Genomic DNA, 72089 nt, shown 5'->3' with positions numbered 1-72089 from the left:
GTTCGTAAATTTAATCAACTAGAATAGATCCAGCCGATTTTAGTTCGGATTCCTTAAAATATATTGAAGGAGTCTGTATTTTTTCTTATGTATTTTTCTGTAACTTCCCCTCGTGTGTGTGTGTGTGTGTGTGTGTGTGCGCGCGCGTGTGGCCATACATTAGGCAATGTGGGGGACTAACATATTGAGAGATATTTATTTGCAAGTTATGATGGTGATGTAGTAATTGAAGCAAAATGTTAAAATGGGTCTTTTTCTTGAGGGAAAGTGAAGTCTGCCTTGAAAAGGAAAAGTACAGTTGAAGGTTGAAAAGATTTATAGGTTCCAAACTTCACAAAAATGAGACACAATGAGACACATGGACGGCTTCTTCGGCCTTAAAATTTTTAAGTTGCATTATATTATACTAGAATGTGACCCGTGCACTGCCTCTCTCTCTCTCTCTCTCTCTCTCTCTCTCTCTCTCTCACACACACACACACACACACACACACACACACCAATGTCCCTTTTTGAATTGTTCCTATGTTGTTTAAAATTTTGTTCTCTCTCTCTCTCTCTCTCTCTCTCTCTCTCTCTTGCCCCCACACGCGCACTCACACACACACACACACACACACACACACACTCACTCACTCACCCACATGCCTTGGGATAGATGTAAAACATCTACAACTTCTCCAAATATGTGAAGCTAAAGTAGTCAGTGACAATGGCTTCTAGATGCTAAAACAACATTGGTAGCCATAGAAGGAGACCAATTGTATCCAATGCTAAGATGCTCTACATCCTTGCATCCCCAATTAAGAATTTAAGGGTGCCTCAACTTTGCTTTTTGAAGCATGCACATACTATCTTCAACTTCAACACTACTTCATATGGAACTTAAGAAATTCTTGAGCAACAAGCACTAACATATGCCGCCAACAATGTTCGAGAAAAATCAATTTTGCAAACATAGAAAATTTCCTTTAGGGTAGATTCAAAGAGAAAATTTTCAAAACTAACCACATGTGAGTCTATTTTTTGAAAACTTTCAAGCAGAACTTCCCCTGCCTCCCCTCCCTTTGACTGGTTGTTTTGAGTTTTCAATCGGCTCAAGGCTAAGTTGAGGCACACTTTTCCCGAACACTGGTCACCAAATTGGGAGCTAGCTCTCCAACGTAAGTGAAACTTGGTGACCCTTTCTCGTGCATGCATTTGCTCAACATTTTTCCCAAGAGTCCCAAGCATCCATAGTTGCACCCACGTATGTGTGTGAGAGAGTATCTAGGCTATGGCGATTGTGATAGAGAGAGAGAGAGAGAGAGAGAGAGAAGGCTCTTGCCACCACCGTTTTGTGTGTGTGTGTGTGTGTGTGTATGTGTGTGTGTGTGTGTGTGTGTGTGTGAGAGAGAGAGAGAGAGAGAGAGAGAGAGACCTTTCGCCTTGTGCTTCAAAAAAATAGGTTTAGTGTAATCTACAAATTTGCAAATTTACCTCCAAAGTTTCAATTTGAGGTGAGAAAGCCTACCAAATTCAGAGAAAGTTATTGTGGAAGCCTTCAAATTTAGTCAATTTACCTCTAAAATTTATCATCTGTAGATTTGCCAAGTTTTTTGGGGGAAAAATCAAGCATTGCTCTCGCCACTAGCGAGAGAGAGAGAGAGAGAGAGAGAGAGAGAGAGAGAGAGAGAGAGAGAGAGAGAGAGAGAGAGAGAGAGAGAGAGAGAGAGAGAGGCTCTTGAGATCTCAAAAAGGTAAGTTTATTAAAGAGACTAAAAGTTTCAAGGCCAACAGATCCCTCCATGCAACACCTGTTAGAGGAGGCTGCAAAAAATGGATGCTGCCTGTGATCACAAACCCTACCTGAGAAAATTTTGGTGCATTTTCTCAGTGTTGAGCTATATTACATGACCTACATTGTGGCACAATGCGCCCCCGCTTGTCGTGTTCCACGTGCCAGCTTCCCGTGCATCTCAACTTCATCTTAGAGATAGAGAAGGGGGGAGGGAGGGAGGGAGGGGGAGGTAGGGAGTTGCGAACATTAGCTTTTGCGCCTTCTATTGGACAAAGAGATTTTTTGCCAGTGTGCACAAAAACTAGCTAGATTTTGAGTCTATCTTGAAGAAGATTGACTAAATTTTACAAGATTTAGAGTAAATCATGACATTGTAATGGAAATGGCCTATGAACTTTGAGAATTGAGGAATTAGGAGAATTCAATAGAGCATTTTTGTGAGACTACTTTGAGAACTTAGAGGGTGAACTTATTTAGCGGTAGCAACATAACCATAATACTTAATTAACTAGGCATAACCAATATTTTTGCAAGAAAGAGAGTTTAGAGAACTTGACAATAGTTAAGGACCATATTTATGTGGAGCAGGTCCCCCCTCCAATAGGCTTTTGTATTATAGATTCTCCCATCAAGAGAGACTTGGAACAATACAATCTTTGTGTTCCTTATGACCTAGGTGATGCAATGAAGATAGAAAGCTTCATGAATCAAGAGCATAACATAGACTTTGTGAAAAGCATTAACCATCCCCAACCTCAGTCCCAAGGCCTCAAACATATTGAAAGGTGGAGAGAGCTAGCGGGGAATGAGGGTAGGGAAGAGGAAGCAGAAACATTCATAGGAGAAAGAAATAGTTCCTCACTTATCATCACTCTTCTTGCTAGCATACATAATAGCATAGTAATGAATATGGAGAAGATGGCAAGCTTAAGCATTGAAGCATGGCTCTTGGTTGAATTTGCATTGTTGGTGTAGGCTCTCAACTTCTCTACTAGCTTGGAGAAGGAGATGGAGCTCTTGCACTTTGCACTTCACACAATAAGTGTGTGTGTGTGTGTGTGTGTGTGTGTGTGTGTGTGTGTGGGAGAGTATACCCCCCAAGCTAGACCCGTCCTTCCTTGGTCGACCCCCTCTTCTAGCACTAGCTTGCATTTGATTGGAACTCCTCAAGCTTTGCCAATCACATTCTTAGTGCATATCAAGCAACAAGGGTAGCCTTGGGACAAGTGTCCCACTTTCCCCTTTGAGAGAGAGGACCTGATAAATGCAAAATTAATTAATTAAATTAACTAAATTACGATTGGACCCCTTGGGAGGCCAACCAATACGCTTTAGGCACACCATGAGGGCAACATGAAGAGGAGCTTGACAAGTTTCCTATTTTCTTTCTTTGTACCAAGCTTGCCTTGTTTTTGAGGGTGTGTGTGTTCTCTCTCTATCCCCTACAATGAGGGATCCCCCCTCCTTGAGTAGGGATATGTATTGACTTTGTGGAACACCTTACCCCCCTCAATCACGTTAGTCATGGAGCACCTTAACACCTTAGTCATTAAGCACCTTAGTCAGCAAGCACGACAAGCACCTCAAGCACCTAAGTCAGCAAGCATGACAAGCAAAACAAGCACCTAAGTCAGCAAGCACAACAATCACCTCAAGCACCTTAGTCAGCAAGCACAACAAGCACCTCAATCTTGGGCTAAGTTCCCACCTCAAGTACAGTCCTAGCTTACCTAAGGTCAAAGGACTTTTAACACTAACCTTTGGAGGTCTTTAATGAAGCTAACTCTAAGGTCTTTAAGATCCATTAGCTAGCCTTTCTCTTTGATAGACCATCTCTCATTTGGACCCCTTTACCATTGGCCCCGTGTTGAGATATACCCGAAATCACATGTCTATTCTAACCCTTGTTCCTATCTATTCTCCCACATTAAATGATCAGTTTAATATGAGAAAATCATTTGGGTTGGTTATATATTATATTTTATGACATTACCTCGTCTTGATATCATAGTCGTCCTCGATATGAGATAGAAGAGATAAAGCCTGAGTCATAAGTTAATGTTTCTTAGCGGGTAGAGGATCACTTTTTACCATACAACATCATTCCAAGATGCATGATTAATCCATTTGGTGCTTGGGAGACATACATGCCACAAGCATGTCTGCTCTTTAGTCCATTTCATTCTCCCAAAGTAGAGTGACAAATTCTACTTCGTGTTTGAGAGACGTCATCATCACAAACATGATTCTAAGCATGCATACTATTTATATTTGAACCTAATAAGATTACGTCAGATAATCTTACCATGTCGTAGTACCTTGTCTTCATGCCGAAGGATAGATTCGGGTTGTAGCACCTCTTCTTGGTCTTTGATTTTGGGAGGGTCTTCAATAATTAGTTCACTTGGTGGCTCTGCTTTGTAGGGCTCAAGTAGGCTCACATGAAAAGCATTGTGTATGATCCAAAGGCTCGACAGCTTGAGTTCATAAGCCATCTCATTGATTAGCTTTAAGATTTGAAAAGGACCATAGTATCTTTTGGCTAGATTAGCATAATACTTTTGATGGCCCGTAGGATTTTGGACCGTCGTTTGCCTCAATCGAGCCTTGGGAAATTTAAGTAAGACCCAATCATTTCCTTTGAACGCTAACGCCCTTCTATGCTCTTCAATAGCAAGTAGGTCATGGCTATATTCATCGACAGCGAAGATCTTCCCGTGTACTTTAAGTAGCAAGGGACTTTTAGGTCCCTTCCCTCTATGATTTCAAAAGGGGCTTTTCCCGTAGAAATATGGAGAGTATTATTGTACGCATACTCTACAAGAGGTAAGTACTTTTCCCATTATGAGCGTTGATCAACTTCTGTAACATAAGTCTTTAGTAGATCGAGTATCGTAAGATTGTCTATCTCACTTTGGCCATCCGTTTGTGGGTGATAGGCCGAAGAAAAATTCAATCTTGTACCTAGAATTTTTCAAAGAGACCTTTCCAAAAATTACTAATCATTCTAGGATCTCAATCTAACATGATGGACGTTGGTAATCCATGGTGTTTGAAAATTTGAGATATGAAGAGAGTTGCCATTTGGTGTGCCTTAATAGTCTTTTTGACAGGAATAAAGTGTGCTTGCTTGCTAAACTTGTTGACTATTGTCCATATTCCCGTATTCCCATGGATAGACTTGGGTAATCCAAAGATAAAATCCATGGATATACTCTCCCACAGTGAATTAGGCATTGGCTATGGCTGGAGTAATCCAGGTTGCTTTCATTTATCATACTTAGTCTTTTGGCATACCACACATTTTGAAACATACTCTTGGATGTCCACTTTCACGGTAGGCCAATAGAAGTATGTATCTACTCCTCAAAGAGTAGGTTGAATGCCTCTATGCCCCGCATAGGGAGGCGCATGAGATTCATACATAACTTCCTCACAAAGGGAGTGGGTAACACATAGCCTATTGCCATGGAGAAGATAACCATCCTACAAGGTGAATGGTTCCTCTTTCTTTCCCAAAAAAGAAAGGGCTGACATTATGTCTTTAAAGTCAGGGTCAGTAGCATACTCATCTATCATAGAAGATAGATCATTGTGGGTTGCTATAGACACCACATTAACTTTTGGTCGTCGTGAAAGTGAATCGGCGACTTAATTGTGCTTACTAGCAATGTGAGCAATATAAAAATAAAATTGCAAAAGAAAATTTGCCCACCTCATTTGTAATTTGTTAGAAATCTTGGTTTGCGTCATGAAGTACTTGAGACTTTTGGTGGTCTGCTCGTAAAATAAATGGAGTCTCCAATAGATAGTGTTTCCATGTGTCTAGGACATGTAGATTTACTAAAAGCTCTTTGTCATAAATGCCTAAGACTCGTTCATCCGTATTGAGCCTTCATCTCTCATATGCTATGCCATGCCCTTCTCGAAGCAAGACTGCTCCAAGGAAATCACCACAAGCATCACATTGTACCTCAAATGGCTTTGAGAGATCCGAAAGCATAAGGACTGGTTGGGAAGTAAGCTTCTCTTTGAACTTGTCAAAAGCATTTTTCTCCTTAGCAGTCCATGAATACTTAACGTTCTTCTTTGTCAAGTCATGTAATGGTCCTACTATTTGAGAGAATTTTGCTATGAAGCATCTATAGTATGCACATACCAATAAAGCTTCTTAGCTCATGTAGATTCCTTGGGTTAGGCCATGCTTTTATTACCTCCAACTTTAATGGATCCATATGGATACCATCTTGAGAGATAATATGACCTAAGTATTGAATCTCTTGAAGGAAAAATTCGCTTTTCTTTTGATTGATAAAAAGATTGTTCTCCCTCAATGCTTGAAAGATCACCTCGAGAAGTTGCTTGTGTTCCTCTAAGGACTTGGAGTAGATGATGATATCATCAAAGAACACTCCAGAGAATTTCTGGTAGGGTCTAAAGAGTTTCTCCATTAAACGATTGAATGTAGCTGGTGCATTAGTCAAGCCAAAAGGCATGACTAGATATTCATAAAGACCAAACGTTGTACGAAACGTGGTTTTTAGGATATAATCATTTACTATCCTTATTTGATGGTAGCAACTTTTAAGGTCAATCCTACTGAAGTAGGTAGAGCCTTGTAGATTATCAAATAGATCTTCTACCCGAGGCACAGGAAATTTGTTTTTGACATTGATATGGTTTAGTGCAGAATAGTCCATATACATGGAGTATGTACCATCTTTCTTCTGCACTAAAAGGACTAGAGAACAAAAGGGAGAGGAGCTAGGCCTCACCATACCTTTGTCTATCAATTCTTGTACTTGTCTCATGATCTTCTCTTATTGAGCTTGGAAACTTGATAAGGAGACTTGTTAGGCAGTGAGCTTCTTGGTAGAAGCTCAATTCGATGGTCATCATCCCCTTGTTTTGGAGGTAAGTCCATAGGGATATCATCGATGAACACATCTTGGAATCCTTTAAAACAATTAGACAAGTCTAACTCTTCATGATTCCTACCATTTACATTGGATGAAACATTAGGACTTTTTAGGGACTCTTTGACAAAAATCATGTACGCAAAAACTAATCTTCTCATTGATTTATCAAAAGCAGGAGGATTTACAAGTGGTATAGTACCACTAGACTCACTAGCTTCTATATACATGATCTTTTCCTTGTAGGTGAAGTAGATTCTCCTTCCAGGGAACTTCATGTTGTCAGCCATGCGGTTGAACCATGGTGCCCCTAGGATAGCATCCTCATGTTGGAGAGGAGAGATGAAAAGTATTCTTTGTTGACATAGCTTTGGACATGAAGCCTCAATTTCCCAATTAACGGAGTACCAAAGGCTTGATGTTCCTTGAAAGTTATGTCAGGTGTTAGAATATCTCCCATCTCGAAAGCTTCAATGCCCAACTTGGTGGCTAACTGCATTGGTATGAAGTTTTAACTAGAGCCAGGATCAAACAAGATGAAGGCATCATGCTCCCTTAAATTTCCCCAAGCATAGGAGAGAGGTGATCCTCTGCAATAAGCATCCTCTTTTGGAGCTTCGATAGTGGGAGCTCTAGGAGTCTCATTGTAGGCATATCTCTTGCGGAAAGAATGGTAGCTATGTCCTTGCTCCCCACACTTAAAACATTATGGTCCTTGCGAAAAGCTTCAAGCTCTTCAGGAGAGAGTTTATTTTTACCTTTCTAAACTCCCTTCTCCTTGGACCCATTGTTGTTGTTGTTGTTGTTGGAATTGCCTTGGGAAGAATTTCGGGAATTGATTTTTTCCTTTGCATCATTTTTGTCTTTGTTTTCCATGGGCTTGACATTACTTCTAGCCCCTTGTTGGAAATTGATGTGTGAAACAACCATAGTGTGGTGGAATACTTCAGTGATAGAACCAGGACATTTAGAGTTGACGTACTCGGCCATCTCTTCAGGTAATCCCGCGCAAAATTTTTGCTTTTGCTCGGTGAAGTCTATATTTTGGAAGAAAGTAGCCTTGAGATGTAAATCCCAAAACTTGTCTACATATTTGTGGATAGACTCATAGGAGAGAAGCATCAAACTCGGCCATTCGGTAAGCACTTTGTCCTTTGCATCACTTGCAAGGAATTGCTTCATAATGGAGAGTTTTCCATGTGTTTGGGGCTTTGCCATTGCCATGAAGGCTAGCCCACCATTGATGAGCAGATTCCTGGAAGTGCATAGCTATATGGCGTAGCTTGGAGGACTCCGTGAAGCCCTCGTCTCCAAAGGCCGCATCGAATCGCTGGATGAAGGCCAATACTTTGTCAGTAGCACCAAAGATGCCATCATAGGTGAGAAAAGAGATACTCTTTCCTCCCTCTTTAAACTTCTTGAGCTTTTGGGACCTTCGCCATACAAGGTAAGATTTGCGATGTCCTCCCCTCTTGTATTCTCTAGGAGAATAGCCATAGATTTTTTCAGAAGAGGAGGAAGGTGAAGAAAAAGGAGAAGAGGGTGGCCTCTTTCTTGCTCTTTTCTTCCTTTTTTTCCTCTCTTCCCTTTCGGAGTGACAAGGAGAAGGACTATGGGTTGATCGTTTCCTCTTGGGAGGAGTTGGAGATCGTCTAGACTGCCGTCTTCATGGAGCCACATCTTCAGAGAAACTTAGGGATTCATTACTTTTTTGTTCTTTGGATTCCTCCTTCGTATGGGAGAGAGTCTTGTTTAGAGGGTCTCATCAAGAGACCTCCTAAGCTCTTTCTCCTCTTGGAGAGGAAGGGAAATCCCATAAGCACGAAGTTGTTAAGTAACTTCGGCTTGCAAAAAGTAGGGTTGCCCATAGCAGCCTTGCTACAACCTAGTAGCAAGATATTTGACAAACATGGGGGCATCATCATTAGGTCCTTCATGTGCAAAATCAAAATTATCAATGTTCATTCTACTCTCTTGGTTATTGTCAATCATGTTAATCAAACTTATATATAGATTTGTTTTGTGCTTCAGTACTCTCAAAAACCTTAGTCGCTACTCTTCCTTACCTTTGAAAATTAGTTCTCAAGCAGCCACACTTGTTGTTTAGACACTGTTGATTGCAAAGACTAGTGTAGAGGGTCTAACATTGCTCGGTAGATTATGGTTCCTGTTGAGCTGGCTCGTACCTCAATAATGGTAAAGCCAAAGGCAAGCCCCGAGAGGCTCTTCTCAACCAAGATAATAGATCCATGTCCCACTTACCCTATTGCAATAAACATGCCCAACCTTTCATGTAAGAAAAAAGAAGCCAATAGCTCTGATACTAATGTAATGGAAATGGCCTATGAACTTTGAGAGTAGAGGAATTAGGAAAATGCGAGAAAGCTTTTTTGTGAGATTACTTCGTGAGCATAGAGGGTGAACTTATTTAGCGGTAGCAACTTAACCATAGTACTTAATTAACTTGGCATGACCAATACTTTTGCAAGAGAGAGAGTTTAGACAACTTGACAACAATTGAGGACCATATTTATGTGGAGCCGATCCCCCCTCCAATACGTTTTTGTATTATAGATTCTCCCATCATCAAGAGAGACTTGGTACAATACAATCTTTGTGTTCCTTGTGACCTAGGTGATGCAATGAAGATGGAAAGCTTCATGCATCACGAGCAAAACATAGACTTTGTGAAAATTATTAACCATCCCCAACCTCAATCCCAAGGCCTCAAACATCTTCAAAGGTGGAGAGACCTAGTGTGGAATGATGGTAGGGAAGAGGAAGAAGAAACATTCATAGGAGAAAGAAATAGTTCCTCACTTATCATCACTCTTCTTGCTAGCATACATAATAGCATAGTAATGAAGATGGAGAAGATGTCAAGCTTAAGCATAGAAGCATGGCTCTTGGTTGGATTTGCATTTTTGGTGTAGGCTCTCAACTTCTCTACTAGCTTGGAGAAGGAGATGGAGCTCTTGCACATTGCACTTCACACAATGAGTGTGTGTGTGTGTGTAAGAGAGTATACCCCCCAAGCTAGCCCCCTCCTTCCTTGGTCGACCCCCTCTTCTAGAATTAGATTGTATTTGATTGGAACTCTTCAAGCTTGGCCAATCATATGCTTAGTGAATATCAAGCAACAAGGGTAGCCTTGGGACAAGTGTCCCCCTTTTCCCTTTGAGAGAGAGGTCCTGATAAATGCAAAAACAATTAATTAAATTAACTAAATTACCATTGGACCCCTTGCGAGGCCAACTAATAGGCTTTAGGCACACCATGAGGGAAACATGAAGAGGAGCTTGACAAGTTTCCTATTTTCTTTCTTTGTACCAAACTTGCCTTGTTTTTGAGGGTGTGTGCGTTCTCTCTCTAGACCCTACAATGAGGGCTCCCCCCTCCTTGTGTAAGGATATGTATTGACTTAGTGTGGAACACCTTACCCCCCTCAAGCACCTTAGTCATGGAGCTTAGAACCTTAGTCATGGAGCTTAGCACCTTAGATATTAAGCACCTCAAGAACTTTAGTCAACAAGCATGACAAGAACCTGAAGAACCTTAGTCATCAAGCACGACAAGCACGTCAAGCTTGGGCACAAGTTCCCACCTCAAGTACAGCCCTAGCCTACCTAAGGTCAAAGGGATTTTAACACTAACCTTTGGAGGTCTTTAATGAATCTAACTCTAAGGTCTTTAAGCTTCATTAGCTAGCCTTGCTCTTTGATAAACCATCTCTCCTTGGGACCCCTTTACCACTGGCCGCGTGTTGAGATAGACCCAACAACACATGTCTATATTCTAACCCTTGTTCCCATCTATTCTCCCATATTAAATGATTAGTTTAATATGAGAAAATCATTTGGGTTAGATATTAGATTTTATGACATGACACACTTCAAATTATGACCTAAAAACGCGAAGAGTTTTAAGTGTGTCCTAATTTCTTTGTCTAGGAAAAATGTTTTTTTGGCATGCTTTGGTTGCAACTACATCAGCTTTGTAGCACCTCATTATATATATATAGAGAGAGAGAGAAAGAGAGAGAGAGAGAGAGAGAGAGAGAGAGAGAGAGAGAGAGAGAGAGGGAGAGGAAGTCTTCTAGAACTCCTTAGTGAGAAATCCCTATAGGCCTTATAAATGGAATTTTATTTTGAGGGCCCTTCATCACGTAACACAATTGCCTACAAGTTGGAACCATAATAGGCTTCTTTGGCCCACGCAAGGAAGCGCATGACAATCGGGCATCTTACTTGAAGCAACCAATTTAGAAGGAGTATCAAGAATGTGGATGGTGGTTGGAGCACCCTCTAAGGAAACAAAAGGAGTCACCAAACTTGGCATTGTTATGAATGTTCGCTACACATCCATAAAAATAAAAGCATATGGGCTCCACATCAGGCAAGTAAAGGGTCCACTAGCATGAGTAAGAGAGAGAGGGGGCTGATTTTTCAAAGGCAAATATCCACACACACTCACACAAGCTCATGTGTAGAGTAAGAATACTCTCTCTCTCTCTCTCTTATCAAGCTTTAATGGAAAGCTTATCACCTACTCCAAGCTTGTGAGAAGGGAGGCCTACACCAACAACTCTTGGCTTTGTGATGCAAATCCAACCAAGAGCCAAGCTTCAATGCATGCTCATCTCCTCTACCATGCTAACTACTAAGCTAAGCTATGATAATATGAGTGATTAGGTGAGGAGATGTACATCTTTCTTGTAAGACTACTCCTTCTTATTCTCAATCTACTCTCATACCGGCTAGCTCTCACCATCTTTGAAGGTGTGTGAGGTCTTGGGTCTTAGACCGTGAGGAAATTGATGTTGTGTTTGATAAGTGTTTTGCTTAGTGCTTGAAGTTTCCATCTTCATTGCACTAGCTAGTACTAAAGGAACACAAAGAATTGTATTGTAAAATGTCTCTCTTGATGGGAGAAACCATAATACAAAGCCTTTTGGAGGGGAGACCGGCTCCATGCAAATCCGTTCCTAAACTGTTGTCAATTGCTTAATTTCTCTCTTTTGAAGTATTGTTCATGCTATCTAACTAGGTGTTATACTTTTTGTTTCTCTCTCCACCCAAGCACTCTTGTTATTCGCATTAGGAATCTATTCTATTGAAATTCTCACTATGTTCATGCTATTTTCCACTACACACAAGTTACTAGACCATTAGAAGTTACACGTTCTTCTAAAGCGATGGATTCTACACTCCTATCAACAAGCGACACTGTCACTGCAATGACATATGATCTGTCAAAACAACCATCTCCAGAGGTTTTACATCTGATGTATCAAAGAATCATGTTCCTGCCCAGCTATCACATGCAAGCCTTTGAAGAATATTTCTACATGGGATTCTTTACTTATGATAACAAGATATTTGGCTTGACGGTCACTTTGGGGAACATCCGGTATGAATCGTACCTAAAGTTGCTAAAACCACCACACTTCCATTGACACAAGAGAACCTTTTACTAAAGTAAGACCAGTCATGTCAAGGACGACATGGACGCGGAAGGGGGGAGTGTTGGCGGCAGGATACAGAAGAGGTTTCCCAATACATTGTACTACTATTTTCTGAAGTGAAATGGTACCTTTGTAGTATTTGAGCTGCCAATAGACCTTGTGGGAATGAGCCTCTATGAAGGAATGCATATAATTCAACTTTTGTAACCTAAACCCAACTTTTTGGAATTAATCAAATCGGTCTTATCACTATGCGTGAGAGAGAGAGAGAGAGAGAGACTTGATCTCTTGGCTACGCACACTACGGAAGGCCCATTGCTAAAGGGACACCACCATTGTGTTAGCAAAAGCAAGGGCTTCCCTTCGACGCCAAGAGTATATGATTTTTACAACGACGCGAAGAGTGTTTCTACAAGCTTCCGGGTGAGTTTTCTTGCAAATCAGGTGTCCATTTGGTGACTTTTTTGTACCTATGGGTTCACAACAAGTAGGACTACATGTTAGGAGCATACAGAACGAAAAATGGAAACTTTTATTTTGTTGCCTGTCTTTATACGCAATTGTCGCAAGGGGTAGTTGAAAGTGGGTCATCCAGTCTCACAGTCCATAAGATATTGATCTCAAGGCAAGGAGAGTGTACCTTATGAGTTTCATGAAATTTCAAATGCGTTTGACCTAGATTCAATGAGCGTTAGAATTGTAATTTGGATTGTCTTCACTAGTGCGATCTTTGACTTGATTTCCTTATTAGTGATTGACTTACAAGGTCGTAATGTAGGTTCATAACCCTCTTCTTGTTTCCATGCAGCTACGGGTTAAGCTTCATCCTTGGCTGACATAGATTTGTTGGTTTTGTTCTCGCTATGCTAGCCTCCGCTCGCAGCATACCTGCCAATAGTGTCGGTCCAAATGCTTGTCAATTAGAGTATGTATGTATAAAGTCTGCATACATTTTAAGGCAGTACCCCTAAGAGCCAGATGAATTAGAATATTTTATGTATGAAAATGGTTTTACAAAAAAGATCACATCTTAGCCAGATATCCAATGCTGACTAGTAACTAGTCTCTGGTTGTAGGTGAATCAAAGCAAACAATCACACCATCAATGTGTAAATATAAGTTACAAAAAAAATCCTATTTTATGCTTCAAGTCATCAGTGAGCATGCAATTTCACAAGTCCTACTGTAGTAGTTAATAATGCCAGCATATATCAATATCAAAATACATTATCTCTTTGCCTTCAACAACCAAAAGGGACAGAGAGCATCCCCCTTTTTGGAATCAAAGTTCCAAGGTAAGAACCAAAAGTTGTACTACAGTCAAAACAGTCTCCCGCATATTACAATATCAACAAAGCCTAGAAGTGAAAGATCCAGTTGAGTTAGCATGACAGTGATCAAAAGACTAGAATCAACTAGAAATATCTCGAGACCATATATAGGCCAGATGTCAAGAACCAGAAGTTTCTGAGTATTCCAGTACTCTGCAACAGGTATGCACACTCATCAGCATTACATCAAATTCCATAAAAGGGTTTACTTTTGAGTTTTAAAATAATAGTTGAACTATCAGCCCAGAGAAGTACCAGCTAGAGTCAGAGAAGCACTAGCCAGAGCCAAAGCGAGAGCCAGCCATAAAGCAGGCCACCTCAAACTGTACCTAGATACAGCCAGATATGTATCCATATGTCAGCCGGATTCTATGCCAATTATTTAGTAGAGCATCAAAACCAGAATATGTATGTGTGTATAAAATTTACACATAATTTATGGCAGCACACCCAAGAGCTTAGCTATAGTAATATCAGGACTAATCCTGATAACCAAGACCCTAAAAAGCCAACCAATCATCTGCAGCGGACAATAGGTAAATCAAAGCAAAACAGGACTCCCCACCTCAGTAGAGAGATAACAATAGACAGTCATGGTATTATCTGCAAACTGTATGAATCATAACCAGATTAGAACCTGCAATTTCCAAGCTTAGATTTCAGGAGCAAATTACTTCCAATGGTTTTGTATGTAAGCCAAAATAAGAATCCCCATGTAACTCTCTAGAAGAGTATGAACCACCACATAACCCTCCAGAATACAAACCAGTGTCCAGTAATTCACCCACCTCAATAGACAGATTGAGCCAGATAACAATAGATAATCACGGTATTATCAGTGAGACGTATGTATGTATTTCCAGTAAAACCACAACTCCTTTAGAACTAGATTACCAAGTGAACAGGATCAGGAGCAAAAAAATCAGAGTTTTATCTATGAAGAGGCAAATCAACCCCGAGGTAAGAAAGTTTTCCAATCATTCAAACCCACTAACCACTCATAGAAACAAATCACTTTATTATGGTATTGTAACTCAAAACTTGAAATCATTTCTCAAGAATCCATCCAATCTTCCAATACAGAGTAAGAGATATCTAAAACAGAGATTATGAGTTTAAATATAGAACCTGTGAGCAGAAGTAAATCAATCTCCAAAGTGGCCGAGGAAAGCCAAGCACAACTCCAATGTCTTCCTATTCTCACTTTCCCCCTTCTTTTTTTTTAACCCAATACCACCAAGTCGACCATTTTTAATGTAGCATGGGATAGTATGCCAAAAAAATATATAACTGCTTTTCCTGTATGCTAAAAGGAAAAAGACAAAAAAAACCTAAGTCTAAGTGAAGGGAGAAGAGCCCCTCACCTTAATAAAGGGGCAGTGGATGGGTAAGTGTTAGCAGAGAAGTATGTCAGCAATCATCGCCTAAAAGTAATCCAAGTATGGCAGCACCATGCAAGCTCACCATTGCGAGCAATCCCATCGAGATCGTGAGCGGGCCCTAAAGACGAGTTGCAAGCCTGGCCAAGCCGCCAACATCATCAGAAAGGGAGTGAAAGGAGGGAAGGGAAAAATGGTGACAGGAAAAGCCTCGCAGCGGTGTTATGCTAGGAGGAGCCATAAAAGGAAGCAGAGTTTTTTAATAAAACTATTTACCTTTTAAGGTTAGCAAGCACTTCAAGGGATAGTTCCCACTGATTCCTTATTCTAAGGGTTAAATCCACAAGGGAAAGCTCCCACTGAGTTAGGCTTTTAGTGGTACTCATTCAGCCATGCTAATCAAGATAGCATAGTAGGCCAGCAACACTGAAATCAAGTAGCGTTTCAGAGTTTTCCTAACCAAGGTGGAGATCATTATGCTGTGAGTAGGCTGCTTGTCAATACATGAGGCGTATAGTAAAGCCTATGGTAAACTACCATATGGCAATAGCTTAAGTCTAAATTGAGAGCATACAATTAGATGTCATAGTTTTTAGTCAGATAAAGTGATTCAATTATAGCTCCCAAAGTATCTTTCTTTCCAATGAGATGGTCCCGCAGCGAATTACCCACATTCTTGAATATATGCATTGGATCAAGCAAGTGATTGATCATGAGTCTGGTCCAATCTAGTAACTCGTACCTCAGAGAGAATCTCTTCATCCTTGGGGGCAAACCGTCATCATACATCTCCTTTTGCTCTAATCATGCTCACGGAGACATCCTCGATGGTTTCTTCCCAAAAAACCATCACGTAACTCGTGACTCTCAAGAATATGCTCTTGATGACCTTCATAGATTTGCTTCTTTAGTGAGGGTGCCCGACGTGCATTAAGTCTAGGTTCACATGTAACGCATGCTTTGTATCCGCTTGTTTGGATCCTTGCATGTATACACATGCTTTGTATCCGCTTGTTTGGAGCCCTGCATGTATACACATGACAATAGATAATATTTAGAAAAACAAAGGTTTATAGTGTTTGAGTTTGAGTATATATCACCTAAGCATTCTATTAGTCTGGGATAGTCATGCATGGTTTACATCAGAATGCCAATCCACAATTGTTGTAGCTCTTCCAATAGTGGACAAAGATACACATCAATATTCTTCACTTTATACCGCCCCGATACAATCAAGCTTAGAAACAAGTGTCCCTTCTTGGTAGTCAACCACGAGGGAATGTTGTAGTTGACAATGACAACTGGACATACACTGTAAGATGTTGACCTCTGATTAAATGGATTTCTGTCATCCATAGCCAGGCCGAGGTGCAAATTTTGAGCTTCCCTGGCAAAATCTTTCCATGTGTCGTCTATATGCTTCCATGCCATGTATTCTGCAAGAATTCATAGTACACCATCCAAAGATCTATTCTCTTCATGCCATGATGCTAGGGCGGCCATGGACTTACATTCAAAGAAATTCTTGATGCAAGGCAACAGAGGAAAGTGACACAATACTCCAAGAGATATCAAGATCTACTCGATATCTCTCGGAGTCACATCTTGGACACGTCTCCATGTCTATGTATTCCCCTCTGAAAAGAACGTAGTCATTAGGACAAGCCTGAATAGAATTGTAATCCATCCCCAAGTTTTGCAAGATCTTTCTTGCTTCCTCTCTAGAATTTGGCATCACATTATCAGCTGCTGGCAGTAAGTGCTCTTTGAGCAATCTAAAAAAATGAAGTACACTTGTATAAGTGATTTGGTACAATATACATTTATATTTTTTTATTGAAGTAAACACATTGTAATAGATCACTTGAAAAGTGTTGTGATGCTAGTATCACTCCATCCAAACTTTGCCTACATGTTGAGAATAACCAGGAGTGCCTTCAATCTAGACACACGTGCTCCACCATACAATGGCCTATCGGCTTCACTTTTCATGTCATCATAGATAAGCCTTTCTGAATCCATGGTTGTCTCGATCATTTTGTCAATCTCAGCTCAAACATAGACTCATTGGGAATGTGTTGTGCATGATCACCCTCCGAGCTGTCATAGGCTGCATCTGGTGGCCTCACATATGTTGCTTGAGTAGAGCGCCTGCGAACACATCTATTGGGTTGCAAGATTTCTATCTGTTGGCTAGTGTCGGAGTCCGACAAAATGTAATTGGAAATAACTCGATCTATAATATATGGGTGCAATTTACCAAATTTGTGAACGTGCTGCAAAGAAACGTGTCTTGCTCATCGCACATCATGTTTGCATTTATTACAAGGACATAAGATCCTTGTTGAGAGATAGGCGTTTTAGTTGGACCGCCCCACATTGTCATCACTACTCATAATGAATGTAAAAACCTTATAACTTGAACATAAATTTAATCTTCTATTGGAATCCTCCGTCTCTTATCTCTCTTTCTCTCTCTCAATCTCCCTCACAATCAAGCAACCATAGATCACACTGTAAACTACCTCAAATTCTCTATCCATGTTCGATCCCCACACACCTCGGTCTAGAGGTAGACAAATATCAAAACCACCAGGTTATAATCTCTTCTTTATTGGTCAATGCCTATATTTGTGGGTATGAGAAATCTACACACCCACGTCTACTTGAAAATGCATGTAGTGGACAAAACCCCTTTGCCTCTTCTTCAATTGTAGCCATTCACAACAGCTTAACATATCTTCACAACAACTCCCGTTGAAATCTTTCCAACCTAGTGTCGCATCCATGGAGAGAAAGAGAGGGAGAAAGAGAGAGAGATGTTTGCACTTGTGAGCTTGCGAACAACTACATACCTAAACTCATGTGAGCTACATGCAAACATAACCATAAACCTAACTTTAAATTTAAACCATAATCCTCAAACTAAACTTTAATATAAAAACTAAATCCAAAATCTAATCTTAAATCTAACCGAATCTCTCTCTCTCTCTCTCTCTCTCTCTCTCTCTCTCTCTCTCTCTCTCTCAAACATGCATGCACATACATAGAAAAAAGATACAGATTTTTCTATTGAAAACTGTTGCTGCTACATCTTTTGCTTCAGCTGCTCTAATTCATGTTCAACACCACAAGTTCTCCCCCCCCCTCTCTCTCACACTCACTCACACACACACACACACACACACACAAAAACCAACTTGATACTTTGTGAAAGTCATGAGTTATCCACTTTCCTCTTCAATCACTCAAGCTCAAGAGAAGGAGAATTCTTTTAGCAGCTAGTGTTGCTGCCTACCCTTTGGACATTCCAAAGCTAACTAGCTTCAAACACCTTTAAGCTCTATAAAAACCAGAGAGATGGTTGGGCCTCTTCTTCAACTCTAAACCTAAAATCTTGAGTTAAATCCTGAACCTAACCCCAAAGTTCTAATATTAAATCTAAATCTAAACTCTAGCTTAAATATAAAAATTAAATCCTAAACCTATGTCGACTCTCTCTCTCTCTCTCTCTCTCTCTCTCTCTCTCTCTCTCTCTCTCTTTTTCTATATATATCGTAGTACCTCTATTTACAAAGACAGATATTGACGAAGCTCTTCACCGATCGATGCACTATTTTCTTGGAAAACACAGACATTAGATTAGATCCACAAGGACTTTATCGGAATGGTCTCATAAATCATTTTGACACTTTGAAAATGTTTAATATAGCATTTCATTTCATATTATCTCTCTTTGTCTATTTTTAAATCTCTCTCTATCTCTCCCTTTAATCTCTCTCTCTCTCTCTTTTCCTCTCTCAATGTGTGTGTGTGTGTGTATGTGTTCTTTGTTTATGCATGTGTGTGTACATTATTTGCTTTCTCTCTCTCTCTCTCTCTCTCTCTCTCTCTCTCTCTCTCTCTCTCATACACAATGTGTGTGTGTGTGTGGGCGGGGGAGGGGGGGGAGAGAGGGAGAGAGAGAGAGGGGAAGGTAACATGAGAGGGAGGAGAGGGAAGGAGCATACCTGGATCTTCTTCCTCTTCTCGTGTGTGTGTGTGTGTGTGTGTGTGTGTGTGTGTGTGTATGTGTGTGTGTGTGCGTGGAGGGGAGGGAGAGAGAGAGGGGCATGGGTATACCTATTTTGCAAGAGCACGAAAACTCAAATATGATACGAGTTTTGGCACTCGCGGATTATTTTTTTACATGGTCAGCATCACTATGAGCGTCTCTATCAGCGTCGCTATATTATTTGTTGCATAGAAACACTCAAAGAGACAATTATAGCGACACCGTAAATTTTCACATTTAAGTGTCATATTGCTAGCATCGCTATTGTGAAGAACCTCTTGTAGTGAAAATGTGCTCCTTAAGCTTAGTGTAGGTCATTCCCCGACAACGACGCCAAAAATGCACTCTCCTATGACACGTTTTCGAGGATGGGGACTTGCCAAACACTGTTTGCGACCCAGGAATGGCTGTAAGAACACAACTAGGTTATCCTTGTAAGCTCAAAGGGGAAGTGTTGTTTCACTCACCTCTCAATGCTTGCCATCATGAAGGATTCCATGCCACAAATAAGAGGGAGCTACCGCCACCACGCTCAACCACCTCGCTGCTGCTATCCTGCTGCTCCGCTTCCATAATGGGAAAAAGAGCAAAGAAATGCAAGCTAAGATACTTTAAAGCCTACACATTTATTGAGCAGTGATCACGGCTTGTTAACATGCCAAGTTTAATTACTGTATGCGAGATGCGGCTTTAAAGGGTCAACAAATGCCTCGATGATGCTAAAAAAGGAGTATGCTTGAAGTGAGCACAAATGGGAGTTTATGATCCAAAATTGCACTGCTTGAGGTGCTCTACTGGCTTGTCTTTATGGCTCGTCAATTGGAGCTACCATGAGAAAGCTATGTCAGTTTGAAGTTTAAGCCGATTGCAGATCCGTTTTGGATTGGGCAATTGGGACAAAGATGAATTGAATGCATGGACATGAAGTGCGCACTTTATGGAGCACGTCGGCCCTTTTAGATCAATGATCTAATTACGATTACCAAGATATCGCCAACTTGAATTTCACCAAGGGCTAGTTTTGTACTAGTCTGGTCGGCTCGGCCGGAGTGCCATCTTGGAATTTTTTACTTTGACCAAGTTTCAGAATTTCATCTTATGTAGAACAATGATTGCAAGATATACCCAGCCAGGCCATGATAAGGAAGGGCTTGCATGATGCAAGGGACGAGCAAAAAGAGAAGAGGGGATTTTGCAGGAGGGAAAGCTAGAGGCCTCAAAGAGTCTCTCTCGGGACCTTGAAGCAAGGAAGCATCGATCTCTCTCACTCTCAGAACTAAGCAAGAAGGAGATCACTCTCTCTCTCTCTCTCTCTCCCAACGAAATGAAGGAGTAATCTATCTCTCTCCCTTGATTGATCTCAACCTAAAGGTAGAGTGAAGGAAACAAAGGGAAGGGATCAGCTCTAACTACGGAAGCTTAGGCTCTCTTGCTCTCAACCTTGTGAGTCAAGCTAAAGAGGAGAAAGAAACGAGGGAAGTTGAGAAAAAAGGAAAGTAGGGAGCATGAAGTAGGTAAAGAACAATAAGGGAAAGCAAGGACGGTCTATCTCTCTCTCTCTCTCTTGGTAATAGAAAGCAATGCAAATATATAGAGTTCAACAACATTCAAAATAGGGAAATGCAACACGAAGGAAATTTTTGATCATCGACAACATGTTAGATTTAGTTAATCCTTTTTTATAAATCACGAAGCCATTAACGGCTCGGGTAATTGTTAAGGGAGCCTAAACTCCTACATTTTAGTCAACCCCAGTGTCGGTGCTACTACCAACCCACCTTGGCTATTGAGCAGAATGTACTCAAAGCTTAAATTGATTAATTAAAGAATACAATGATTGCCAAAGCCATATGCATCTGTTTTTCTTGTTCTATCTCACATATCTCATAGCTAGAGGCCCGGTGGCTACCCGGCTCACGTTTTGAATACATATACCCTGACATCTTTGGTGAACCCGTTGTGAAACGAGCCAGGGTGGGAGGTAAAGATGGAGATGCCAAATCAATTGAAGCAGCTTTGATGATTTCAAGTCCAATGGACTTGATAAAAATCTAGCAGTTACAGATTTTCCAAAAATGATGGAACTAGTTCAGGGATGTCTGCACGGAGCAAAATCCATGTAGATAAAAAAGCAGATTGATGATGCAGTAGAAATCGCACTTGATGCTGTATGGGAGCAGTATCGTTGGAGAGGGGGAATGGGGGAACACACCCAGCACACAACACAATGTCTCACTATAGCCCAGGGTATACACAACGCCCCAATCCACTAGAGTTCACCTTCAAAACTCAACACTACCCGCCAGCAAACCATTACTTTCACACAATCATCCGCACATACGCCTTGCAATGCACCAAACAAACTCAATCACTACGCTCCGCTCAATTCACAGTCCTCCACACTCACACAACCTCTCTCTATCTCTCTTTGCACGACAAACCTCGGGGGGACACACACGCCGACACACACCCGGAAAGAAACGCACAAAAGCAGAGAAGAGAAGGGGGAAGGGGGAATGACGCCTTGAAACAGTAGGGAATAGTCTACTAGCATAGGCAATATCATGTACATCTAACACACCGCCGGCATGAACCTCGGCAACCAAAAACAAGAGCTCCAAAAGCCTTGGCAAAAAAACCCTCCTTGGTCCAAAGCCCTCCTTGGCAAAGGACATTGGTCCCAAAAAAGACCCTTACAAATGAACATAAGCACCCTTTTATAGGGGTGTGCATAGGAGTCCAAAAAAGAAAAAATGTGGTGTGATTCCATGTCGTGCACTCCATTTGGAGTTCCATTTAGAAGTTCTATGCATTTCCAACACTTGGCTTAATTATTCTTGGAAACTTTTGCATGCTAAACACATTGGCCCTTTGGCCCCTTTCCCTTCACTTTTTTTGCCGGCCGTCCGGGCTCCCTTCTCCTTGCACTTCATTTTCTTGTCGGCACCTCCTTGCACGCTACTGCGGGACCTCTCTCTTACACGAGGGGGGGAGGCAATAGCGACCTCGCTATTGCTCTCCCTCTCCTTCTCAAAAATTTGGAGCCGCGGGACCCGCCTCTAGCAAGGGCTGCCACATCATCACTACATCACGATCCAGGGCCGCCCACGGGCGCCACCACCATCCAGCACCGTCGGCCATTGCCACCAAAATTGCCGTCGGACGCCCACAGGAGCGCCATGCGCGCGGACACCATAGCTGCGCCCAAGAGAGCTCCCCTCTCTCTCCTTCCTTGTGTGCTAATGGGAGCCCACGCCTCAGCCTTTATAGCCTGGCCTCAACGGTCCCGCGTCCGCATGTGGATTTTAGGCCCCTGCCACGTGGCATTCCCCTAAGACTTGTGCCCCAAGGGCTCCAAAAACTCATTATTTTCTTCCTTTAACCAAAAAAACATTGCAATCTGCTTTGACCTGGCCCCCATTTTGTGCTCCCACCTTCTGTTGTCGAGCCGCAAAGCCCGAGTGAAATCGTGCAGTACCGCCCTGCTCCTTCATGATCCGCACCATTATTCGACTCCTCTAGGCCCGAGATCCAATGGGACCAAAACACGATCAAACCATCTGCAATTAACTTCGGGCAAAGACAACCAATCTTCCGACTTCCATATCTTTCTGCTCCGGATTCCGTTTGGCGTGCAGTCACTTCCTGCTAGCTCCATATGGTGTACACTCTGCTCTAGAACTTTGTCAAGGCTCAGAAGATGCCAGATGGGGCTTACTCCAATGTGGCCAAGTGGGCTTAGACCCGGCCCCCGGAAAAACTTCAGCTGATCATAGCTTGCAATCCAGAGCTCCGATCCACAATCCGAAAAGACGGGTAGGCTCTATGAGTTGAGCTCTACACATCTATACCTCAAGTTCCACTTGGATCACCTGTCACCAGCTGCCCTATCCGGCAAGAATCTACAAACCATCAAAACTTCAACCTTCAATAACTTGGGCTCCGTAGCTCGGTTTGATGAGCCGTCTGGACCTGCTCCTTCAGCACTTCAAGCTCTTCATTTTTGGACCCAAAAGCTGCACTCTACATCTCCTTCACCTGCTACCCCAATTAGCACATTATGGAGCCTTTCTTGGCCTATAAGCCGTATCATGCATATACTCCCGCTTCTACCTGTCATCCTGCTCCAGCCCTTTGCCATGCTTCTACTTGCCTGTACACACCTGTCCATGCCATCTTCTAGCGTCGACACACTTTGGCTGCAATATTGTGTTTGTCAAGGATATGATCTAGAAGGTTTTATTGCATATTATGAATCCAAGATGAAGAGACAAAATGTCCTAGATAATTGGATGATTGCATCTTTTGGAGAGGTTGTAAACTCAGATTTTAAAAAGAAGGTTCAAGAACTAGCAAAAGCATATCCCACACGACGCTGGGACTATTTTGTAGAGGAATTTATTTGCAAAAGCGCAAGGATTCTAGATCTGTAAATAAAAGAGATTACTGAACGAAGCCATGTTGTCTTCAGTAAAGGTGAAGGGGATAAGATGCAGTTCCTTAAACTTTGATGAATTTTGGAAACACATTTTTGCAAGAAGCAAAGTCAAAGAAAACGTAGAATTGGAAGTAGTAGATTCAATTTCAGAGGAACATATTTTGAGCAATGAAAAAAAGCTAAACGATGAATTTAATGGTGAAATAGAATTATATGATTTTTTTCAAAGATTGCTTGCATGGATTCTACCTCCAATGACGGTTCCAGTGAAGACATAAACTGTACAGCAAGTGGTTCACAAGATACTAACCTTGACATGGATTATTTTGAAGGAGTTTATCAAGCGGATGAGCCTCTATAGGATATTACTGAAACTATCTACATTATAGCCGAGCAGGACAACATGTCTTCTGCAGGTGATTACTTGAATAAAGCTATTATATACATAGTAGCTGATGAAGAGACTAAAATTGTGGACCCATCTCAGTATGCACCTGAGGATGTCAATGAACCTATGATTTTTTGTGATGGCTATGCAACTAGAGGAGGTGATGATGCTAAAGAATCCTTGATACTGCAAAAATTTCATAGGGTTTTTCATTTCTTTGGACAATGTGCCAAATGTGACTAGATTTGGATACTATTCCTATTGATGCTTATGTTAGTGATGTCCTGGTTGCCAGTAAAAGGGACTCAAAGTTCTTTAATGCTTGCTGGTAACAAACTTAAGTTGCCAAAAGTTTACGAGATGTGGGTGTTGCACTATGCTTCAGGTGAAGCTCTAATATTGCGGAGCATGTCAATGCTATGTGGTCTCAATGGTGTTTGATCCAAGATATTTGAAGGACATTCATAAGGAGATTCAATATGGATGGATACTGCTAAGTATGCATAGTAATTGCATGCTATTTGAACCAAGGGTAGCATATTTGCACCAAATATTCTTGATGTTGATTGATACAAGAAATGTATGCTCATGTGGATATTATATTGCTCTAGTATTTGGGCAATTCCTTATTATCCCATTTGATCCAACTAGGGGCTACTAAAGTGCAAGTTGCAGATTCAAAGGATACCAAATGTCTATTGTAGCAGGTTGCATGGTACAAGGTTTTGGTTTCTAGATTAAGCTAAGTCATAAGAAATTTTGGTTATGCGTTCAATAAGATTACATGGCTAGCTTCCAGCTGACTTCTTTGGAGAATTGATGAAGTATCTTCACATCTTTTGAGTTGGTTCTTCTACCAGAACTTGAAGTAAAGGACTTGACGGCCATTCCATGTGCAGACAGAGTAAGGCATGCTTGAGCTTGACATGGTTCCCTAAAGCGACCTTAATGGTCAAGCCGTAAGCATCATTAACTGGAGCACTTGAGTCTAGCAGGGTTCACTAAATGGGTTATCTATAATTGAATGCTTTGGAGATACTACAGATACGATTAAAAGATTTCGAATGGGCAGCTACCTAATGATTAGGCTAGAACATTGATGATATGGTATAAGCCTTATATTATTTTCCATATGCTTACCAATTACATGAGTCTGCTGATGGCAAAGAGCTTAAGGTACTTATAGAAGATGCTAATTAAAGTGCAATTGGCATAGACCGAAGGCTGTGGAGTTTCAGAGGGGGTGGATGTCATGCCAGTTCGCTTCCATGATGGATAAAAGAGAAAAGAAATGAGATCTAAGATTCTTTGAAGCCTACACATTTATTGAGCACTGATCACGGTGACGGGAGCAAAGCGAACCCCGACGGCCTCTAGAACACCCGGGACCGAATGGCGCGCATTGAGCCTGTCACAGTAAAGCAAACAGGGGGCACCACCTAGCTTGAGCGGCTAGGACGCAAACAACACACCACCATAACAAAGTTTTCATCCAAGAGAGATGGATGCTTGGGAGTAATGATGAAGAGGAAGGGGAATAAGATCAAGTGAGAGAGAGAGAGAGAGAGAGAGAGAGAGAGAGAGAGAGTATAGCAGCTTAGTACTTAGGCACCACTGAAGGATGGCGAATCCGCACACCCTTCACACATACACAAGCTCACTCCAAACACAAGACTAGGTGGCGATTCCACACACCTCACATGGGCAAAACATTGCAAGAAACATACTCACAAAACCTCAAGCTTTATTTAGAGAATAAGGCGATGAAATGGGGAGCATAGGGTAGGGGAAAGAGAAGGGAGAGAGTGGTAGAGCACATGGCAGATAGGTGGGAGCTGATGGCGAAGACTCGTACGAGTTATGACCATCATCCTTCATTTAGCTATCCTTCATCTTCCATAGCCTAAGGGTGTAGAGGTCATGCTCAAGACAAGCATGGTGATTGTGGTGATGGTGATGGTGTGGGTGTGTGTGTTTGCACTAGGCACACACAGTGCATAGTGTACTCTTTGGTGATGTTGTGTGTGTATTTAGTGTGATGGTGACCCCTCTTTATATAGGGGAGGAGGGGGGAGAAACTCTAGAATTTAGAAATGAAGAAATCATTATCTACATAGGCCATGTGACTGTGGGCCCCACTTATCTGGCTGTGTGTATATGTGCCAGAACAGCAGTCTCATGAGAGAGAGACTAAGAGAGAGAGAGATGGGTTGATGAAAAAAAATGAGAGGTGGCATGGAGAATAAAGTAATTACAAGAGGGGAGAGAGGGGAGTGTGTTTAGAGGTGAATCTGTGTGCAGATGTGTGTGAACACAAGAAAAATCAGGTAACCACCGGGTGGGGATGGGTCTGTGGGCACCTTTTTTCAGTGAAACTGAGTGTGTGTGAGTGTGGGGGAGGTTATCTAGCTACAGGACAGGAGACATGGCACCCTTTAGAGAGAGAGGGGGATATTTGGGTCATGGGATATGATAGGAGAGAGAAAAGGGGGTGGGATATACTGTTTTTGGAAGATAGGAGAGGTGGCATGTGAGTTAGAATGTATTATTGGTGAGGACAGGGGGTGGGGTAGCGTGTGGGGAGAGAAAAAGGAGAAAGGAAAAGGGGAAGAGAGAGGGGGTTGACCTTTTGAGCGGAGGAGAGGAAAAGGGACACACGGCGGGGCAACAGTGAAGAAAAAAGAGGCAAGGTGGGGATGGGCTGCCCCGCAGGCCCAGGGTGGCCTATTTTACCTTTCTCACTTATTTACATACTCATACTTTTTTTTTTCTTACTTTTCCAATGCCTTTTATCACTCCCTCCCTAAGAGGGGGTTTCCATGGGGTGGGGAAGAGAGAAGAGGGGTATGGGAGCCTGGCTTGTGAAAAGCCCTCATCAACGGCTTGTTAACATGCCAAGTTTAATGATTAATGTATGCCAAATGCGGCTTTAAGGGGCCAACAGATGCCTTGATGATTATAAAAAAGGAGTATGCTTGAAGTGAGCATAGATGAGAGTTTATGATCTAGAGCTGTAGTGCTTGAAATGTTCTACCGGCCTGTCTTTATGGCTCGTCGATTGGAGCTACGATGAGAAAGCTATGTCAGTTTGAAGTTTAAGCCGATTGCAAATCTGTATTGGATTGGGCAACTGCAACTGAGGAAACACAAATGAAGTGAATGCATGGACATGAAGTGCTCACTTTGTGGAGCACGTCGGTCTTTTCACATAAGCCGATCAGAGTTACAATTACCAAGATATTGCCAAATTGAATTTCACTCGGGGCCAGTTTTGCACCAGTCTGGTCGGCTTGGCCGGAGTGCCATCAGGGAATTTTTAACTTCGACCAAGTTCCAGAATGTCATCTTATGTAGAAAAATGATTGCAAGATGTACCCAGCCTGGCCACGACAAGGAAGGACTTTCATGATGGAAGGGAGGAACGAGAAAGAGAAGAGGGGATTTTGCAGGATGGAAAGCTAGAGGGCTCAAAGAGTCTCTCTTGGGACCTTGAAGCAAGGAAGCAAGCATCGATCTCTCTCACTCTTAGAACTAAGCAAGAAGGAGATCACTCTCTCTCTCTCCCAACAAAACAAAGGAATAAGCTATCTCTTTCCCTTGATCTATCTGCAGAGTGAAGAAAACAAAGGGAAGTGATTAGCTCTGGCTATAGAGGCTTAGGCTCTCTTGCTCTTGACCTTGTGAGTCAAGCTAAAGAGGAGAAAGCAATGAGAGAAGTTGAGAAAAAAGGGAAGTAGGGAGCAGGAAGCAAGAAGCAGGTAAAGAACAAGAAGAGAATGCAAGGATGGTCTATCTCACTCTCTCTCGAGCTCGGTAATAGAAAGCAATGCAAATATACAGAGTTCAACAAAATCTTGCCATACACCGAGCGAATGGAAAAATCGTGCGAGATCCATACATGCGTACGTGTGTGTGTGTATGTGTGTAGGAAATCACCCTGCAATAGGGCACTACCTAGTGTAATGGTTCAAAATATAGGGTGTTGTTTGTTTTTTCTCTTTGGTCAAAATTAACTCTCTCTCTCTCTCTCTCTCTCTCTCTCTCTCTCTCTCTCTTATGCTTATCTCTTGCCATGGAAGAGCTCAATTATTATCCTCCGCAGTCGTTGGTACTTCAATGAAATTCAAATCAACACATCGAAGAAAATTGATCAATCAAAAATGGTGCAAATAGAGTGAGCACGAAATCAGCCAAAACCACACCAAGAGTCTCCTAAGTGATTTCATACAATGGTAGTAAAAATACAAGGCTTTTTTTTTTTTTGTTAAAGTATGTCAAAAGATTTACATAGAAAGTGACATGTGCAAGAAAAAGTGGTGTACTTTTAGTAAGCTTACGGTGATGTAAAGAGGTGTTTGTGCTCCATACCTGTCAATGAAGAACACCATCAAATTATTATACTCCAAAGAGAAAAAATAATAGTAAGAATAACATTATTTGAACTTAGTGCATACACATATCGTTGAATATAATAACCTCCTCTAACGATCCATGTGGACACATCATATTTGGATTTATCAAAGAGAAAAATCTAATGTATATAGTTGGTGGGTATATGTCGCTAGTGGTGAGCACAAACTATCATGTATTTTTTTTGGCTAATATTATCGATTCACCCACATATTGATGTTAGCCACCTACACCTCATCTACTCGCTTCAAAAATCAAAATTTCAATTAATTTGTTTTGGAGAATTGCATCGAATCTGTGAACAAGAAAGGAACAACATCAACCTTGTGCAACCTTTGCCCATCTCTCCTCCTCTTTCTCTCTTTGCTTGCGATCTCCTTACAAGGATCTCCCTTTGAATGCTACCAAACATGGCATCCCCCCCTCCCCCCCTTTCTCTGTCTCTTAACCTATGATATCCTTGCTCAGCTCTGCAACACAATGCAAAGCACCACACACATTTTCCCTGGTTTGTTGCTTGTTGTGGTGCAACACCCTAGATTAATCCTACACTTATGCAAGCAATCATCACTATTGCACTTCTCTATGTGTCTCTCGTCTCGACCAGACGCACTGGGACTCAACACAGAAATGTAGCCCATCGTTGTTGCCCATCTAGAATTCAATGCCTGTCCATCTGTTTTTGGATTTGCCGTTCTTTGTCTCTCTGCACCGCCCACATTTGATAGGTCAAATTTCATGTCAAAAAAATCTCTCTTTGGCTTTGCGCTCTCTCTCTCTCTCTCTCTCTCTCTCTCTCTCCCCCCCCACACACAAACCTGCCCCCACCACCCTCCACTTTCACCTAGAAAACATTAAAGCATCTTGTTAGATACCCCATAATCAAGCACCTAAAAATGATTGTTTCCCACCTAGAAGAAAAAATTTACCAAAATACCCCTATAATTTGTGGAAATTCCCAAAATATCCCTAAAATTTCAAAAATTCCCAATACATCCTTTCATCGCTTTGATCATTCTGGGATAGATTTCGCCCAATTTCTGCATAGTCGAATGTTGATGACAATGGAGATCTATCTTTTAGTATCTTAAACATAATTATTCACCAATGAGCTCACAAAAAGAGGCAACATGTTACAAAATGATGAGTGATTTCATATGAAAAGCCCTCAATACCATGTTAAATCCAAGTTCTAACATCTTTTATGGAGGAGAACCAATCTTCGCAAAAAGAATTAATTCTATGGGTATTTTGGCAAAATTGACATGAATTTTGGGATTTTTTGGCCGAATATGAGGGGTATAGTTGGAATTTTTCAGTTTTGAGGGGCATTTTTGGAAATTTTCATAAATTATGGGCTATTTTGGAAATTTTCCCTATTAAAACTGTCATCGTTCTAACGGGTTGTGCCTCCAATAGAAAGGTTTTTGCACATGGACTGTGTTGTACTTGAGAATAAAAGAGCTACATGTTGTTAGCTATACATTGGTATCAAGTTTCTGAATGTGCTTGCTCCTGTTTGTGATGACGATGATGGGCATGTTGCCCTCCTTGAAGGGCAGAAATATGGCGGAGTGATGTCTATGGTGGTGGCACTCAATTGTAGTATCAAGGCTATCACTGGCAACGTTATAAGTCAACGTGGCCTCTGCACCCCTCAAATGCAAAATCTCCACCAAGCTCCACACGCCAACGTTCGCATGATCCGGCAAACCTTGCGCGTTTTGGCTAGTAGACTTGCCGAGTTCCAATCATGAGCTCGCACACACTCACAACCTGGAAAACGACATTGTCGAAACCTTCACTTGCTTTCCAATGTAATGTTGTGATGATTTTTTCTCAAAAGTAAAGTTCCTGGTGCGGCACCACGACTTTGCGCTTGCACCTTGACAAGCCCCCCCCCCCCCCCCCCCCCCCCGTGTCCCTGTCCCCCTCCCTCTAGGCGCAAACAGTGGAGTCATGCACCCCTGCTGAGATGTGCTAAGCCCCTTCTCTCTAGCACTGGGCACTCTCCAACCACCTGCTTATGGCCTTGCGTGCACACGGCCATCTCGCTAGCTTATTCTCTTTACGGCTCCTCGTGACTCTCAAAAGCTCCTCTTTTCTAATAGCAGCCCTCGGCCTCCTTTTCTTGTCCCCGAGCATCTGCTCAAGATTCTTACTTTTTTCCATGCACCAAGAACCGCGCACCGGCGCGCGCTCACAAGTCCAATGTAAAACATAATTTCAAAATACCCCTCTAATTTTGTGGAAATTCCCAAAATACCCTTGTATGTATTTTGGTTAGATTGTTCAAGATTTTCTAATCTTAATTGTTTTTGACAATTGATTTTTCTTTTTGAGTGCTCAGCATGTAATTTCAGAACTTACCTAGCCAAAAAAAAAAAGGCAATTATGCTTAAAAATAAAGAAGCAATTCATCTCCAAAACCTACACGACTTAAATTCTACTTTAAGAATCTTGTATTGATAGACAATTAGTCTTCTTATGAAAAGCTTTAAAAAATTATCTTTGGAGAAATTCAATCTCACAACCTTGGGAATTTTGGAAAATCTGAAGGGCATTTTGGAAATTTATGACAAAATATTGGGGGTATTTTAGGAATTCTCGGAAATCGAGGGGTATTTTGGGAATTTTCACAAAATAAAGGGGTATTTTGGTATTTTTTTCTTTCCAAAAAATTATCAAACCTACTTACCAGGAATACTAAAGGAATGTTATCATATGCATGTGGTAGTGATGTGTGTGAACACACTAGGACCGCCGGGGCATTTTTTCCCTCTTTAGGAGGTTTTTTCCCCCGTGCATTGTATATACGCCCATCACTCTAGGGCTACCTATCTTTCCATTGCACACTAAGTAATACACTCTCTATCGTGTGCCTTGAGCTTCCTTCGTCTTCTCCAAGCTGTGTGTGTTTCTCTGCAACCCTAATTCCAACAATTGGTATCAGAGCAGGTCACGTCCTCCCGGGCTTAGTCGCCGGCTGCTCCAGCACACGCCTGCTTACTTTCTCCGATTTCAGTGAGCTTTGGCAAGTGTTCGCAAGTCGACAAATATTTTGATTTGGGCTCATTTCGGCCTCCGTTTCCACTACAGGCAGTACTGCACGTGCTATTTCGTCATTTTGTGCAGAATTTCTGTTAGTGCCGTTTTCTGCATAACAGGTGCCTTATAGTCTTCTACGGTTTGTGCTATATAGCACAGGTTGTTCCCGCTCCATTTCTCCTATTTTCGGGCAGTTTTCACATCAGGTGCAGCATTTACCATGGCTGACAACAACAACACAGATGTGTTCAAGATGTTTGCTGCTGAGGACAGGTTGGATGGGGACAACTACCCTATGTGGGCTTATATGATGCAACATATTCTTGTGTCAAAGGGTGTCTGGAACATTGTGCAGGGCATTGATGTACGTCCTAGTTCTGAGGATGTAGGCGATGTTGAGGATGTTGCAGGTCTTGCTACAAGGATTGCAGTTGTTAGAGTTGTTTTGCCTACGGCAGAACAAGCTCGTTGGGATGTTAAGGATGCGCAGGCTCATGCATTGATTGCGTTGTCTGTGAAGCGCACTATTGTTTCTCACATCCGTTCAGCAAAATCTGCAAAATAGGCTTGGGATATTCTAGGAGGTCTTTATGCAATCCGCAATGAGGCTAAAATTGCTTTGCTGCGTAAAGAGATGGAGTCGAAGATTACGCATGAGGATGATGATATGGACACTTTCCTTGCTAGTGTCAAGGATATCAATGAGCAACTTATTTCTGCAGGTGAAGTCATTTCAGAAAGTTTCCTTGTGCAGACTGTTCTTGATGCCTTTCCAGATTCTTACCAGACTTTTGCTAGTACTTGGAGACTTATGACCCAAGGAAATCCAGAAGTTGTCAAGTTTGATGCATTATGCACATTGCTGTTGCAAGAGTCACTGTCCAAAAAAAAAAGGACTAGACAGCGTGCAGTTGAACAGGCTTTTATTGCTTCTCAAAGAAAGGGTGCTAACAGCAATGCAGCCACTTCTTATGGTTCTGCTGCAAGTGGAAAAAATTATGTTCCTAATGCTTATGCTGGCAGTACTTCGTCTGGCAATTCTGGTGATAAGGGCAAAAAGAAGATGCGTTGCCATTATTGTAAAGCCAATGATCACTTGATCAAGTCGTGTCCTAAGTTGAAGGCCAAAGAGGCTAAGAAGAAAGAGGGTGGTTCCACTGCAAATGCTGGCTCCACTACAAATGCAGCCATTGTTGAGTCTTCTGTGAAAGGAGAATGTGTTGCTGATGTTGATGCAGAATGGGCTTTTAGCGCAGAGTGCACTTACAATCCTGTTGTCCATGATGCATGCTTGTCAGTTGCTGCAGATTCACATGTGTGGTATTTCGACAGTGATGCTACAAAGCACATTACCTCACATCGTGAATTGTTTACCTCTCTCGAGTCTGTCCCTCATGGGAATTCAACCACTTGTGCCAACAACGCCTCTTATCCAGTTCAGGGAGTTGGAAAGATTGTGGTCACTGTTGCTAATGGCAACTCCTTCACACTTGTTGATGCACTTTATGTACCTGGAATCAAGAAGAATCTCTTATCTGTATCCGCACTTGCTAGACTTGGACTTGTAGTCAAATTTGTGGATGACAGATGTATAGTTCATGATCTCAATTTTGGTGATGAAATTGTTGCATCTGGCCTTTTGTGCCGTGGGCTGTATAAGCTCACTTTGTATGACAAGTGTGGACAAAATTTTGCAAATGCTATTGCAGATTCAAGGGCTATTTCAGATGCAAAACTTTGGCATGCATGTTTTGGTCATCTGAATTTTGCCAGCTTGCTGCGTTTGCAGAAATCTGATATGGTTGCTTCTTTGCCGCCTCTTGAAGCACCTGTCAAACATGTTTGTGAAGGCTGTATTTTGGGTAAGATGCAGCGTTATAAATTTCCAAAGGATGGTTCAGTTTGGGCCACATGCAGGTTACAGCTTGTGCATAGTGATGTTTGTGGGCCATGCAAACTCCGTCCTTGGGCAATTACCTGTACTTCGTGACTTTCATTGATGATTACTCCAGGAATGCATGGGTATTTCCGCTTAAAGCGAAGTCCGAAGTTTTTATGTGCTTCAAACAATTTCTGGCTATGGCTGATAATGTCTCGAAATGTACTATGGGCTCCCTCCGTTCCGATCGAGGGGGGGAGTATATGTCTCATGAATTTAATGCATTTCTGGCTAGTTGTGGGATAAAACACCAATGTACAGTGCCTTATACGCCTCAGCAAAATGGTGTTGCTGAGAGGAAAAACAGGCCACTGATGCAAATGGCACGATGTATGGTCAAAAGTCAAGCGTTACTGCATTCTTTTTGGCTTGAGGCCGTCATGTGTGCCACTTATGTACTTAACAGGTGTCCTATGAAAGCTTTGCAGTCTATTACTCCATATGAAGCATGGCATGATAGAAAGCCTTCTATTGAGCACATGCGTGTTTTTGGCTGTTTGGCATATGCTTTGGTGCCACAAGTGTAGCGCAGAAAATTGGATGATAAGGCTATCAAATGTATTTTAGTTGGTTATAGTGCTGAAAGCAAAGGTTACATGTTGTATCATCCGCAAACAAAACGCATTCTGGTTTCTCGGGATGTAGTGTTTGTGGAAGATTCTGTTCAGCCCTTGCTGTCATGTACTAGAGACAGTAGTGTAAGCTCACATGACATTTATGACACTTTGTTGCCTCTTTTTAGTGGTGGAAATACGAATGTAAGTTCCAATGAGGCAAATGTACAGCCTATGGGGGTTTCTGAAAATGTTATAGATCAGCCTATTACTGATGCAGATGTACATGATGTACTTGATGAGGAAAGGGCTGAAAATGAGCAGGCTAGAGGTATACCAAAATGGCTGGTGCACACTTTGCATGACAGTAAATTGGATGCACCTTTGACTAGTCATACTCGTTCAGGCTCTCTCCATGAATCTTATGCATCAGATTGTTATGCTTTGGCGGTGTCTAGCTTACATGATGTTGAGGAGCCTCTGTCTTTTGATGAAGCATAGAATTCAGAAAATTGGATGGCTGCCATGCAATTAGAATATGATGCACTTATAGAAAATGACACATGGACTTTATGTGATTTGCCTCCTGGCAAAAAAGACATTGGTACGAAGTGGGTTTACAAGTTGAAACACAAGCCGGATGGTGAGATTGATCGCCATAAGGCTCGACTTGTTGCAAAGGGTTATGCACAACAAAAAGGCATAAATTATGAAGAGACTTTTGCTCCCACTTTTTGTATTACTGTGCATTTTCTATGTGCATTGGCAAATCATTTTGGTTGGGATGTACATCAATCAGACATTGTTACTGCTTTTTTGAATGGTGACATATTTGAGGAAGTTTATGTAACGCAGCCTCGCGGTTTTGTCATAAAAGGACAAGAGGACAAAGTGTGAAAATGTAACAAGGCTTTGTATGGGTTGAAGCAATCTCCTCGTGCTTGGTATGAGAAAGTTGACACTCATTTGGTCAAACAAGGCTTTCGTAACAGTCCAACAGAAAGCACATTGTATGTAAAGTGTGAGGGTGATGTACTTCTCATTGTGGTTCTTTATGTTGATGATCTGCTGATCATTGGACCAAATGGGGCTGTTTCATCATTACTTGGGTATACAGTTTAAGCAGTGTGATGGTGGTATTGCCTTGTGTCAGAAAAGTTACATAGAGACATTGCTATGTAAGTTTGGACTTGAGGATTGCAATCCTATTGCCACTCCCATGGAAACTGGTTTGAAGTTGAGTCTACATGATGCTAAAGACCCTGCAGATGTCACTCTTTACCAAACTGTTGTTGGTTGCCTCATTTATGTATGCAACACGAGGCCAGATATTCAGTTTGCTGTCTCACAGGTCAACAGATTTATGCATAGCCCAGGGTCTAAGCATTGGCAGGCTGTCAAAAGGATTTTCCGCTACCTTAGTGGCACTTTACATCTTGGCTTGTTTTATCTCAAGGGGGGATCATTGCCGCCAGACTTACATGCTTTTTCGGACTCAGATTGGGCTGGCTGTTTTGACACGCGAGTGTCCATAGTGGTTTTTGTTTCATGCTTGGCATTTCATGTATATTATGGTTGAGCAAGAAGCAACCTACTGTGGCCACTTCGAGTTGTGAAGTTGAGTACAAGGCAGTCTTCACAGCTACGGTTGAGTGTGTATGGCTCAGACGCCTTATGGCTGATTTGGGTGTTGGACAGGACACTGTCAACACTATCTACAGTGACAGTCAGAGCGCATTGGCAGTTGCGAGGAGCCCAATTTTTCATGCTCGCACAAAGCACATTGAGGTGCATTACCACTATGTCAGGGAGAGGCTCTCAGATCAGCTTGGCTTATGTGCCAACATAGGACAACCTTGCAGATATTTTCACCTTGTGAGAAGCTTGAAGCTTTCCGCAAAGCTTTGGGCTTACTCCCCTTTGTGGACTGATCCTGTCCTCAGGGCATGACACTTCCCTCTAATCATGTGCCAGCTCTCGTTCACTGCATCACTCCAGGGGGGGATTTGTTACCATATACATGTGGTAGTGATGTGTGTGAACACACTAGGACCGCCGGGGCATTTTTTCCCTCTTTAGGAGGTTTTTTCCCCTGTGCATTGTATATACGCCCATCACTCTAGGGCTACCTATCTTTCCATTGCACACTAAGAAATACACTCTCTCATTAGGAAAAAACTGGACCCCCTTGGGGCCATGTAAGGATCCCTAATTTTAAGGGATTAAAGCTAATTTTGTAGGGGATGGAGGGAAAAAAGACAATAAATAGGGCTACTTTTGTAGCTCTCTCTCTAACTTCTCTCTAGCTAGGGGAGGGGGGGAAAGTAGGGAATGAGGGTAGTAAAGTAGGAGGAATAGGGGGGATAAAGTAGGAGAGAGAGGGGAGTAAAAAGAGAGAGAGGAGTAAAGGTAGAGAGAAGAACCATTGTCTCTCTACCTATCACCAAACAAAGAGAGTAAGTAGTTATGACAAAAGTCACTTTTCAGTTCGTGCATCAATTTACCCCCAAAAAATGATTTTTTTATAAAATCTTCAAAATGGATCTTTTAAGCTTTCAAAAGGTTCCTATATATATATATATATATATATAACAATATTTTTTTAGAAGAATCTAGCTTTTATAAGCTCCAAATCTAAAATTCCTTGGGTCCCTCTCTACATTAACTCCAAGAATAAATAGACAATGCCACATCATCAAAACGTCCATCTAATAAAGCCTAAAAATTGAAATTTTTAAAATTTAAAAATTTTCCTCCTTTGAGCTCAAAAATTGAACCTATATATATAAAAATATATTTTTAAGTCTTTTTATCCCAAAAATTGTTTGTTTATCGCAAAAAGTATATATTATCAATTTTTTTTCCCATCATAACTTTTCACCATGTCTCTTCGCGACATAACCAATGAATCACCTGCGCCGTCATCTGCTAGGTCAACTAATGTCAGTCTGCGTCTACCGATCGAATTTGCTCCCACAAAAAAAAATGACGAGAAAGCATCTCAACCGGCATCCGTACGACGGTTTCGAGGAGAAACCAATGTTGACTTGTGGCTTGATGGAGGGTTGTATCCAAAAGATCCGCTCGTGGGCTGTCATCTGACATTCCGTACACTCCCAAGCTTAATCAAATATGTGGGAGAAGGAGAACGTGGTCTTCTTGGGTATTGTAAGAGATTGGACTCCAATCACGCAGGTGCGTCGGCATATTTCCGACAACAATGTCAAGTGTTACACAATCATTCCACAAATATCCAACAACAACTAATTTCCACAGAGAAACAACTCAAAGATCTTAAAGAGGAGATGAAAGCTACAGAAACAGAGGTAACTAAGCTACAGATTGCAATGATGCACCTAAAAGCCACTCCATTTGGCATGCGTGTGCGTAAGAGGGAGTTCTCTTCCATTGAAAACTTAGCATCTAATGGAGGGGCACGTAAGAAGCGGATCACGGAAACCAGGTATTTTTTAAAATTCACAGTGTTTATAACTCTCAAATAATTTTCATCAATTTGTAACTCAGTTCACCTTTTGAAATAAGACATATATACAAGATGTGTGTGGCAGTTTTAGACAACAGGACCGTTGCTATCTTCTCCTAGGATACATCTCAAAGGAGGATATACTTTACATCATAGGTTGTGAAAAGGCCAAACACATGAAAGATACCATCACAAAGGAGATCCTAAAAAAGATCTCTAACCTTGTGTCTGAGGATGATGTCCAGAGAGCTTGTGATGAGGTTGGGATCATCACAAATGCATACCATGCACTTCATGGATTGATGAAAGATGCATTACGAGAGCAAGGCATCACCGAGAATTTATTTCCTATTCCACATAGGGTCCGACTTGCAAAAAAAGCAAACAATGATCTCGTTCGGGAATCCCTTGGCGAATACGAACACATTGAAGGATCCATGGTGTACTCTTCCATGAGTGCCAAGTCACATGGTAATATAAAGGGAGGCAATACTATTCCTAATGGGACAAATTCTTTTATTTATCATCAATTCAATAATATTTTTGTTGACTTGAAACGACTACAACGAGCTATGGTTAAATTTTATGCTTTGTCTCCACAAAGGTAATACAAATTGTAATGTCGTTTTTTATTTGTATTGAATATCATTTAGTATAACAATTCAATTCTTGTGTTGTTTCAGAACTTGGAGAGAAGCTCATATTTATTCTTAAGCTAGATGAATGTCAAATTGTCAAAGGACGGAGATTGGAACGTATGAGTGTGACACTCATGAATGAGGCAATGTTTTTTGCAAAAGTCGATGCTATCGGTGATCATTCTCAGAAACCATCATTTAGTGTACAACCGAAAAAAGAAATATGGTGGTTAGGAGCTTTTGAAGTTCCGAAGGGGACTCATGAGGTGTTGGCATGGGTCTTCTCTATGATCCCGTGGATCATAGAGGTTACTAAGGCACAACTAGAGGGAGAAAAGCTAGAAGTAGATGGAGTAGGTACATTTGATGTTGAGTGGCACTTAGGAGGTGATCTAAAAACAATCAAATGTATACTTGGGTGTAAACAAGGTGCTTCATCACTTCTTCCTTGTCCATATTGTGTACGAGGATACAAGGAGAGTACTCGTGGCTCCACGTCTTCAAAGAAAAATGTCAAGGGAAGTCAGGCAACAGGGTCAATGAATGATGATGCAAGGGATTGGGTGTTCTCGGTGTTGAAGTGTCCTATCATGGAGGTTCCCAATCGGTCGACAAAAGATAAAACATGGCATCCCATTATCAATTTTCCACTTAAAAATGTACACTTTTGCACTTTGCATGCCTTTATGCGTATATTTGATCTCTTGTTAAAGCTTCACATAGAGTACGCTTTCACAATGAAACCACTTTCCAGATCCGTGGAATCCATTGGAATAGTTGAAACAATTCTAAATTCGATTGGATGTCATGGTGGCAATGTTTCTATCATCGGTGAGGTGGATAATATGCATGAAGTGCCACAAAAAGTATCTATGAATGGTGTGAAAGAACGTAGGTTTTTCAAGAAACCAGAGATGCGAAAGGAGAGGGGTGAAGAGGATGCTCCATGGGAGCTATGGAAAGCGCTTTGCAAGTGTACGATCGATCAAGATTCAAATCCCGTGCTTGTAAATCTACGTAGGCAAGTGTGGCACCACTTGGAGTTAGTGCTTCAAATCATGTGGAAACCCCAAACCACGAGCAAGCAACAAAATTTTTTCAAAGATCACATTTCGAATTTCACTAAAGCATTTGTGCAAGCTTGCCACGTGAAGAGCAACAAGATGGACAACCTTCACGCAAGAAGAAACGGGTAGTGACATCAGACACAGAAACCAAAATGGACAACGAAGCACAAAGCCCACCATGGAGCGGACAGGAGATCCCAAGCAATCATCGAGTTCCGGCTGCGAAGACATTGCCACGTGGCTTCGGCGCTTTGTCATCAGATCAGCCTAGAGGTGATCATGGGTCACTAAATGAAGAGGATTTTGAGGATGTAGCAGAGGAGCCAGTTGGAGCGCAGGGTGGAGTTGAAGAGCCAGTCGGGGCACATGGTGGCCTTGAAGATGCGCAAGCTCCCCCTCGCAAGCCCTCTCGTAAAAAGAAAAAGTTTTTCAAGGTTCGCCCTCGCAAGGCCCATGTCCCAGATCCTACCATACCTCAACAACGGGCTCCTGCTGTGAAGTGACGCATTCCAAAGACGTTGCAAGAGATTCGTCACTATCAAAAAACTTCAGACCTTCTCATACGCAAGGCACCATTCGCAGGTTTGGTAAAAGAGATCATGCAAAGTTATTGAATGGCGTTTCGAGTTCAAGGTATCGCCGTAGAAGCTCTGCAAGAAGCGGAAGAATATCATCTAATTTCTATTTTTGAAGACACTAACTTGTGTGCTATTCATGCAAAACGGGTGACAATAATGCCCAAAGATTTTGCTCTTGCGCTTCGAATCAGAGGACAAAGAGATTGAATTTGACTTTTAGGCAATTTTGCCAATGTAGAGATATCTTTTTGAAATATAACAAGTAGTGGCTTTTTCAAATATAACGAGTCGTGTACATTTGTTTTAAGTGATAAGTAAAGCTAAGTAGAGAGAGGAAAAGAGAGAGAGAGAGAGAGAGAGAGATGTGGATAAAAGAACTGTCAACCAAGTTTGGTTGATTGAATAACCAAAATAACATTGTATTCTTATAATTTTGGTATAAATAAGCTTTAATTAGGCTGTCTAGAGGCCTGCCGAAGAGGCGCGCGAGAAGTCAGAAGTAAATGTTACTTCTGACTTCTCCCGTGCCTCTGCGGTAGGCCTCTAGACAGCCTAATTAAAGCTTATTTATACCAAAATTATAAGAATACAATGTTATTATGTTTTTATTGATGGAGATTGGACTGAAAAAACTCTATATTTTGATTCAGAGAATTACACAAGTGTATCACAAGATAGAACCAATCATATACTATCTATCGTACAATAAACTCAATATAGAAGTTGAAAAGTACCAGTTAAAATCAATTTCCATTCGAATTTTGAAATAACAAAGTACAAAGATGTGATATATCTCATTACATATTTGAAGGAGTTAATTACAAGATTTATGCATCTATTGACTATTTGAGCCATCTAAGATATGGCGAGCAATGTTTTCTCGGTGCTCTTGGGCGCAAGGAAGCTGTTTGTGCAGCACATCCCAAGCAATTTGTTCCGCATTGCTTAAACCTACAGCTTGGCTTAAGGCCACATTACAAAGCACACGACCACGAATGTGTGTCGCAAATGCAGCACTGGCCAGAGATTTATTTACAAGATATATAACTTGGGAGACTTGAGATATGGTTGACAGGCATAGGATGCGGCTCATTGCTTTCATCATTGACACCCAAAATTGACCACAAGGAGTGTACTCCTTGTGGATTATCGCAAAGCCGTCCTGGGGGAGCTTGGCAAGGTAATGCGCAAGAGACGACTGGCATCCAATAGCTTGGCGCCTACCATCTCCTCCCCGACCTGCATGCTCATCCAGCTCCACAACATTCTACAAAGAAATCAATAGGTAAATAATATTTCAGAATGCAACAATGAAAATTAACGTAATCACAATACAAAAATCAATTAATACCTCTTGTTTTTTGTCGTCTTCATCGTTTATGCCTTTGTTGTCAAGAGAAATAGATGAATTGGGAGCCATAGCGACACTCTCAAGTTCATCTATATGAACAGGCATAGGAGTGTGTTGGGCTTCAAGCAATGCTCGTGTAGCTACAAACTCATCCTCCGACAGAGATGAGTGCGGTGCATCTGTCACCGCCACCATTGCCAACTCCACTGTATCTACCACACTCTCTCCAAGGGGAAGGAGGCTTTGATCCAAAGGATCGGAAGAGGGGTCAATGGTAGAGGACTCTACAGTGGCACAGAGGATGGACAGACACTCATCCATGCGGATGTCAAAAGTATTTTCAAGATCATGTAAAAACAAATATTCCTCCCCATCTATCACAATTGGGTAGAGGTGTTAAAAAAAAACCTCCGGAGTTAATGTCTCCTCTGACGCATTTGCAGTGGGCTTAAAGGATGCTTCTGCACCCTCATCACCCATGGATTTGGCGGCATCCATGACACCTCCTGGGTAGGTTAGGGCAAGAATATTTCCCTCTTTGCTTGCATCCCAGGGCGCTGTAATGGGCTCCTTTGTGTCCTTTACGACACCCCCAAGGCGCAAATGAGGCAAACTCACCTCAGATCTTTCAGGCTCCTCCGCAAGAAGAAACACAAAAGTCGCCAGGCGACTTAGAAACTGGGTGCCGACCTTCTTCTTTTTCAAACGTGAATCTTCAATGTACTGACCTGCCTCACCCGCAATTACACAAAATCGTTGAAGTTGCTGGGTGAAAGGCCGATCGCCTTTATGTATGTAGCGAAGCAAATCGCATGGAATCCACAATTCCCCTTGTCCAACAATTGGTACAGCATACTTGTCGATGTAAAATTCAAAAAATTCTAAGATAGGCTGAAAAGATTGGCTGTTTAGGTGAATAGTTGCATTCACATCAAGGAATTGGGTGAAGAAATTGTGAAGATCGTCACGATCTTGCCACTCGGTTGTTTGTAAAAACTCTTGGAAGCGTTGTAACGCCGTGGCTTCGGGAGGGGTGGAGGAGGATGCCATAATGCTAGCTCTTAAAGTAGGAATGCAAAGAGTGTTGGAGCTCAAATGAGAGTGTGAACATGCAAAGAGTGTGAAAATGGTAGGGTTTAGGAGGCTTTATATAGCACCCCCCCTCCCCCCTCCCAAAAAAATATATTAAACAATTTTCATTAAGTAACACAAATAACAAGAAGTTATAAAAAACTTACAAACTAAATTACAATAATTTAACTCAAAAAACACATCACTACAACTTTAAGATAATGGGCATTGCCAAAATTTGATACAACCATCTGCTTGAACTTACAATTGTGATATTATAAAAAATTTAAGTACAAAACATAACTACTCTAATGATAAAATCAAATTCTCTTCCGTTGTTCATGCCTTTTCAATTTGAATCGTGCTCTCCATGCGGCTACCAATCTAGCAAAAAATAAATAAATTAGCATACCCAACTTAGAGCAGGGAATAATAAAAAAAACATAAATACAACATAATTAAGAGAGAAAAATCATTCACCTTACGTCGTCCGATGCAAAATTTTGTATCTTCTCGATGCTCTAAACCCATTATCACTAAGTGCTCCCACACATTGGCCAATGTCCAATGCTTGTTCACTTGGACGGTTTCAACGGCACCACTCAAAAATTTGATTTCAATATCAAATACCTCAATTGTAGCATCGATGGATTGCAATGGAATCCATTCACCAAGCTTGCACATCCACCTTTCATAGAAGTACCGCACGTAAAGACTGGAGCGCACCTTGATGAAACGGATAGCAATGCCGAAACTTCCAACCTGACACCGAAAGCGATCTCCGTTGTGAAGTCCTTCAAGATACCCCCACTTCTCCCCAAGGATGGCTTCCAATGTATCGTATTGTAGATCTTTGCAAACATACATAGTATTTGTATGATGGAAAGGCAAAGATCCAAAGATGCTAGCGAAGACATGAGCAGGACAACACCATCCAAGCCCAATTGAACGCGAGGCTTTTCCAAATTTTAATGATGCTCTCACATCAGCTACAATCTTGGCTTTCAAAGAAATTACAGGGAATGCATCTGGCTTTGGTCACTCCATACTACGCAAGGTTGTAGCCTCCAAAGGTTGTAGATCTCCGTAGCCTTCCTCATCTGTAGGTACAATGTACTTGTGGGTGTAGAAGAACACCCTCTGTCGTGAAAGGTTTGATGAAGTTGTGTTGGAGAAGAGCATATCCCCAAGACTTGCATGCATGGCCGTAAATGTGCCTGAAAGGCACGAGAGTGGTTGCTCCTCCACAAGGCTAGAAGGAAAAACATCTACATAGAAACAAAACAGTCCGTGAGATGTAAAAAGTCCATTTTTTTGTTACCACCAAAACCATTGAAGTGCAAGGGACATACAATTATAAGAAAAATCCCTTGGGTTCGTGATCCCTCGTAGAGGCATGTGTCCAAACATGAAAACATGTTGAACGATTGCCACCGTACCCTTGTCTCTTACTTTCTTGAAGCCTAGTAGTCTTCCCTTCCAATGGATATCAACGTTTGTTCTTTCACGAACACGATGGGGACCGATTGCGGAAGGTTGCATGTAGACCCACGCCCCTTCTTGAAAAAGCTGAGGTTCCCATTGTTGCTCCTCATTCTTCGAGTTGTGGAGAACCATACTTTGAATGATGGGTTTGGGGGTCTATTTTGACCATTGTTTGCCATGGATGCTTAAGTGGGAGCTTGAAATTGCAATGGAGAGCTTGGGGAAGGAGGAGGGAGACAAATTTTAGAGAGAGAGTGGGAGCTTACAGTTGTAATGGAGAGCTTGAGGAAGGAGGAGGGAAACAGAGTTTAGAGAGAGAGTGGGAGCTTAAAGTTGCAATGGAGAGCTTGAGGAAGGAGGAGGGAGACAGTTTAGAGAGAGAGTGGGAGCTTAAAGTTGCAATGGAGAGCTTGAAGAAGGAGGAAGGTGTAAGAGTTTAGAGAGAGAGTGAGAGCTTTGTGTTATGGAAAGGGGCTATGGAGGAAGGGAGTCTTGGAAAAAAGGTTCTAGAGTGAGAAAATGACTTTTTGATCATAGGGTAGGTTTGGGGGGAGTTTTGGATGGAATATTTTGAATTTAATTTTTTAAATTTTTTTTGAAATTTTAGGGTTTTTTCAAGAACGTATCTGTGGACCCACCACTCCCCCCCTCCCTTTTTTCCCCTCCCTCTTTTACCCATCCACCTCCCTCTAGGATACAAAGCAATAAATGAGTGGACAACCCTATTATTCTCTCTACTTTCTTAGGTTTTAGACTTATATACATTGCTCTCTTCCTATTGGCTGGAGCCTAATTAACCTTAATCCTATATGGCCCAAAGAGAGTCCACATTTTTCCTAATGTATTGTGTGCCTTGAGCTTCCTTTGTCTTCTCCAAGCTGTGTGTGTTTCTCTGCAAGCCTAATTCCAACAAGGAAAGTTGTCCAAATTTGAAGATTTTTACACTATATTAGACTTGAGTTGGGCCCATTGTAGTGGGGGAGTGGAGAAAAAATAAGAGCCTCGTCACACCATAAGGTAAGGCACCATAAGTTAGCATTTAGTAAACCCTTTCAACACCTTCAACTTACAATTGCATGTGGGAAACTCAACTCAACAACAACGCAAGATCTAAATTAGGTCACATGATCTACCATAACCCGTCCCATACTCTAGCTCGGTGTTTACACATTTGATGCACATTAACAATTGCCTAAATGAGGAGTTATTCCAGGGCCTACAGTTCATGCTGTAGGCATTGTATGCTTTAGAAGCATTGAGCTTTTTGGTGTGTGAAAGCTCGTTAACAGCTCTTATAGCCACTATAGTTGCCACATCCCCTAGGTGGGACGAGGCTCTAAGATCCCAGGTCACACCTCCCCTCTCCTTTTCTAAAGGAGATTCGTAAGGATTGAATGAGGGCCATGTGCCAACTTTTGATTTGAAGAGTGCATCCAGCAAGTGAGGAGGAGAAAGCCCTCCCGAAAATATAGTGTATTTCCTACCTCTTTTCATAGTGCTAGTAGGTTGTAAAATTTTCATTCGAAATTATTGCCATGCTTTTCTCCTTTTTTGCAATTAGAAGGTGGCCTCCCCCCACTCACCTTGGGTGCGACCCGGTCCTTACACTATATTTCTTCATAATTTATGGGTTTTCTAACCCTCAAATTTAAAATTTAGAGGTAAATCTCAAAATCTATAAGAGGTATTTCACTAAACCTAGGGTTTTTTTTAGCACTAAAGTGTGTGAATGAAGCAATGGACTCAGTATGCAAGACCTTGCCCAGAGATTATTAAATCAATTATCTTCTACATCCACTATTAGAAATTTGACTGATCTCACTCATTCGTTGATGGTATAAATGGATTTGAAAAGTCGAGAGATGAAGAGGTCAAATATAGGGGAGAAAAATGTGAAGAAAAAGAGGCTAATATTTGTGGATGCAAGTGTGGTACTGGAGGAGGATAGCCATAGGCTTGAGTTTGTTACGATCATTGAACTCATTACTGGGAGAGGGTATGCATTTGCACATAGAATTTATAGATATTGGTCGAAGGTAAAGGTTGAAAAGATGGTATGGACGATTAGAAGAATTGAAGGAGGAAATAAGATGACATGTTTTTGGACTGTACAAAATTGAACAGATAGATGTGGATGATTCACTATGTTGGCTCACATGATATTAAGCATGGGGTTCTAGCACCATGTTTTTGGGGTCACAACAAATACATAGCATCTACGTCAAACTCTGGGGGGTCATGAAGGGTTATGTTTGGTTTTGCAATATAAGCAACACAGACACCTCGATCCAATTGTTATAGAGCAATATCAAAGCTAACAAAAAATTCAAGATTAGAGTTGATTTGGGTAACTACATTACAATTGAGTTAATTAAATAGGTTATTATTGTGTGCAATAAGACACATGTTTTACAGTTTGGCATAGAGGGATCAAGGGAAAAGGGAGTTACATACTCTATGAAGCCGTCTATTTTTCCATGATGTACCTGCAAAGACTTTCAAAAGAGAGATTCCAAGAGGTTGCCTTAAGTGCCATGCAAGCATAGATACTATGCGTTTTGCCAAATTTTAGTTTTGAACTCTCAAGACCATGAGGACATGCTCCAAGAACCCTTCACCAAGATGGAACTCTTTCAAACCTTGGCTGGAGCACGGCTGGAGCACGACCAAATGTATAGCAATAATTTAAACGTCTCAGGTTGTAAGATGAGGGCCGGAATGCGGAGCCATCAGGGGGTGTCTTCTACACCTCCTTGTTGATCCTCCTCAATGGCAATGGAGCAGACAAATTCGCCAAAACGATAGGGGCACCACCTAGCTTCTGTGCAGATAGGACGCAAAAGAGTGAGTAGGTAGCACACTATGAAATGGACCATATGGAATGCTTCTTGTCATGAGAGAGAGAAGAAGAGCACTCTACCAAAACCCTAAATAAAAACATCACTCACTAATCCCCAAGACCATGGGAGAAGAAGAGAGTGGAACCATCTTCACCATTTGCATGACCTTGAACACACATGTAAACAAATAGAGAGAGAGAGAGAGAGAGAGAGAGAGAGAGAGTGGAACCATCTTGACCATTTGCATGTCCTTGAACACACATGTAAACAAATAGAGAGAGAGAGAGAGTTATGGGGCTGCGTTTTAGGTATTTTACACTTATTCCATCAGGAGAGAGTGATGGAGAGGGAGTTTTAGGGCTAGGAGTTCACATACCACCAAGTGATAAGCAATACATCATGCACAATAAGTAAAGGTAAGAAACAATTTGTGGAAATATGGCATAAGGAAACCATGTAACTTTCAACACAAGGCCATAGTTACAATAGAGAGACTTAATGGGCATCCATGGATACTCCAAGTGTAGGCATGAAGCTCAAGTACCAAGGCTTAAGAGGTGGTGTGTGTAGCTTAATCCTCTAGCAACTTGTTACCCTATTGTGTTGTGTTGTTTTGTGTGTAGAAGAGGCCTCTTTATATAGGAGAGGGGAAGCTTGATTAAGATGGAGCTAAATGCTAATTGAAATTAACTTATTCAAAGCGAATGGTGCAGTGATGATGAAGCTCCTCCCCACCACTTTGGTTTTTTGCGTGATTGCCAAGTGGTGACTAGGCCTAGAAGATGCCTCTAGCCATGTGATTGGCCACTCTAGCTAGAGGCCAAATGATGTGGTAAGTGAGGTATAATGATGTAAAAAGGTGAGAGAGAAGGAGGGGTTTTTTACAAGGTTGGGTGAGAGAGGGTTGAGGGTAAAGTGGTTGTGTGTGTGTGGAAGCAGAGAAAACAGGGTAGGCAAACTTGTCACTGTGAGCTGCCAACAGGGTCCCATCATTTTGGACATGGCTCCTCGCTCAGGGCTCCAAAAAATAAAATAAAAAATGGGCAAAGAGATGAGCTAACGATCTACACCTTTCATTCACATCACTTTCACAAATTTGGGGTGGAGCTAGGTGCTAAAATTCGAGCCAATAAACATGTATTTTCCACATCCCAATGGACCATATGACCTTACCTTTCCTTGTGCTTCCAAAGATGACTCATTGATGCCTTGTGTGAGCATGATGTAAACCCAAGACTCACCTTGCAACCATCGAAGAGAAGATGATGATAGAGATATGCAAATATAATGAAAATAGAAAATAGGAAATAACATATAGCAAAATGAAGGGAAAATAATTAGTGATGACATAATAAATAGTTAAAATATCAGAAAAATAGGTAATGATGTGGGAAGTGTTCCTCACTTTTATTAAGATAAATATGATGGGTTTTATTTATTTTTGAAAGATAAAATAGGAAAAACAAGCCAAATCTAATAGTAGAAAAAAAATGCTAAAGATAGAAATGCTAGAGGTGGTTCATGCACTCAAAGCATTTGGCTTCTTTGGAGAGGATACACATGAAAAATACCAAGTGGGGGTGTACGCAAAAAGCCACCATCATTAGCCCTCCCCAAAAAGCTAGAGGTATTTTATGCCTCTAGCCCTAGAAGATATATGGTGTTTCATGGAGTGCATTACACACCTGCAATCTTGAAGCAATTGAGTAGTAGATGAAAGCCTTTGATATGGGAACGTTATATCTTGGACTTCTATCATGACCCTGTCCTTTGCCATGTAGCTGCACTTTGACTGCTGCATCCTATTTGTTTTTAGCCCTTTTTGATGAATGATTGTCTCCACCCATGACAAACAATTGGTCTCCTAGACCCTTGAAAGCCATACGCCATTCATTGTCAATATCTTCTCTCACTCGCAACATTTTTTCTTTTTTCTTTTTCCTTCTTTTTTTCTCTTTTTTTATTATTTATTTTTTGTATTTTTTTTGAAATAAACTATGTACATGGTTGTTATCTTAGTTAGAGCTCAAATATGATGAGCTCTCCTCTGAACCAACCTTATCATTCATCCCACCAACATATGGCTGTAAAAGACGACAGTGGTAGGTCTTCAATCGCCAACCATTTACTGGGTCTAATGTACTTTACCACCTAAGTCACCTAGTTGGTAACTACCATTTGAGAACCTCTGTATCACTACAAAAGGGCCCTCCCACTTAAGCAAGAACTTACCATCCTTTCTGTGATCAAAGCGATTGTCGTATCTGAGCACTAAAGATCCTTCCTTGATGTCTTTCTTGACAAGGTTGCAATTGAACTTCCTTTGCTTCTTTTCTGCCTGAGCCGCATAGTATTTCACTGACTCTCGATCTAGCCCTACCCTCTCCAAATCAATGATTCTTCTCTCCACCTGCTTCTCTTGACTATCTTCTTGATGTGCCTTTAGAACTCGGAGGCTTGCTAGCTCCACTTCTATAGGTAGTAGTTCCTCTTGCCCGTAAACCAAGTGAAAGGGTGTATATCCCCAGGATGTTCTATAAGCCCAAAGTGCTGCATCTAAGTGTTTGTCCCATGCCTTAGGATGTAAATGCACTTGCTTAGTGATGATTTTACATATAAGACCATTTACCTTCTCCACAAGACCATTGCATTGAGGATGGTATGGTGTTGAGTGTCTGCACTTGATTTTCAACTAGCTCATCAATTTCGCGACTAAATCAGCTCAAAATCCCGGTCCCCTATCGGAGATAATCTTCAAAGGTGTGCCAAAACGACAAAAAATGCACTCAAAGATGAAATCATTCACGTCCTTGGCTGTGAAGCGCTTTGTGGGTCGTTCTGCCGGTCTGGTCATATACTCCACCCCCATAATGATGTACTCCTTTCCTGATTGAGTGCAAGGTAGTGGCCCTATTGCATCTATTCCCCATTTTGCAAAAGGCCCGTAGGTTTTAATTGGGTGCTGATTTTCATAAGCAAGACGCCTAGGTCCGGCTTTTTGGCAAACCTCACATGTGCGGCACCATTGTTGTACATCTCGATGGAGGCTGGGCCATATAAACCCTGCTTGTATGATCTTCCTGCTAGTGATCTCTTGTACAAAGTGGCCACCACACACACCATCATGACAGCTAAACAAAATATCCTTGATCTCTTGGGATGAGGGAACTCTCCTCATGACAGCATCTTTCCCCTTACAATACAAGTTCTCACTTACCAAATTATATCTGGTAGCCTTTTTTGCTAGCCACCTGTGTTCACTTTTACTCATACCAGAGGGCGCTTCACAATGCTTAAGAAAGTAAAGTAAATCATGAAGCTCCTCCTTTCCCTGGTATAAAGGACTTTTCACAAGGACAACGCCTACCATGAGAGTTTGTAGTTCTTCAGTTGCTGCTAAGGCATCTGCTTCTAGATTTTTATTTTGAGGTAAAGTTAACTCAAACTTCTTTAAAACCCTTCAACAAGGTCTTTGCTTCCCTCATCTTAATAGACAATTTGTCATTTTTACAGGCCCATACGCCAACCATTTGCTTAACAATCAACATGGAGTCACCAAAAAACGTTTAGCTTTTTGATGCCTTGAGAAAGACAACATTGTAAACCTAAAACAAGGGCATGATACTTTGCCTCATTGTTAGAATGAACCTGTTCTAGGTGAAACCATTTCACCAAAATCCTCTCCTTTTTTGGACCTAGTATCACTATACCTGCTGATGCCTTGTCTTTTGTTCTCTTGTAAGCTCTATCAAAATATAGACTTTGTGCCCCTAATACAAGTTCAAGCTCCGGGATATGTGGTATCTTACTAGGTGCCTCGTTCTTGATCTTCTCATAACACCTTTGTGTGAGGACGACTGCCAAACAAGCACGGGTGGAATCCTCTACATGTAGTGTGTAGTCAAACTCTTGAAGCTGCACCACCCACTTTGCTATTCTTTGAGATAGTTCCATGTGTTGTAGGGCATATGGAAAGACTTCCTCACTTGTGATCACCACAAATTGTCTTGGAAGCAAGTAAGCCTAAAAATTTTCCATTGCAAACTTAAGAGCTAGCACCAATTGCTCAGTTGCACTGAAACCCTTTTCAGCAGCAGCTGTCATCACTGTACTAGAGAAGTAAACTGGTCTCATGAGAGACATCTTTGGGTATTTTTGCATCAAGATAGCTCCTACAGATTTTGGGCCTACACTAGGATTCACATAGAATAATTCACTCCATGTGGGCTGCAGGAAGACAGGCAATGAGCTCAAAATGGTTTTAACTTCTTGAAAGCACCTTTCACCCTCCTCACTTGATGCCAATGTAGTGTGTTTAGTGAGCTGCTACAAAGGATAGATTTCCTGAGAAAGGAGATGTATGAATCGTCGTATGTAGCGAACCTTTCCAATGAAGGAGACTAGCTGCTTCACGTTTGAAGGAGTAGCAAAGGCTAGCAATGTCTTTACCTTTTCAGGGTTAGCCTCAATACTATCTTGAGGCACAACATGGCCTAGTAGAGTGACCATACTCTCACCTATATGGAACTTGTCTTTATTTAATTGCCCACCCAATTGGGCCAAACGGGTGAAGCCTTCATCAACCTTGGAAAGATGCACTTCCCTAGGCTGTAAATGCAAATATCATCAATGAAAGCTCGTATGGATTTACCAAAGTAGGGTTGAAACACCAAGTTAATAAACCTTTAGAAAGTAGTTGGGACATTAGTTAAGCCAAAAGGCATAACTCTGTAAGCAAAACACCCCCAGGGTGTTATGAAGGTAGTCTTCCTTTGATCTTCATCTGTAATTCTGATATGGAAGTATCCTGAGTACCCGTCACACACTGTGTACCTTTCATGACCAGCCACTTCATTTAGTATCTCATCTAGAAAGGCAAAGGAAAATGGTCCCTACATTTAGAGGCTTGTAATGAACACACACCCTCCACTTCCCAGTTTTCTTTGGTGTTACCACAACCGGGGACACCCACTCGGAATCTTCCATTAGGTAGATAAATCCTGCATTGATTAATCTTTTCATTTCCTTTAAGAGCGCATCTTGTTTCACTAGCCCTAATCTCCGAAGTCTTTGCACCACTGGCTTGGCACCTTCTTTCAATTGGATATGGTGTTGAGTCACTGTTACTCCCATAATGTGTTCATAATCAGTTATGAAGAGACTAGCATGCTTCTTTAGTACCTGCAAATAGGGTCCTTTTTCTTCTTCTGGTAGGTCTTTAGCTAACATCTCTTCTAGGCATGTGACTTACTCCTTGTTTAGAGAGTCTTGACTACCCTCTCCTTCAGGGTCTCGTAGTACTATACCCATTACCTCCAAAGAACTAGCATCCTCCTCAGATGACTCACCCACAGACGAAGAGTAGTTGCTTGTGCTTCATTCGTCCACCGAAGTCTCCATATCCACGTCTTGTTGTCTACCCTTCTTCATGTCATACACAATAATTTGTTGCTTGCTAACGGCCTTATGACTTGGGTGCAACTCAAGGGAACCTGTCTCCGAATCCTGCCTGGCCTTCATAGCCATAAGCTAAGGTCTTCCAAGAATTAATGGGTAGCCCTCCCCCTTAGTTGGGATCACATAAGCATAAATTGAGACTGCCACACCAAAAGCTGAAACCTTCACTCCATTAACCTTTCCCACACAAGCCACCCTTACATTATTTGCCATCTTAGCTTGTAAGAAAGTCTGTTCATTTACTTCCAAACGCAACCTATGCATCAATTTCTCTGTCATAACACAAATCTCGGCTCCACCATCCACATACACATTGGAGACTCGCCGACTCTTAATATTTGCATCAATGACTGGCACAATATCCTCATGCCTCTTGCACTAATGGACCCAATTGACTTTGCCTTAGTCCTCCTAGTGCTAACCATCTTAGACCAGGTTCTACGCATCTTTGGGGAAAGGTGGAGGAGTTGCTTCCATGAGATCTTTGTTCCTTGCTTACTCACATCTGCTATGAGGTCATAGGGTATGGATCCCACCCCAAGTTGAAAGTCTTCTACTCCTATGTTCCGCCTTGACCTACTCTTCCTTTTCTTGTCTCCTATCACTTGGGAAGAACTCTCATTCCCTTTATCCGGCTTTGAATCTTCCATTTTATCAGTTCTTTGTCTCCTAACTCTCTTTATTGGCATGGCAACAACTTCCTCCATTTTTGCTTTCCCTTCATCCTTACCATTGTCAAGACTTATGACAGAGACATCCCTATCCTCCCCACCTGATGGTGGCGGAGGGATCTCTGCTGGTGCTTGTGGTGGTGGAGGAGGGGGTCTCAATATTTGAATTGTTGGAGCCACATTTTCATTTTTTCCATTTGGCAGCCTTGCTCGAGGGGGGGTGACTTGTTGGCGGGGAGGTCGTCTTTGATTATCATTTCCTTAATAGCGTCGTGGGTGAGGGCAAAAATACATGCCATGACCTACCTCTCCACAATTGTAGCAAACGTACTCACGGGTTTACCTTTGTCCTTCTTGTCTATTTCGTTCATTTCTTGGTTGGGGAGCCCTTACACCTTGAACCAAATTGATGGACAGGCCCTCTAGCTTATTGGTGATTTGTTGAAGCAGCTCTTGCTGAGAGGACTCTTGGTCTGTTGCTCCTGTCCCTACTACTACCCTTGCCGTAGGTTGAGCTAGCGGTGGAGGCTCCATTCCTCCTTGTAGCTGAGCTTGGAACTTTAATTTCCTATCCTTCTCCCTTGCATAATTCATAGCTTTCTCAAAGGTGTCTGGGAATTTACCTTTTACCTTTTCTCAAAGGATGAGGTAAAGCCCTACTAGGAAACAATCCTTCTTTAGGCACTCTGGCTCCCTTTCCCCTTCGCCTAATGATGCACACCACTTCTCCCGCAGGCTGGAAAACTTCCCTTGATAGCTTCTATAGTCATTCGGTGATGTTTGGCGTAGCTCTAAGAGTTGTCTCCATATCTCCTCTAGAGGCTCATGATGGCGAAACTCTTCGATGAAGGCCGTTTTTAAGGCTTCCCAGTCTCTTCTTTCTTCGGGTGCCAAAGTTTGATACCATACTTTAGCACCTTCTCTTAAGACTAGTGGAAACGACCTTAGATTTGTGGCCTCATCATCCCTTCCTGACACTAAAAATGTCATTTCCAAATTATCCAAAAAGTCTGAAGCAACCTCCCCAGGCTTACCATAAAAAATAGGGAAGGCCATAATGTAATCGAGAGAGTACACAATTACACAAACAACTCCAATTTATTGAAAGCAGAGTATGATAAGTACAATTTGGAGCTTTACCATAGCTAACTCAAATTAGGATGAATATTGACACATCAAAGGAGTGGTGATAATCTAGTAAGGGTAGAATGACAGGGTGAGGAGAGTGCAAGATTTCCCCAAGTCTTTCAACTCCAAACAACAAGGCTATTCTTTGCTGATAGAATAATTTCCTATCAATACATATATTAACACGCATATGACGCACAAAATGGAAAGGAAACATCCGTGGATCATTATTGTCATTATTGGCATCCATACATAGCCACACAAATAGACTATCTTAGTTGCACCATCTTTGGACCAATGAGCCTGATCAACCACAGAAGGTCGGCACCTCGGATCACTTCTACCCTTCCTGACGCGTCTGTGAAGATGTAGGGGGTGATGGAAAGACTTCTTACTATGCCGAGCCTTTTTGCAAGTAGTAGCTGGATGCTATTGCCATAATTATCACGAGGAACAAACGTTACACCATTAATGTGCAAAACATCATCAACAAGGACAGTCTCTTTAGATTGAGATAGCTTCTTGAAAATTAGCAACAAAGGTAAAGCGGGAAGGCTCTTCACCCGATCACCAAATCACTTTGGACAATATCCAAATAAATCTTCACGCAGACAGAAGGTTGTCTTAGGACTAGTGGCGTGTGGATTCACAAAGTGCACAAGGAGCACACACATATGAGCGGCAATCTTATAGGCAAGCCTCTGCCTCTTTGCTTCATGAGGGTTTAGGGGTGAAATTTGTGGGGTGCAGTGATGATGAAGCTCCTCCCCACCACTTTGGTTTTTTGCATGATGGCCAAGTGGTCACTAGGCCTAGAAGATGCCTCTAGCCATGTGAGTGGCCACTCTAGCTAGAGGCCAAATGATGTGGTAAGTGAGGTATAATGATGTTCAAAGGTGAGAGAGAAGGAGGGGTTTTTTACAAGGTTGGGTGAGAGACGGTTGAGGTTAAAGTGGTTGTGTGTGTGTGGAAGCAGAGAAAACAGGGTAGGCAAACCTGTCACTGTGAGCTGCCAACAGGGTCCCACCATTTTGGACATGGCTCCTCGCTCAAAGCTCCAAAAAAAAAACTAAAAATATGGGCAAAGAGATGAGCTAATGAGCTACACCTTTCATTCACGTCACTGTAACAAATTTGGGGTGGAATTACGTGCTAGAATTCGAGCCAATAAACATGTATTTTCCACATCCCAAAAGTCTTTTTGGTGGACCATATGACCTTACCTTTCCTTGTGCTACCAAAGATGACTCATTGATGCCTTGTGCAAGCATGATGTATACCCAAGACTCACATTGCAACCATCGAAGAGAAGATGATGATAGAGATATCCAAATATAATGAAAATAGAAAATAGGAAATAACATATAGCAAAATGAAGGGAAAATAATTAGTGATGACATAATAAATAGTAAAAATATTAGAAAAATAGGTAATGATGTGGGAAGTTTTCCTCACTTTTATTACAATAAATGTGATGGTTTTATTTATTTTTGAAAGATAAAATAGGAAAAAAAAGCCAAATCTACTAGTAGGAAAAAATGCTAAAGATAGAAATGCTAGAGGTGGTTCATACACTAAAAGCATTTGGCTTCTTTGGAGAGGATACACATGAAAAATACCGAGTGGGGGTGTACGCAGAAAGCCACCATCATTAGAGTTTTACATTGTAGGGTATTTTTTTGTCGGCTATTGTCGTCTCAGATGTGGCCTAAAGTGTTTATAGGAGTAAGCACATGTTTTTGTAGTTAGGTTTATAATGAGGTTCTTGGATTTAATGTTAATGCTTGCTAGCACATTAAAGTAAGAGTATGTATCAAGTTGCATGTGCACACATTAAAGTAAGAGTATAGTTCTTTTATTTGAGACTATTTGAGAGGCAACATATTTACTTTGCTACACTATCCTCTACAGAGTAGCTATTGAGGTCTTGATCTAGTCTTTCTAATTGTATGTGCTCGCTTGCTTTCTTGTTCGCTCAAAACTACTCGCTTGAGGACGGATATTCCTCAATTCAACAACATTCAAAGCAAGGAAATCTGACAGCGAGGATATTTTTTATCATCAACGACATCTTAGATTTAGTTAATCCTTTTTTATAAATCAGGATCCCTTAACAACCCGAGTAATTGTAAAGGGAGTCTAAACTCCTAGATTTTAGTGAACCCAAGTGTCAGTGCTGCTACCAGCCCGCCTTGGCTATTGAGTAGAATGTAATCAGAGCTTAAATTGATTAATTGAAGAATACGGTGATTGCCAAAGCCTTATGCATTTGTTTTTCTTGTTCTCTCTCACACCTCTCACAGCCAGAGGCCCGACGCCTGCCCGGATCACCTTTTGAACACATATACCCTGACACCGAAATGCTTCATCACACACACAAACACTCTCTCTTTCTCTCTCAAGCACGCATGCACACGTGCGCGCGCACACACACACACACACACACACACACACACACGTGAGCACACGATGGAGAAGAAGGTAGAGGTAGACCAAAAGCACTTCTTTAGCATGCACCTCAAGAATGAGGATTTTAGGTCAAAATGGACTTTTATATGAATCTGACCCATTCACACATGGGCGCCCACAACGGTCAATTATAGAAAAAATAATGTAAAAATGAGATAAGTGGTTCTCCTTTCATATGCGATCACCTATGCACCTATAGGACCGACAAGCCCGGTCCATGACTCAAATAAAATGATAAGGCGTTCGTCAAAGGTGTTAGGGTGTCCGTAAGTGGTTAACATTCCATCTCTGCACATTGTCGGCCATATTTTGCATGCATCTCATACTTTATTAAAAGTGGGGCCCAAAAGTTGGACTCCTTAAAATAGAAGGTCATAAGCCTTAAGATCCAATACCATAATCCTCTCTTTCCAATAGCTCTTGAAGCTCTAAATAAGCCATGGATATCTAATGGCATTGGATTTTTATAAAATTGATGACCAAAAAAGATCAAAATTTTTAGATCTTGCAAATAACTATAGTGGGTAGCAAGCACTTGATAAAGTTCTGTTGCAAAAACAAAATTTGTTTGTATTAATTTTATGACTGAGCAGAGTGTCATGCATGTGTCGATCATTAATGAACCTTTGGAAAGCGTAAAATGCATTGATGCCATTGACTTGAAAGTATTGTTGAAGTTGATTTCAATTTCCATATTTTGGTGTCAATAGGTTACAATGCATTTACAAGTTACAAACATCACGTTTTCATTATATAAGTATTTTTTTCTATTTTTATTGTTAAAATTCCGATTATTTTCATTATTCTCTACATTATGGTGCATTTACCATTATTTCCTACCATTTTAATGAGCAACTATTCTATTTGCAACAGATTTGGCATATGAGTGCACTAGATGCATTGAATTGGAAAGCACTAGTATGCGTGCACCTAATTTTGAATCCAAGCATGAAAAGAAGAAGAGTAAAATTAGTCACTTTTCTTTCAAAGATTTTGGTGGTACCACAAAAGAAGGCTCAATATTTTCATGGATTTGCTATTTGGATGATTATGACCACAACAAACATTTTTATGAATGTGACATGGTTAAATGTCCTGCTAATTATCTTACCACCATTAGTGGGTGCGTGCATGATTTGTGTACACACTTTTTGCAATTGCTTCAACAAATATTTTTGTTTATGCTATTCCTACATCATTTTGACTTGGTTGTAGAAACTTTTAAGAGGCAAAGATTGCTGACCACATAAAACACATAATTGGAAACACATTGGGAATCCACCACACAAATGCCAATTGTAGTCATTATAATGGAAATTTTTGTGTACAAGGACTATCTTGGTTAAGCATTCCATGCTCTGTAACATCATTGTGACCTTGATGGAGCAATCAAATGTAACCTTATCTTACCTTTTTTGTTTGATATACCATTTTGTACATCAATTGCCTACATTCAAGCAATCTTATTTGATTCATTGATATTTTTTTGGGCCTCTACGTCATTATTTTTCATTTTTATTTTGAAGGTTTACTGTTTAAAATATCCAAAACTTTTAAACCAAATTTCTCACACCTACGAGTAGCTCTTTTGTTTTATTGCCTGGAATCTCCACAAATTAAAACACTAATCAAAATTGCATTTGAACTCTATTGACGTCAGAAAAAGTTGGGGTCATTACAGTAACTAGCTCGGACCAATCCCAATAGTGCTTAGAAGGCACACTTCACTCCTTAAGACAAAATCTTTTTGCCCCAGCTTCTTCCAAGCTGCTAGCACTCGCCACCTTCCTCTCTCTACTCACCCACCACTAGCGACCTACTTTTTGACCACCACTCGTGATTTGTTTTTGGTTTCTTGCAATGTTCAAGAGACAATGATCATTTGATGAATTACCACACAAAGAATGCAACCATGCTTTAAAAAAAAGGAACTTTAACACTTCAATCTTGACAAATTTATCTCAAAAAGTTACAAAAGCTACTTAGAAGATCCTTCTAGGGTTTTAAAAAATCTAAAAATTATTTTGCATTTCTACTGCTTTTGGTTTTCACATTTATTATATCCCTTAATGTAGGATCTATAAAAAAAATCCTTCATTAAATTTGAGTAAAAGAAGGCAACATTTCTACTATTTTAATTTTCTTTATTTGTTTAAATCACTTGAGGTGTGCCTTCTCAGTGTTGAAGCTTAAGAATTTGACACTTGTCCATCATCCACAATCTAGTCCTAGTCTCCAAATCCTATTTGGTGAGTCCACCTCATACGAGGGATCTACCAAAACACCAAAAATCTATGTCCTTATCCCATGTCAGCTACCGTATCAACAAAGTCAACTCTTTGACTGTGTACCTTGTATGCCACATCGCCTTAATTGTCAAAGCATCCACCACCTCTATGGAAACCATGCATGCCATGTCATCTACCACGTCATGCACCACCTTGTACATGGTGATTGCATGGCATGCCACATCACCTGCCATCTATGAGACAACTTGCATAGCAGATCACCACCCCACTAACTCATCCTCCATCTTTTTTGCCACCTAATCACTCCATGTCATCAATTTGACATGTTATCGTCGAACATGGCAAATGAGAGTGTTTCCTTCACCACATCACCTTTCCATCTATGCAATCCAAATAATCAACCATCCACATCATCTCCCCCCATGAATAACCGTCTCATCCATGAATGGGCACTCCAAATGCCACATTACTTTCCTAGATTTTATTTGTTTTTTTTTAAATATTGATAACTTAATATTATAAATCAAATAAAATAAGTACAAAATTATGTCAATATATTTTGATAAAGTTTTTTGGCTAATTTTATTTTAAAATAACATGATTAAATTGATTGAATAGCATAACTTTATTTAAAAACAATAAATTACACTATTTTTAAATATTTATGTTTAAAAAATATAATAAAGCTTTGTTTTTCTTATCTCTTTCTAGAAAGGATTAATCTAATCTTGCCACATTTCATCTTCCTTAGAGAGCAAAGATGTACAAACCCCCTTTTCTGTGCTCACTTCATTTCTACAAGTGTGTGAAATTTGGAGGTCTCCGTGCATTATTTATTAAAGCACTATCTTTATTTATTCTTAAAAAGCCATTCCCTTAGCATGCGTTCACAATCTCAGATGTTTTAAAAGCATGATAGACAACATAAGGATCCCAGGCACAAAATTTGAGAGGCAGAAGACAATAAACTCAAAGCTTGAGAGTGCAATCAACATCTAAGAGCAATCCATTTTATGCAGGTGCGGGATGAGTCCATTGGCCACCTTGAGGGAGAGGCTTTAGAGCTTGTTCCCATGTAGTAATGACATTCTAAGCCGAGCACTTTATCTCTTTCCTCCTTGCTAGCCCATCTTGCTTCATCCCCTTTTTTAGTCTCTGCATCAATGATCTCAACATATGGACGGTTCCACTAGCGGATGTGGAACCAATTGGAGAGGTAATGTCATTGGGGATTGCTATCGAGAGAGCTCCAGAGTCAACTTTTTTTGAATATTCCCATGAATGTCGTATTTGAGGGAAAAATCTTGCTTATGAAGTGACTGGAGTGATGTTTCTTTAATTGTCATCCAACTCTCTCTCTCTCTCTCTCTCTCTCTCTCTCTCTCTCTCTATATATATATATATATATATATATATATATATATCCCTTTCTCCACCCCCCCTCTCTCTCTGTCTCTCTCTCTCTAAGCACACAAGTGGGTCATATTGGACAATGAATATTAAAAAAAACAATTGAAAGCTAACACATAATGAAAATCTATCAAAGTAAAATGTCCCAATTATCGAATGAAATAGTACAAGATAAAATCATAGAACACGGAGTGATTTTCTGTGGGAGACAAGACTTGAAGGTTGCACGCAATACTTGACAACAAAGAAAATCCTCAGTGTTGAGCTTGCTTTGATGGATAAGCATGTTATGGTTCTCCACATCAAGTCCAAAGTAGCAAAGGAAGAGAAAGTAAATGTTCTTAGAAGCCATGTATGGTTTGTTTTGTGCTATGCGATCCGTGAAGTCTGCACATGTAAAAATAAGATATTTTGTGATGTGAAATTCATAAGACTTGCCTTGAACCTGCAAGGCAAATGTCTCCAGCACAATTTTTTCATTTTTGGTGGGTCATATTGGACAACGAATTGAAGCAAAATCAATTAAAATCTAACACATAATGAAAAGCAATCAAAGTAAAATGTCCCAGTTATCCATCAATATTACAAGGTACAATCACAAAACATGGAGTGAGTGTCTCTGGGAGACAAGACTTGAAGGTTGCACACAATAATTGACTACAAAGAAAATCTCATTGTTGAGCTTGCTTTGATGGATAAGCATGTCATGGTTCTTCACATCATTGAGTCCAAAGTAGCGAAGGAAGATAAAGTAAATGTGCTTGCAAGCCATGTATGGTTTTTTCTATTCTATGTGATCCGTGAAGTCTACACATGTACAAATCGGATTGTTTACGCTAGCAGGACACTATGTGATTGTGTTGAAAATGTACCAACTCTGATTGACACTATCATTGCAAAAACACATAAATTGGGCCTTAGAGCCTCTTCCATAGACACTATCTAATCCATTATTTCAAGTCGTGACCCCCCAATACAAGGGAGCTGATGTACCTTCATCAATGTTTTTGATGCTCTTTTTGCATTTTTTTGCATTGTGCACCCAAATATCCTTAGCATTGCACCTTAGTGCCTTTTGGTATCTGATGGATCACCCACATTGTCTTATGTATTGATGAATTCGCATTCTACTTGTCACTTGCACACCTCTTCAATTCCTTGCAATTTTTTGTATAAGATATTTTGGACAATGCAAAACATTTTCTTCCTCATAACTTACATGGAAGACCATATTAAGTATTATGGTAGAAATCCCGCATTATGGGAATCTCCAAATTGACCAAATATATGTAATTTGGGAGTTTCCAACTTAAAGTCGGTAAAAAGGAGACAAACTTGTTGAGATAGAGCGAAAATCTTATTGCATTGTTGTTGACTCAAGTTTGTACCAAAGTCTTATCTTTTGCGAGCTATGAAATGCTGCGGATTATGGCTATAAACGTCATTTGTAATGAGTAGTTACTCTAGTTTCAGAAGCCGGGGTGCAATGGCACTTCTAGATTGTAAATATAAAGCCATTTGATCCTTTCAACCCCATTTTTGGTTAAACCTAAGGTAGCCTTAGTATATAAGGTACCTAGGTCATTTTGTAAAAAAAACTTTTTATCATAATCAAAACTTAGCGCTGCTGTCTACTGTGTGTGAGAGAGAAAGAGAGTGACCGTGAGCTTTATCCTCTAGCTACGCCCGGCTCGCTCAACACATTGGAGATCTGACTGCACCATTGTTGTAGGCTCGAGGAGAGCTACGCGCCAATGCCAAGCATTCCACGCGAGACGAAGCCCACACGCTGACGCATCTATAAGCTATTTGTGTCCGTAAGTGTATCAAACGATGTCTGTTTTCTATGTGCTAGTAGTCTATAGAATCGTAGCGACATAAGCTATGCATAGGTACTCATAAATTTTAGTTTTGGGCATTGTCAAAATTATGCTCTGTCATCCTACGCATTTTCCGCACATGGGTTTAGAGTGAGGGTTTTGAGTGTAGAAGCTTAGGGACAGGTGTATCCTAGTGAGGGGATGGTGTTTCTTAAGTTTTGTAGCAATCTGGCATGATTAGGTGAGTTACCTTCCGTATGTGTGTATGTGGCTAGGTGGTGTAGTTGAGAGTATTGAGGTTCTTGATTGTGGTATAGTTGGCCTTCCAGAGTGTTGTATGTGTAGGATGGTCTCAGCCTGACAAGCTAAAGAGATTTCCTCCGTGTGCCTATCGTGTCATCAGTGTCCTCGATTGACTTTCTGTTGATCTAGGTAGTGTTTGCATGCACTTCATGGGTGTGTGAGTCGCTCCTCCAACATTGGCGCCGTTGCCGGGGACAGAAGGACCTAAGTAGGTTTCCTACTAACACTCATGTGATGGTTTCTTGATTTAGTTTCGGCTAAAGAAAGCGTTTTTCTTAAGTGGATCCGGAAGAGGATATTCCGCGATCAAGTGGATAGCCAGGAAGCGTGTGTCATGCCGAGGGTTTGCGACTAGATAGGTTTAGTTAGGATTTGTGGATTAGAGTAGTTGTTGGTGGTCGAGTGATTTGTGAGGTGATAAAAGCGTTTACTAGTCCGTGTGTGGCAGTTAAGCGTTTTTCTACTCATAGATGCAAAACCCCATATGATTTGTAGGAGTTCCTTTAGGTAAGTGATCTGATTCTGATCTAGAGCTATTCATCATTGAATTATTTGCTAAAGTGCTTGATTGCATTTGAAATCACGGAAAAGTGTGCTTTTGAGGGTAAAAATGCATTAAACAAGCTTTTGTGGCTATTTTTGTATGACTGAATAATGTTGTGTATATAAAAGAGCATTTGCAAGGGTTCTGTGAAGAAAACCTGCAATTCTGTAAACATAGACATCCTATGCGTAGGATGTCTCAAAGGGGTTCTGGAGACCAAATTTGAAAATTATGACTGCACCAGTGGGTTCAGAGGGTAGGTTTTACCCTAGTAACATATTGACTTGGGTGTTTTTCCCTATTTTTATTGACCAAAAGCCAAAAGGCGAAGTCAGAAAATGTAAAATTTCAGCAAGGGCTTAATTGAGTGATTTTTGCATGTTTTTGCAATTGTGAAGCATACTTGCACTTGCTGAGAGCATAAGGAAGCATCAGGGACACTTCAGTCTCAAAAAATCAGTAGTAGACATCCTACGTGTAGGATGTCTACAGGGTGATCAGGTGGAAATTTTGAAATTCTGAGTTGACCAGTGTGTTCAGAAGGTAGGTTTTACCCTATTTTCACCTAGAAAGTGGAAATTTGACCAAATTTTGACAGATCAAAGCCAAAAGACGAGACATCCTACACAAATTGTGCCCAAGGCATAATTTTGAGACCAAACCATAGAATGAATCCATAGGCATGTTCCAAATGTTGTATTGAGTGCATGTGATCAATTTCATCTCATTTGGTTCAGTGAAAGGAAGACTGAACAGACTTTAGTATTTTTTACTGAAAAAGGCAAGAATAGCTAATTTTGGGGTCTTTTGACATCCAAACCCAAATCTAAGCATAGCATTGGGTTGCTGACATCAAGGGGAAGCTGTGGCTCAAGTTTGGGGCAATTCTAAGCACTTACACATCCTACGCTTAGGATGTCTTCACCATGATTTAGCACTCTAAATCAACCTCTGAGCATACCACAGTGATCAGCACCTTAAGGAGAGTCTGTGGTTCAAATTTGGGTTCATTCTGAGCAAAAATACATCCTACGCATAGGATGTCTACTGCATAATTCTGAAACCAAAATTCTACTGTGACCATATCATGCTGTCATATAGCCTTAGATAAGCCTCCTAGGCAAATTTGCTCCAGTTTGGAGTTGATTTGACTGGTGAATTCATCAGAACGGACATCAGGCTTTTGGAACAGATTCTTGATCATTTGACCAACCTTTAGGTGTCAGAATCAAAAAGTAAAAATAGATGTGAGCTTAGCACATCAAGGGGAAGCTACAGTGCAAGTTTGAACTGAAACAGAGCAAAAAGACATCCTACGCGTAGGATGTCTCCAGGGTCATAAAGTGGTCAAAATTCTACTTTGGCCATATCGGGAGGTTTTTAAGTGTCTCAAGGATTCCAGAACTTTTTTCAAAAGTGAATTTGGACCTTGTTTGGACTATTTACCAAGCAAAGACAAGAATTGTCAGACATCCTACTCTTGGAGTTCACTAGAAGCTCTTGCAGCCTAAATCCTGACCTATTGGCATCCAAATTCAATTTTGAGCATACCATTGGGTTGCTGAGCACTAAGAAAATATTGGGATCAAGTTTGGACAAATATGAGTAGTTAGACATCCCACACGTAGGATGTCTCTAGCTTGATTTAGGACTTCAAACCAACCTATGAGCACACCACTGTGATCAACACATCAAGGAGAAGATGGGGTGAAAATTTCAAGTCATTCTGATCAAAAAGACATCCTACACGTAGCATGTCTCAAGGCCATTTTTAGGTTCAAATGAAATTCTGAGCATACCATTGTGTTGCTAGACTTAAGGGGAGTCTTTGGACCAAATGTTGTTAAATTTTGAGCATATAGACATCCTATGCGTAGGATGTCTCTAGGCCAGTTTTAGGGTCCAACTGTAATTTTGACCATACACGAGTGTTCACAGTGTCACAGAGATCCCAAATCTTCTTTTAAAATTGAATTTGGACTCATTTTGACCTTTCTCAACTGCATTTTTCTATTTTGGCCATAACTTTCACAAACGGTATCGGATTGGAAAAGTTTTTATATCAAAACGTAGCCTGAGAGCGGCTCTACAAATCTTAGAGCAAAACATGAAATAAATGATGCCTATGGCAACCATTTAGGTCAACTTTGAAAAAAAAACGTCGTTTGAGGCCTCAAAATGCATCCAAAAGTTAGGGGTGTCTTAAAAGCGACAATTTGCGAGAATTGTGACGAAACGGTTGCAGTTTTGGACATAGTTTCGACTTTTCCCTAACCAAAGAACTTGAACACAGTGGACTAAGTCTACTTGAACCAAGAAAAAGCTCTTAAGCCCAGAAATCATGTCTATCCTAGATCCAAACGCAACTTACACAAGCTTGGAGATCCCGGCGATAGAGGAATATCCTCCCACAATGGATCTTCCAAACTTGCAATTGATAAACATCCATCTTGTTGAGAGAGTTTGGATGATTGGTCATGAGAGTGAAGGACTATATAGATACATTGACGACAATGAGGTCAATCTTTATAGGTGCTCATATGCATACCTAGAAGAGATAACGGATTACAAGCTCTTATATGTCTACACATACAGAGTCGACTGTCAATGGAGATATATAGTTGTCGACAAGTTTGGACGAGAATATAGAGTTGTAGAAAGAACAAATCCACAGACTGTACTAGAAAGAGGTGGATATTTGGTCAATGAAGGACCACTAATGCCTCCACCAAGCACGAGAATTCCTATAGGAATTCCAAGAAGAGAGTTACCAGGATTCCCTTCAAGAGCGATAACGAGAGAAGGATTGGGAGAGTCTCTGCTTGTAGACAATCGACGAGTTAGACAATCTCAAGTCCAGAAATAGGTAAACAGAAAATACTCCGGAGATAAAGATCCGAGAGATCACGTAACGGCTTTTAGAAGAGTGATTAGAGAAGAGGAAGTTTAAGATTTTGCGACACAGCTTGCGGGATTTGGATTGACTCTAGAAGATGATGCAGCTACATGGTTTGACTCGGTGGAAAAATGGGATTTTGAGACCCTAGATGAGATGTTTGAGGAGTTTATTGAATAATTCTCGCCAAAAGGCATTGCTCACAACACGGTCTCACAAATCCATAGATTCAAACAGAAAGAGAATGAATCAGTACGCAAAGCATCATTACGGCTCAAGAGATATGTTAAGCTTTGTCCGAGAGCGGAATTACCTACGCAAGCACGACTGATGCTGATCTTTATCCACGAAATGATACATGTGGGCCTTCAGAAGGATCTGCATATGATAAGGAGGATGATGCTAAACAAGTTGATCAAAGAAGCTCTTTATCTAGTGGATAACTATGAGGCATACAAAGAAAAGGACTTAAAGAGTCAAGGAGATGACACATCCTCTTAGCACAGTGTTTCACAGATAAGTGAGTCCATTGCCAAGCCAACGGCACCTATTGATCAAGAAAAGCTTATCGATGACTTGGTCAAGAGGTTGATTCCTCTTGTAAGGTCTGATTCAGGAGAGCCGAAGTGGTGTGAAATTGAGAGAAAATGGACGAACCATACGGAGGAAGAGTGCTATTATAGCATGGAAAATGCTAGGGAGAGGTATGTACAACCTGTTCCAGAAGCACCTACTCCACCTAGATACATTACGGGGAATGCGCCAGGACCAGTAGGAGTTTTAAGGCAACAGCTTGTCTTAGGACAACAACCTGCGCTGCCAGCTGCTAGAATGCCAGTAGACATGAGATACATGCCAATGATGGAAGCATCAAATAAACCAACGCTAGTACCAGCTACAATGTGGTATAGCAACCAACGTGAGTACTACCCTTTGGAGCAACAAAATACATGGAGTGATGAGGCCGGTACAACCTTCACCTCCTGGGGCCCACTCAAAAGAAAGAAGGTATGAAATGGACGAAAGGACATTGTGATTCATTGCAAATAGAGGCTTATCTAGGTCAAAGCTTGCTTATAGCCAAGAGGAAATTCTAAAAGAATCTCCTCAAAGTTGTGACAACCACTTGGTCAAGCAATGTCCTCATACAGATATCACTGAAGTAAATGCCTATTGTCTTGAGTGTGGCATCACTCACTTGATCCCCGATTTCTTGAAAAAACCAAACCAAATCACAAAAATCACGACAAATGTGTTAGGGATTGTTCAACTACCTAGTAGCTCAGAAAATGAAAATGTCGTACCAGTTCAAGTGGTTACGAGAGCACAAGCTCAAAAGAAAGCTGATGAGAATCCAGAGACAAAGAACACAGAAAGTGACACGAGTCCAAAGACAGATGATGGACCAAAGACAAACGCACCTAGTTAGAAAACCAAGAGCAAATAAAATAGTTGGAAAGCTAGAAAGACTAGGATGAAAGCACGCAGGGAACGAGAGCAAAAATCCATAGCTGAGAAGCTTACCGAAACTGAGGAGAAGATAAAACAATATGAGGAAAAGGAGGCACCTTCTCTTACACAGATGGTTAAACCTCTAGAAGAACCATCCACGGATGAGAAACTGAGAAGTGCTAGTTCAGGAGGATCTGTGTTGGCAGACAAGGTTAATGAGACATTAGATGCCCTCTTGAAAGCCTATGATGTGAGGCTCAAAAACAACCAAACCCAAGAACACAGAGGTGGATGACATATCCCTATGTGGAACTAGAAAAGCAAAGGTTTGAAATGTGCAAGAAAATGATTCAAACAGCCCAAGCTTTACAAGAACCACCAGGTGCAAAACCTGAGGATGTGATCTGTGTCATGCCTACACAAGTAATCCCACCAAACTAGGAACTAAAAGAGCCAGATTCTAGTCATGAGCACAGACCAAACCTCAAAGACCCAACATTAGAACCAAGGATAGTACTGAATACCACGGATAACTCTTCCGAGGGATTTCACCAAGCTATACCTGAGGATTGTAAAGAGATAGATGGTCTTGACAAATTGTGGAAACAAGTCAGAGAGGCCGATGAAGCCGATGACCTAAGAAGACGAGTAGAAAAGACTAGTGATGAACAAGGAGTGTTTCTACCACCAATAGAGGAATTTGAGACTGGATCTCAAGTGAATCTAGACGTGCGATCGTATTGGGGCCACAAAGGATCTGTACAATCTATGGATAGTCAACCCCATTCGCTAAGAACACTACCGTCCTACATGGGAGAGTACAAGACCAAGTCAGATGTGGTTGCAGTCCCATCATCGAGACTGTTCTCCCAACAAGGCCATCGATTCAAAGGGGCTAGTAGATATTCTATCTACCCCAGTCACCCCGTACAATAATGTTAGCTGAGTTGCTTAGAATAAGACCAAACATCTGGGCTAATGTGGATAAATGTCTAGAGAAATTTGGTGTAAAAACCCCAATGACTCAAATCAAGAAACGCATCAAAGAGCTTGAAATGCCTAAACTAAATACTAGGCCAGTGCCATTAAACAAAGTAGGCGAGTATTACGAGGGAGAATATGGAAACACCACCCTTCTTGTGGAATTCAATGGTGTAAAAACCATGGCAATCCTTGACAGTGGATATAGTGTGGCCATTGCAACCAAAGAGGTTTGGAAAAAATGGGGAAAACCTGCCTTGATATCCACACGAATGACCCTGCAGCTTGCAGACGGACACAAGGAAAAGCCCCTAGGACTGCTAGAAAAAGTACTTATTACTTCTTGTGGCATTGAATATGAACACACTTTTGCTGCTGTTGACTTTGGAAAGAAGAACAACTATGACATCATTCTGGGAAGACCATTCATGTGACGATTGAAAATGGTCCAAGATTGGGGTTATGACCATATATACCTGAGCCATATGGAAACCATAACAAAGATAAACTTGAGGGACCATAGCTATAGGGATGTGATGAGAACACCGGTTGAGGAGTTTGATCCCGCCACAGTAGTAGCAAGATCAGAACTTCCAGCTTGGTTAGGTAAGCCTAAAGAACTGTGGATGTGTGGAGCTTCACAATGTGGTAGCTTGAAACGTGAGGAATGTATCCTAGAGTGGGCTATAGAGGATAGGGACTATATCCCAGAACCATTTCCTGAAGAAGAGTTAAACAACAAGCTCTCAAAATAAGGATCAAACAAAGAAATGTGGAGAATCAAAAAAAGAAGAAGAAGACGAGTTCTATGACTCTGTAGAATACTTCGAGCTTCAAGAAGATCAACGACGCAGGAATCAATGTCATCGCTACACGAATAAAGTGCATCAATAAAGGATTCCAAAGTCCTCTGTGAAGACACGGCCACCACAAGCATCCTCATACATGGCTCCTAATAAGAATGCAAAGACTCAGCTAGGAGGAATACGACCAGAGCAATGAGCTAACAATGCTCTAATCAATGGGCTAGAAAAGTCCTCCAAGAAACTACCACCCACGAGTAAACAGACAATAACTTTCCACTATTAGCCAAAAAATCAAGGGAAAGTACAAGAAGTCAACCTTGTTGAAGATAGTAGCGATAGTGATGAATCTTACGACATCCCCTATCATCAACCCAGGCCATCACTATCACCAACCCCTTCAGCAACAACAACCATGACTGGTCAAAAGAACAGGACAACAAGTCAAAGCCAAAAAGCTCAACAAATCTGGATACCAAAAAGCCAAATCGGCCAAAAACAGATATGGATGAAGAAGACAAAGATCTCTAATGACAAATCACAAGATCCAACACCAAAACAAAAACAAGGAAAGTGTGCACGAACGGGTAAGAATATCACAAAGTCTCAAGCTTTCACAACTCACGTTTGGGCTCCAAAGCAGTTGATTCAAGCACAAAAAAGTCAGGAATTCATTTGGATTCCAAAACAACCACATTATCAACTTGCAAAGCCTAAATCCCATCCCCAACCAAGCGTACAAGGGCTGAAGCAAAGACAACCGTTGACTCACACAACAAAAAGGTGGATCCCAAAGAAGTCTCTTCAAACACAAACAAAGCACGGGCAAGTACGGGTTCCCAAATGAGAGCCAGCAACAAAACAGCCAATAATCGCAAAGAAATGGGTCCCAAAGAAGAACAACAAAACTGCTGTCAGTGCATCGCCGCTTGAATTCTTACAATTCTTCCTACGATTACAATATAGTTAGAAGAGAGCAAGTCTCTTCAATCAAGCAACGATATAGGAGCTTCAACGACCATCACATTTCTTAGAATAGGAAGCCTCGCCAAAAAATTCCAATAAGCAAATTGCTTATACCCACATCTTGCACAACATAAATATTTTCCATGTATTGACTATGTATGCATAATAGGGCTACATTACAAGGCCTGCATAGGCACAACTTTTAATTGCCCAAGCACAACACATACCCTTTGCGATACCCTGTCGTAAAGGATGACTCCAAATAAGAAGGGGGGAGGCATTTTGAATGCAGACCTAACATTATGACTATTAGAGGGCAATGTTTTGTGAGATGCATTGAATTTTTGTGTTTTATTCTATTAAATTTTTGACGAAATTTAGAGTATATTCCCTCATAGTAGTGTTACAGAGGAGTATGGGGACAAAATCCATATATGAGCCCCTAGGGACATGTGTATAGTGTACATAGCATTTAGATTTCTATTTGAATGATTTTTCTTTTGTTGAGTTGTTTTAAGATTTTCTTTGTTTATTATTGAGAAAAAATAAAAAAATCCATAATCCACATGAAGAAAAGACTAGCGAGAGGCCTGAGCACGACAAAGAGAAGAAGGTACAGGGAAACGATGAAACTTCACGAAGTATGTCTCAGCAGCCACTACAACAGCCGAAGAACTTGTCACAAAGCAGTATCAACAGGCAACCGACAAGTCATAAAAGTCAGAGTCGAGTATCTAAGCCACAAAATGAGTGAGGTGTTAGTCTCAAATCTTCAAGTAATATTCTCTGTGGTCTAAGCGTCTTAGCTATTCTAGGTACTGGTCAAGCTGGAAGAGTTGAGCATATTTATGTTGTGTCGCTCATGCTGGGATAGGTGAGCAAAAGAGTCGAAGTCTAAGTACTTAAGTCTCGTGAAGTGAAGGAGAAGGTCCAAAAGACACTCACGTACTGAGCACAGTGAGATACGAGTGGAGAAACTTCTACATCGACAACCTTTCTTGGAAAGGTGGAAGCTATTGAGACATCTTTTGATGTCACATGTGCTACATTTATTCCTCGAAACACCCATCATCTCCTTCTTTCACATTGCATGCTTTTGGTGACAAATTTCTCATATGCATATAGAGTGTCCCATAATTGGCACCTGCATCAGGCACTCTTTCCGTGTTTCACCCAAGAACTCACCTTTCATGAACATGTACTTCACGTTCAACTGTTCAACTCAAATAAGAGCGTATACCAAAGGCATTTTTTTCCCACCGGGTTTTTTCCCTTTGTTCATCTAGGTTTTAGACCCTAATCTAAAGACACCTATCACCATCCTCTTGTACATATTCCTTCTACATCAACAATAAGGAAATGCTACTCAAATCAATTGACAAATGAATTGGAGAACCAATTTCAGATCATACCATACTTCTCCTCAATAGCAGGTCGAAGAATGGCCTACAATGACAAAGATGCAGACAACACTAACAACATGATTGCACAGGAACAAAGAAGTCCCCAATGAAGAAGAGTAGACATAAAAGTAATCAGAGGATCTCAAAAGATGAATGGTTATGATGATAGATGTCCGCTCTAATGGATCATAGTTCTTGTTGTGGTTCGACAAAGTTACAAGCAGTGCAACAAATGAAGCCAAAGGACAGCAAAGACCACATCGCCATCGACAATCAGGTCATGTCGGGGACGACATGAATGCGGAAGGGGGGAATGTTGACCGCTGGGTCAACAACACAACATAACTCAAGTTTCGTACCAAAGTCTTATCTTTTGCGAGTTATGAAATGCTGCGGATTAGGGCTATAAATGTCATTTGTAATAAGTAGTTATTCTAGTTTCAGAAGCCAGGGTGCAATGGCACTTCCAGATTGTAAATATAAATCCATTTGACTCTTTCAACCCCATTTTTGGTTAAACCTAAGTTACCCTTAGTATATAAGGTACCTAGGTCATTTTGTAAAAAATACTTTTTATCATAATCAAAACTTAGCGCTGTCGTCTACTGTGTGTGAGAGAGAAAGAGAGTGAGCGTGAACTTTATCCTCTAGCTACGCTCGGATCGCTTAACACATTGGAGATCCGACTGCACCATTGTTGTAGGCTCGAGAAGAGCTACGCGACAACGCCAAGCATTCCACGCGAGACGAAGCGCACACACCGACGCATCTACGAGCTATTTGTGGCCGTAAGTGTATCAAACGATGTCTGTTTTCTGCGTGCTAGTAGTCTATAGAATTTTGGCAACATAAGCTACGCATAGGTACTCATAAATTTCAGTTTCAGGCACTTTCAAAATTCTGTTGTGTCATCCTACACGTTTTCCGCAGATGGGTTTAGAGTGAGGGTTTTGAGTGTAGAAGCTTAGGGACAGGTGTATCCTAGTGAGGGGATGGTGTTCCTTAGGTTTCGTACGAATCTAGCATGATTAGGTGAGTTACCTTCGGTATGTGTGTATGTGTCTAGGTGGTGTAGTTGAGAGCAGTGAGGTTCTTGATTGTGGTATAGTTGGCCTTCCAGAGTGTTGTATATGTAGGATGGTCTCAGCCTGACAAGCTAAAGAGATTTCCTCTGTGTACCTATCATGTCATCTGTGTCCTCGATTGACATTATGTTGATCTAGGTAGTGTTTGCATGCACTTCATGGGTGTGTGAGTCGCTCCTTCAACAATTGTGGTGTTGATAAACACCAAAAGTCAAGAGGATGAATTTGAAGAAACTC

This window comes from Adiantum capillus-veneris, chromosome 9, assembly GCF_014529385.1.
Source record: "Adiantum capillus-veneris isolate H3 chromosome 9, ASM1452938v2, whole genome shotgun sequence".
In the NCBI taxonomy this organism is placed as follows: Eukaryota; Viridiplantae; Streptophyta; class Polypodiopsida; order Polypodiales; family Pteridaceae; genus Adiantum; species Adiantum capillus-veneris.
The sequence above is the reverse complement of the archived record's forward strand: the minus strand, read 5'-3'. Positions refer to the sequence as shown.